Source organism: Capricornis sumatraensis, chromosome 1 (genome assembly GCF_032405125.1).
Source record: "Capricornis sumatraensis isolate serow.1 chromosome 1, serow.2, whole genome shotgun sequence".
NCBI lineage: Eukaryota > Metazoa > Chordata > Mammalia > Artiodactyla > Bovidae > Capricornis > Capricornis sumatraensis.
The window spans coordinates 222,331,316-222,389,216 of record NC_091069.1 but is presented as its reverse complement, the minus strand read 5'-3'; the positions used below and the strand labels follow the sequence as shown (position 1 = coordinate 222,389,216).

Below are 57,901 nucleotides of genomic sequence, written 5' to 3'. Positions count from 1 at the left end.
TATGCCAAAACTGCTTGGTACGTTATAAGAAGTGTACGGCATGTTCTTGATGTGTTGAGAAATCACTGTCGGGGTCACTGACACCCCAGAAGTCATCCACAGTTGCTTTGAAACCAGTGGTGGCTCAAGTGGACAGAGCAGGGTGTGTGCTAACTGGCGGGGATGAATTGCAAAGAGAAAAAGACTGTCCCACACTCAGATCTGATGGCTTTGTCGATATCGATAACCGACAATGAATTTCGAAAAAGAATAGATATCTTTAATGTCACCTCTGCTGTGAGCATAAGAGCAGGAAGAAAAGGTGCCCAAGTCCAAACGTCCCAGGAGACATTGAAGGCACTCGTGATCAATGATACTCAGGAATGTGATCGCGGGCATGATTCATTCCCAGAAGCAACTGAGTCACTACATCTGTTAACCACAAAGAACTCATCAGGATTTAATCCTTTGTTAAGCAGAAGGTAAAATCAGGGTCTTGCAGATACGACTAGGGTTCTGTGGTGTCCCTTGCTTGGCTTCACAGACATTTCAGAGCCCCTCTGAGGACTAATTTGTAATCCAGCTCCATGACCTGCTAGCTTTGTAATCTTCGGCAAGACCAGTGGGTTCCTCATCTGTTAAAATCAGGAGACTGAATCGGGATTTCTGAATTCAGTACTGTAATTTCAGGCTTCGTAGTTTGCAGGAGCTGGAATGGTAATCAAAACCTTTCTAAACTATAAACGCTAAAGATGAGTTACAGAGAAAGACTCCATTCTTCAGTAACTCCACATCAGAGGCTTCTGCAGATACTTCACTATACACATTCAGAAACCCTTTTCTTGGAAAGCCCCCAACATTTTTGATAACTGTATGTACTAATTTATTACCAGTTTAAACTGTATTAGCATGCTGAATAAAGTCACATTATTCACAAAAAAAAAAAAAAAAAAAGAATAACTGAGATAGAAGAATGGATGAATGACCTGGAAGACAGAATGGTGTAAATCTCTGCCAAGGAACAGAATAAATAAGAAAGAATGAAAAGAAAGGAGGACAGTCTCAGGAGATCTCTAGGACAACATTAAACACATTTTTTTTTTTCCTCAGAAGAAGAAAAAAGAGAGAAAGGGCCTGAGAAAATATTTGAAAAGACAATAATAAAAAACTTCCCTAACATAAGAAAGGAAATAGTCATCCAAATCCAGGAAGTACACAGCGTCTCATACAGGATAAAGCCAAGGATGAAAACACCAACACATATTAACCAAACTATCAAAAATTACATAAGAAGGAAAAAATACTAAAAGCAACAAGAGAAAAGCAGCAAAAAATATACAAGGGAACCCCCATAAAGTTGTTATTATTCAGTTGCCCAGTCATGTCTGACTCTTTGCAACACCATGGACTACAGCATGCCAGGCTTCCCTGTCCCTAACCATCTCCTGAAGTTTGCCCAAGTTCATGTCCATTGCATTGGTGATGCCATCCAGCCATCTCATCCTCTGATGCCCCCTTCTTCTGCCCTCAATGTTTCCCAGCATTAGGGCTTTTCCAATGAGTTGGCGGTTTGCAGCAGATGACCAAAATACTGGAGTTTCAGCTTCAGCATCAGTCCTTCCAATGACTATTCAGGGTTAATTTCCCTTAAGATTGACTAGTTTGATCTCCTTGCTGTACAAGGGACTTCCAGGAGTCTTCTCCAGCATCAGAGTTTGATGGCATCAATTCTTTAGAGTTCTGGCTTCTTTACAGTCCAGCTCTCACAACTGTATGTGACCACTGGGAAGACTATAGCCTCAACTATATGGACCTTTGTTGGCCTATTAATTTCTCTGCTTTTCAACACACTTATCTAGGCTTGTCATAGTTTCCTGCCAAGAAACAATCGTCTTCTGATTTCATGGCTCCAGTCATCATCCACAGTGATCTTAGAACTCAAGTAATGGAAATCTGCCACTAACTACACATTTTACCCCTCTATTTGCCATAAAATATTGGGGCCAGATGCCATGATCTTAGTATTTTTTTAATATTTAGCTTTAAGACAACTCTTTCCCTCTCCTCCTTCACCCTCATCACCAGGGTCTTTAGTTCTTCACTTTCTGCCATTAGGGTGGTGTCATCTGCATATATGAGGTTGCTGATGTTTCTCCCACCTATCTTGATTCCAGCTCATAACTCATCCAGCCCAGCATTTCTCAAGATGTGCTCAGTATATAGTTTAAACAAACAGGGTGACATCAGACAGCTCTGTTATACTCCTTTCTCAATCTTGAACCAATAAATTGTTCCATACAGGGCTCAAACTATTGCTTATAGACCTGCATACAGGTTTCTCAGGAGACAGTTTGGATGGTTTGGTATGCCCACCTTTTTAAGAACTTTCCACAGTTTGTTATGATCCACACAGTCAAAGGCTTTACTGTAGTCAATGAAATAGAGGTAGATGTTTTTCTGAAATTCCCTTGCTTTCTCTATGATCCAGAGAATGTTGAAAATTTGATCTCTGGTTCCTCTTCCTTTTCTAAATCCAGCTTGAACTTCTGGAAGTTTTTGGTTTGCATAATGCTGAAACCTCATGGAAAATTCTGAAAGAGATGGGAATACCAGACCGCCTGACCTGTCTCTTGAGAAACCTATATGCAGGTCAGGAAGCAACAGTTAGAACTGGACATGGAACAACATACTGGTTCCAAATAGGAAAAAGAGTACGTCAAGGCTGTATATTTTCACCTGGCTTATTTAACTTCTATGCAAAGTACATCATGAAAAACGCTGGGCTGGAGGAAGCACAACCTGGAATCATGATTGCCGGGAGAAATATCAATAACCTCAGATATGCAGATAACACCACCCTTATGGCAGAAAGTGAAGAGGAACTAAAAAGCCTCTTGATGAAAGTGAAAGAGGAGAGTGAGAAAGTTGGCTTAAAGCTCAACATTCAGAAAACTAAGATCATGGCATCTTGTCCCATCACTTCATGGGAAATAGATGGGAAACAGTGGAAACAGTGTCAGACTTTATTTTTTTGGGCTCCAAAATCAGTGCAGACGGTGACTGCAGCCATGAAATTAAAAGATGCTTACTCCTTGGAAGGAAAGTTATGACCAACCTAGATAGCATATTCAAAGACAGAGACATCACTTTGCCCACAAAGGTCTGTCTAATTAAGGCTATGGTTTTTCCAGTGGTCATGTATGGATATGAGAGTTGGACTGTGAAGAAAGCTGAGTGCTGAAGAATTGATGCTTTTGAACTGTGGTGTTGGATAAGACTCTTGAGAGTCCCTTGGATTGCATGGAGATCCAACTTGTCCATCCTAAAGGAGATCAGTCCTGGGTGTTCATTGAAAATACTGATGCTGAAGCTGAAACTCCAATACTTTGGCCACCTCATGCGAAGAGCAGCTGACTCATTGGAAAAGACTCTGATGCTGGGAGGGATTGGGGGCAGGAGGAGAAGGGGACGACAGAGGATGAGATGGCTGGATGGCATCACCAACTCGATGGACATGGGTTTGGGTGAACTCCGGAAATTGTTGATGGACAAGGAAGCCTGGCATGCTGCGATTCATGGGGTCGCAAAGAGTCGGACACAACTGAGTGACTGAACTGAACTGAACTAAACTGAAGCCTAGCATACAAGATTTTAAGCATGACCTTAGTAGTATGGATATGAGTGCAATTGTCTGATGGTTAACACATTCTTTAGTACTACCCTTCTTGGGAATTGGGATGAGGATTGACCTTTTCCAGTCCTGTGGCTTGGTCTTCCAGATTTGCTGACATGTTGAATGCAACACCTTGATGGCATCATCCTTTAGGGTTTTGGAATTCCATCACATCCATTAGCTTTATTAACAGCAGTGCTCCCTAAGACCCGCTTGACTTTGCACTTCAGAAAGTCTGGCTCTGGGTAATTGACCACACCATCCAGTTCATTAAGATCCTTTTTGTACAGTTCTTCTATGTATTCTTTCCATCTCTTCTTAATCTCTTCAGTGTCAACTAGTTCTCTCTACTGTTTCTGTCCTTTATTTTGCCCATCTTTGTGTGAAATGTTCCCTTGATATGTCCAATTTTCCAAAAGAGATCTCTAGTCTATCCCCTTCTATTGGTTTCTTTTAGTTTTATGCACTGTTCATTGAAGAAGGCCTTCTTGTCTCTCTGTGCTATTCTTTGGAACCCTTTGTTTAGTTGGATGTACTTTTCTCTCTCTGGCTTTTCATTTCTCTTCTTTTTCCAGCTAGCCATAAAGCCTCCTCAGATAACCACTTTACCTTCTTGCTTTTCTTTTTCTTTGGGATGGTTTTGTTTGCTGCTTCCTATACAATATTACAGACCCCCACCCATAGTTATACAGATCTAATCCCTTGAATGTATTCATTACTTCCACTGCACATTCATAGGAGATTTTATTTAGTTGTATTTTGTTGGCCTAGTGGTTTTCCCCACTTTCTTTAGTTTAAGCCCGAATTTTCCTATAAGGAGCTATTATCTGAGCCACAGTCAGCTCCAGGTCATATTTCTTCTGACTGTATACAGCTTCTCCATCTCTGGCTACAAAAAATGCAATCAATTTGATTTAGGTATTGATCTAAATCATAGCTGATGTCTATGTGTAAAGTCATCTCATATTGTTGAAAAAGGGTATTTGCTATGACCAGTGCATTCTGTTGGCAGAATTCAGTTAGCCTTTGTCCTGCTTCATTTTGTTCTCCAAGGTCAAACTTGCCTGTTACTCCAAGTCTCTTGACTTCCTACTTCTGCATTCCAATCCCCAGTGATGAATAGAACACCTTTGTTTTTGGTGTTAGTTCTAGGAGGTCTTCTAAGTCTTCATAGAATGGATCAACTTCAGCTTCTTCAGGATTGGTGGTAGGGGAATAGACTTGAATCACTGTGATGTTGAATGGCTTGCCTTGGAAACAAAGCAGGATCATTTTGTCAGTTTTGAGGTTCCACCCAGGTACTGCCTTTTGGACTCTTTTGTTGATTATGAGGGCTACTACATTTCTTCTATGGGATTCTTGCCCATAGTAGTTATAATGGTCATCTGAATTAAATTTGCCCATTCCTGTCGATTTTAGTTCACTGAATTCTAAAATCTTGATGTTTATTCTTATCATCTCCTACTTGAACCATGCCAGAGTTACCTTGATTCATGGGCCTAAAATTCCAGGTTCCTATGCAATACTGTTTTTTGCAGCATTGGGTTTTTCTTTTATCACCAGACACATCCACAACTGAAACTGTTTCTGCCTTGGCCCAGTTGCTTTATTTTTCTGGGGCTACTAGTAGTTCTCCTCCACTCTTCCCCAGTAGCATATTGGATACCTTCAGCTCTGGGAGACCCATCTTTCAGTGTCATATCTTTTTGTCTTTTTATACAGTTCATGAGGTTCCTTCCTCTAGTAGATCACATTTTGTCAGAAGTCTCCCATAAGATTATCAGCTGATTTTTTTTAGCAGAGACTCTTCAGGGTAGAAGAGAGAGGCATGATACATTTAAAGTGATGAGAGGGAAAAACCTACAACCAAGAATATCCTACCCAGTAAGTGTCTCATTCAGATTCCATGTAGAAATGAAATGCTTTACAGACAATCAAGAGCTAAGAGAATCCAGTATCACCAAGTCATCTCTACAACAATTGCTAAATGAACTTCTCTAGGCAGAAAATACTAGAGAACAAAAGAGGAAGGGAATAAAAAAGACAGAAAAAACAAACCCAAAACAATTAATAAGGTGACAATAGGAACATACATGGCTGCATAGCACTGGAGTAGGGAGCAGCCAAGAGAAGACACCCCAGTCCAAAGCCAGTAGTGGAGGCCATGAGGAGCTACCACATATCCAAGGTAAGGAGCAGCAGCTGCACTTTGCTGGAGCAGCTGTGAAGAGATAATCCACATCCAAGCCTTGTTTAACTCAATGAAACTAAGTCATGCCATGTAGGGCCACCCAAGATGATGGGTCATGGTGGACAGTACTGACAAAATGTGGTCCACTGGAGAAGGGAATGGCAAACCACTTCAGTATTCTTTCCTTGAGAACCCCATGAACAGTATGAAAAGACAAAAAGATAGGACACTGAAAGATGAACTCCCCAGGTCTTTGGTGCCCAATATGCTACTGGAGATCAGTGGAGAAATAACTCCAGAAAGAATGAAGAGACGGAGCCAAAGCAAAAACAACACCCAGTTCTGGGTATGACTGGTAATAGAAGCAAGGTCCAATGCTATAAGAGCAATATTGCATAGGAACCTGGAATGTTAGGTCCATGAAACAAGGCAAATTAGAAGTGATCAAACAGGACAAGGCAAGAGTGAACATCGACATTTCAGGAATAAGTGAATTAAAATGGACTGGAATGGGTGAATTTAACTCAGATGACTATAATACCTACTACTGTGAGCAAGAATCCTTTAGAAGAAATGGAGTAGCCATTATAGTCAACAAAAGAGTCCAAAATTCAGTACTTGGATACAATCTCAAAAATGACAGAATGATCTCTGTTCATTTCCAAGATAAACCATTCAATATCACAGTAACCCAAGTCTATGCCCCAACCAGTAATGCTGAAGAAGCTGAATGATTCTATGAAGACCTACAAGATCTTCTAGAATTAACACCCCCCAAAAGATGGCTTTTTCATTATAGGGGACTGGAATACAGAAGTAGGAAGTCAAGAAACACCTGGAGTAACAAGCAAATTTAGCCTTGGAGTACAGAATGAAGCAGGGCAAAGGCTAATAGAGTTTTGCAAAAGAATGCACTGGTCATAGCAAACACCCTCTTCCAACAACACAAGAGAAGACTCTACACATGGACGACACCAAATGGCCAACACCAAAATCAGATTGATTATACTCTTTGCAGCCAAAGATGGAGAAGCTCTATACAGTCAGCAAAAACAAGACTGGGAATTGACTGTGGCTCAGATCATGAACTCCTTATTGCCAAATTCAGACTTAAATTGAAGAAAGTAAGGAAAACCACTAGACCGTTCAAGTATGACCTAATTCAAACCCCTTATGATTATACAGTGGAAGTGAGAAATAGATTTAAGGGACTAGATCTGATAGACTGCCTGATGAACTAGGACAGAGGTTGGTGACATTGTACAAGAGACAGGGATCAAGACCATCCACAAGAAAAAAAATGCAAAAAAGAAAAATGGCTATCTGAGGAGGCCTTACAAATAGCTGTGAGAAGAAAAGTGAAAAGCAAAGGAGAAAAGGAAAGATATAAGCATCTGAATGCAGAGTTCCAAAGAATAGCAAGGAGAGATAATAAAGACTTCTTCAGCGATCATTGTAAAGAAATAGAGGAAAAGATCAGAATGGGAAAGACTAGAGAACTCTTCAAGAACATTAGAGATACCAAGGGAATATTTCAGCAAAGATGGGCTCGATAAAGGACAGAAATGGTATGGACCCAACAGAAGCAGACCATATTAAGAAGAGGTGGCAAGAATACACAGAAAAACTAAGCAAAAAACATCTTCACGACCCAGATAATCACAATGGTGTGATCACTCACCAGGAGCCAGACATTTTGGAATGTGAAATCAAGTGGGCCTTAGGAAGCACCACTACAAACAAAGCTAGTGGAGGTGATGGGATTCCAGTTGAGCTATTTCAAATCCTAAAAGATGATGCTATGATAGTGTTGCACTCAATATGCCAGCAAATTTGGAAAACTCAGCAGTGGCCACAGGGCTGGAAAAAAGTCAGTTTTCATGTCAATCCCTAAGAAAGGCAATCCCAAAGAATTTTCAAACTACCACATGATTGCACTTACCTCACATGCTAGTAAAGTGATGCTCAAAATTCTCCAAGCCAGGCTTCAACAATATGTGAACCATGAACTTCCAGGTGTTCAAGCTTGTTTTAGAAAAAGCAGAGGAACCAGAGATCAATTTGCCAACATCCGCTGGATCATCAAAAAAGCAAGAGAGTTCCAGAAAAACACTCACTTCTGCTTTATTGACTATGTCAAAGCCTTTGACTGTGTGGATCACAATTAACTGTGGAAAATTCTGAAAGAGATGGGAATACCAGACCACCTGACCTGCCTTTTGAGAAATCTATATGCAGATCAGGAAACAACAGTTAGAATTGGACATGGAACAACAGACTGGTTCCAAATAGGAAAAGGAGTACATCAAGGCTGTATATTGTCACCCTGCTTATTTAACTTCTATGCAGAGTACATCATGAGAAACACTGGGCTGGAAGAAGCACAAGCTGGAATCAAGGTTGCTGGGAGAACTATTGATAACCTCAGATATGCAGATGCTGCTGCTAAGTTGCTTCAGTAGTGTCTGACTCTGTGTGACCCCATAGAAGGCAGTCCTCCAGGCTCCCCTGTCCCTGGGATTCTCCAGGCAAGAACACTGGAGTGGGTTGCCATTTCCTTCTCCAATGTATGAAAGTGAAAAGGGAAAGTGAAGTTGCTCCGTCATGTCCAACTCCTAGTAACCCCATGGACTGCATCCTACCAGGCTCCTCTGTCCATGGGATTTTCCAGGCAAGAGTACTGGAGTGGGGTGCCATTGCCTTCTCCTGATAGGTAGATGACACCATTCTTATGGCAGAAAGTGAAGAAGAACTAAAGAGCCTCTTGATGAAAGTAAAAGAGAAGAGTGAAAAAATTAGCTTAAAGCTCAACATTCAGAAAACTAAGATCATGGCATCCAGTCCCATCATTTCATGGTAAATAGATGGGGAAACAAAGGGAAGAGTGACAGGCTAATTTTGGGGCTCCAAAATCACTGCAGATGGTGAATGCAGCCATTAAATTAAAAGACGCTTACTTCGTGGAAGGAAAGTTATGACCAACCTAGACAGCATATTGAAAAGCAGAAACATTACTTTACCAAGAAAGATCCATCTAGTCAAAGCTATGGTTTTCCTACTAGTCATGTATGGATGCGAGATTTGGACTGTAAAGAAAGCTGAGTGCCAAAGTATTGATGTTTTTGAACTGTGCTGTTGGAGAAGACTCGACTGCAAGGAAATCAAACCAGTCCATCCTAAAGGAGATCAGTCTTGAATATTCATTGGAAAAACTGATGCTTTGGCCACCTGATGCAAAGAGCTGACTCATTTGAAAAGATCCTGATGCTGGGAAAGATTGAAGGCAGGAGGAGAAGGGGACAACAGAGGATGAGATGGTTGGATGTTCTCATTGACTCAATGGACATGAGTTTGAGTAAACTCTGGGAGTTGTTGATAGATATGGAGGCCTGGAGTGCTGCAGTCCCTGGGGTCGTAAAGAGTCAGATACGACTGAGTGACTGAACTGAATTGAACTGAGGAACATACATATCAATAATTATGTCAAATGTAAGAGGATTAAATGCTCCAAGCAGATGGATAGACTGGGCTGAATGGAAATGAAAACAAGATATGTATACCTACAGGTGACCCACTTCACACTGAGGGACACATATAGACTGACAGTGAGGGGAGGTGGTAAAACATATTTCATGCCTTTGGAAATCAAAAGAAAGATGAAGTAGCAATACTCACTTCAGATAAAATAGACTTTTAGATAAAAACTATTACAAGAGACAAGGAAGTATGCTACATAATGATCAAGGGGTCAATCCAAGCGGAAGATGTAACAATTGTAAATATATATACATCTAACATAGGAACATCTCAATATGTAGGGAAAATGCTAACAGTCATAAAAGTAAAATCAATAACACAATAATATTGGAGGCTGGAACACCTCACTTATATAAATGAACATATCATCCAAACAGAAAATAAATAAGGAAACCACAAAACTTAAATGATACATTGACCATATACTTAATTCATATTTGTAGACCATTCCATTCAAAATCAGCAGAATACACTTTCTTCTCAAGTGCAGGCAGAACATTCTTTAGGATGTTCCTAGATCACATCTTGGGTCAAAAATCAAGCCTTAGTAAATTTAAGAAAACTGAAATCATTTCAAGCATCTTTTCTGACTGCAATCCTAAGAGATTAGATATCAATTACAGGGAAATATACATATAAAAAACACCAACACTTGGAGGCTAAACAATATGTTTATAAGTAACCAATGAATCACTGAACAAGTCTAAGAGGACATTAAAAACATATCTAGAGATAAATGCCAACAAAAGTATGATGGTCCAAAATCTATGTGACGCAGTAAAAGCAGTTCTGATAAGTTTATAGCAATCAATTTTTCCTCAGGGAGCAAAAAAAAAAAAAACCCAAATAACATAATCTTACATCTAAAGCATTAGAGAGACAGACAAACAAGACCCAAAGTTAGTGGAAAGAAATAAATCACAAAGATCAGAGCAGAAACAAATGAAATGGAGACAGAGAAAATAATAGCAAGAATCAGTGGAATGGAAAGCTGGTTCTTTGAGAAGATAAATAAAATTGATAAATCTTTAGCCAGGCCCATCAAGAAAAGAAAGAGAGGACTCAGATCAAAAAATTAGAAATAAAAAATGAGGAGTTACAATAGACATCACAGAAATACAAATGATCATAAAGGACTACTGCAATACCAAAACAACAGACAGCCTGGAAGAAACAGAAAAATTCTTAGAAAGGTACAACTTTTCAAGACTGAAATAGGAAGAAATAGAAAATATGAATAGACCAATCACAAGTAATGAAATCGAAATCGTGATTAAAAATCATCCAACAAACAAATGTCCACGACTAGATGGCTTCACAGGCAAATTCTATTAAACACTTAGAGAAGAGCTAACAGTCATCCTTCTCAATTTCTTCCAAAGTTTGCAGAGGAAGGAATACCCACAAGCTCATTCTACAAGGTCACCATCACTCTAATACCAAACCCAGACAAAGATATAACACACACACACACACACACACACACACACACACACACACACACAATTACAGGCCACTATCACTGATGAGGGCTTCCCTTGTGGCTCAGCTGGTGAAGAATCCTCCTGTAATGCGGGAGACCTGGGTTTGATCCCTGGGTTGGGAAGATTCTCTGGAGTAGGGAAAGGCTACCCACTCCAGTATTCTGGCCTCGAGAATTCCATGGGCTGTATAGTCCACAGGGTCTCAAAGAGTTGGACACGACTGAGCGACTTTCACTTTCATCACTGATGATCATAGATGCAAAAATCCTCAATAAAATACAAGCAAACTGAATCCAACAACACATTAAATGGATCACACTCCATGATTAAGTGGAATTTATCCCAGAGATGCAAGAATTCTTCAAATATGGAAATTAATATGATGCAACATATTAAAATACTGAAGAATAAAAATCATATGATCATCTCAAGATATGCAGAAAAACTTTTTATAAAATTCAACACCAATTTATGGTGAAAACTCTCCAGAAAATGGGCACAGAGGAACCTATCTCAATATCATAAAGGTTATGACAAACCTACAGCAAACATTATTCTCAATCATGAAAAACTAAAAGCATTTCTTCTAACATCAAAAATATAACAAAGATGCTAATTTCACTGCTATTTTTCAACATAGTTTTGGAAGGCCTAGCCACAGTGATTAGAGAAGAAGAAAAAATAGAAGAAGTCCAAGTTGTCAAAGAAGAAGTGAAATTGTCACTATATGAAGCTGACATGATTCTATACATAGAAAATCCTAAAAGTGCTACCAGAAAACTCCTAGAGCTCATTAATGAATCTGGTTAACTTTTAGCATACAAAATTAACACATAGAAATCTCTTACATTCTTATAAACAACTGACAATGAAAGATCGGAAGAAGTTAAGAAAACAATCCCATTTATCATTGCAACAACAATGACAAAATAAAATATCTAGTAATGAACCTACCTATTTGGGCAAAAGACATGTACTCAGAAACTAAAATATGGATGAGAGAAATAAAAGATGACACAAACAGAGAAATATACCATGTTCTTGAATTGGAAGAATCGATATTGTGAAATGGCAGTACTGCACAAAGCAATCTACAGATTCAATGCAACCCCAATCAAATTACCAATGGCATTTTTCACAGAATTAGAACAAAATATTTTACACTTTGTTTGAAAATATAAAACACCCTGAATAGCCAAATCAATCTTGAGAAAGAAAAACAGAGCCACAGGAATCAGGCTTCTTGACTTCAGATTATGATACAAAGCTACAGTCATCAAAAAAGGATGAAACTGGCACAAAACCAGAAATATAGATCAGTGGAACAAAACAGAAAGTCCAGAAATAAACCCACACACCTACAGTCATCTAATCTATGACAAAAGAAACAACAGTGTACAATTGAGAAAAGACAGCCTCTTCAATAAGTGATGCTGGGAAGACTGGACAGACACAAGTAAAAGACTGAGATTGCAACACTCCATAATACCACAAGTGAGAATAAACTCAAAACACATTAAAGACCTAAATGTATAGTCAGACACTATAAAACTCTTAGTGGGAAACATAGGCAGAACGCTCTTTGACATAAATTACAGCAAGGTAATTTATTACTCATCCCCCAGAGTAATGAATATAAAAGCAAAAATAAGCAAATGGATTCTAAATTTTAAACTTAAAAGCTTTTTGACAATAAAAGAAACCATAAACACAATGAAAAGACAACCTTCAGAATGGGAGAAAATATTTGCAAATGAAGCCACCGACCAAGGATTAATTTCCAAAATACAAACAGCTCATGTAGCTCAATATGAAAAAAACCAAACAACCCAATCTAAAGGGGCAAAGATCTAAATAGACGTTTTTCCAAATAAGACATACAGATGGCAAAAAAAGCACATAAATGTATGCTCAGCATCACCAATTACTGTTGTTCGTTCGGTCACTAACGAATGAACATTGTGTCCAACTCTTTGTGACCCCATGGACTGCAGCACACCAGACTTCCCTGTCCTTCACCATCTCCTGGAGTATGCTCAAACTCATGTTCACTGAGTTGGTGATGATATCCAACCATCTCATCCTGATATCCCCTTCTCCTCCTACCTTCAATCTTTCCCGGCATCAGCATGTTTTCCAATGAGTCGGCAAATCACACTGCAATGAAGTATCACTTCACACCAGTCAGAAGTACCATCATCAAGAAATTTGCAAACAACAAATGCTAGAGAAGGTGTAGATAAAAGAGAATCTTCTTACTCTGTTGCTGGGAATGTAAATTGGCGTAGCCATGATGGAAAACAGTATGGAAGTTCCTTTAAAACTAAAAATAGAACTACTATATGACCCAGCAATCCCACTCCTAGACATATGTCTAGAGAAACAGTTCAGTTCATTTCAGTTCACTCCCTGTCATGTCTGATTCTTTTAAATATGCTATCTAGGTTGGTCATAACTTTTCTTCCAAGGAGTAAGAGTCTTTTAATTTCATGGCTGCAATCACCATCTGCAGTGATTTTGGAGCCCCAAAAAATAAAGTCTGACACTGCTTCCACTGTTTCCCCATCTATTTGCCATGAAGTGATGGGACCAGATGCCATGATCTTTGTTTTCTGAATGTTGAGCTTTAAGCCAACTTTTTCACTCTCCACTTTTAGTCACAAATAATGAAGTGCTGGAGGGAAAAAAAAAAACAAAAAAACTGTCGATACAGAATTCTACACTCTCCACAATAAATGCCTTAAGAATGATGATGAAATAAAAATAATTTTATGAAATAAAAATAAAGGGAAGTTTTCACTAGCAACACTAACAAGGATAAGATATTAAAGGATATGTTCTCTAGGCAGTCACAGGTGAAAGCACAGAGATATAGACAGAGAAAACATATTTATATTGTATATAAATACAAATATATTTACACTGTAAATATAAATATATTTGTAAAATATATTTATATTGTATATAAGCAATACTATAAAATGCAATTTTTATTGTGCATGTAAACAATAGTTATGTTTTATTTATAATGCTTAATTTTCATAATGCTTTAATGTCATTTTGGGTTTGTCTTAATCCATCGTGGTTGCTGTAACAGAATACCATAAACCAAGTAGCTTAAACAACAAATACTTATTTCTCACATATGTGGAGGCAGGGAAGATCAAGGCATAAACAGATTTTCTGTCTGGAGAAGGCCTGCTTCTTGGTTTATAGACAGTCAGTCATCTTCCTGATGTGTCCCTTAAAGGCAGAAGAGAAGGAGTTGACTGATGTCTACTTGATAAGGGTACTATCCCATTGATGAGAGCTCTGCCCTCATGACCTAATTATCTTTCTAACAGAAATACCTTGGTCATTGGGTGTTCAACACGTGAATTTTGGGGTAACACAAACATTCAGTGGGTAGCAGTGTTTGTAAAAATATTTGTTTGTGCATATTAGTAAGAGGTTGAGATACATGCCCACTATGTAAATTCTATTTGGTGTTATTGGGAAGAAGGAAAAGTTTCTACTACTTTCAGTTCAGTTCAGTTGCTCAGTCATGTCCGACTCTTTGCGACCCCATGAATTGCAGCATGCCAGGCATCCCTGTCCATCACCAACTTCCGGAGTTCACTCAGACTCATGCCCATCAAGTTGGTGATGCCATCCAGCCATCTCAACTCTGTTGTCCTGCCCCAAATCCCTCCCAGCATCAGAGTCTTTTCCAGTGAGTCAACTCTTCATATCAGGTAGCCAAAGTACTGTAGTTTCAGCCTTAGCATCAGTCCTTCCAATGAACACCCAGGACTGATCTCCTTTAGAATGGACTGGTTGGATCTCCATGCAGTCCAAGAGACTGTCAAGAGTCTTTTCCAACACCACAGCTCAAAAGCATCAATTCTTTGGCGCTCAGTTTTCTTCACAGTCCAACTATCAGATCCATACATGACCACTGGAAAAACCATAGCCTTGACTAGATCAACCTTAGTTGGCAAAGTAATGTCTCTGCTTTTTAATATGCTATCTAGGTTGGTCTTAACTTTCCTTTGAAGGAGTAAGGGCCTTTTAATTTCATGGCTGCAATCAACATCTGCAGTGATTTTGGAGCCCAAAAAATAAAGTCTGACATTGCTTCCACTGTTTCCCCACCTATTTCCCATGAAGTGATGGGACCGGATGCCATGAACTTTGTTTTCTGAATGTTGAGCTTTAAGCCAACTTTTTCGCTCTCCTCTTTCACTTTCATCAAGAGACTTTTTAGTTCCTCTTCACTTTCTGCCATAAGGGTGGTGTCATCTGCATATCTGAGGTTACTGATATTTCTCCCGGCAATCTTGTTTCCATCTTGTGTTTCTTCCAGCCCAGGGTTTCTCATGATGTAATCTGCATAGACGTTAAATAAGCAGGGTGACAATATACAGCCTTGATGTACTCCTTTTCCTATTTGGAACCAATCTGTTGTTCCATGTCCAGTTCTAACTGTTGCTTTCTGACCTGCATATGGGTTTCTCAAGAGGCAGGTTAGGTGGTCTGGTATTCCCATCTCTTTCAGAATTTTCCACAGTTAATTGTGATCCACACAGTCAAAGGCTTTGGCATAGTCAATAAAGCAGAAATTGATGTTTTTCTGGAACTCTCTTGCTTTCTCCATGATCCAGCGGATGTTGGCAATTTGATCTTTGGTTCCTCTGCCTTTTCTAAAACCAGCTCGAACATCTGGAAGTTCATGTTCACATATTGCTAGAGCCTGGCCTGAAGAATTTTGAGCATTACTTTACTAGCATGTGAAATGAGTGCAATTGTGCGGTAGTTTGAGCATTCTTTGGCATTGCCTTTCTTTGGGATTGAATGGTGTAAAGAAAGGGAAATTGATCAACTCCATGTGTTAGGGATCACAAAAAGCAACACTGAAGGGAATGAGCTGAAAATTAAAAGCACAAGGGGGTGGGATCAGAAAGCAGTTGAGGGAGCTCTTTTGAGGAAGAGACATGTGACAAATCTCCAGAAGACTTGTATGATCTGCTGATACAGGGCAGCTTCCAGCATTTGAGGTTGACCTGGATTCTAGGGTATAAGGAAAGACATTGTGGAGTGAAGGGTTAATAGGGTAGCAGAGACATGCCTGCAAACGGGTCTCTCTGCTCAGGCTGAGCGTCCTTGCATACGAGGCATTCTGCCAAAGAGTCTGGACACAGCCTTAAGTTTAATGGTCCCTTGCAAATAAGGGAGCATCCCTTCTTGAGATAAGAAGGAGATGAGGGCTTTGTGCAGACTCTGCAGTAGACAGAGATTTCACTCCCCTTTGCTGTACGATAACATGTATGCACCTGCACTGTACTGAAAAGGCTTATTCTTACAGTCTGGAATTCTGCCTAAGGAGGGCTTTATAATAATAAACGGCAATTAGTTTGCCCAGTTCTTGTCCCTCTGGCCAGAGTGTATGTCTCTTGTGTGCGTCTTGTATGTCTTGTATGTTCTGTGTCATTTCACTCGTAGTAACCAACATCTGGTGCCCAACGGATGGGGCTCGAGTGAAACCGAAAGAGGTAAGAAACCCCGGGGGGATTTTAGATCCATAGCAGGGGAGCTTTCGGAAACATGGGGAATTCCTCACCCTAGCGGAAAAAAATTGCTAGGTGAATTCTTGTACATAATCATGGGGAATTCTTCACCCTAGCAGATGGGAACTTTCAAAAGTTCATGGTTCAAAAAACCATGGGGAAATCCTGCTAGAAAGAAATAAATGTTCATTACGGGCACAATATGTGAATTTATATATTAAATCATGTTATAGAATTTATGTAATGCTATAGCACAGGCTTTGACTTTGCTATCTACTGATAATGAGACTAAATCTAATGCTTTAATAAAGGAAGAGGCAATTTATGAGGATATGCCAAATGTTGGTGGAATTTCTGCATTGCCTGAAAGTAAGGATACAAATAAGCCTCCTTCTGGAAGTGGTGAAACATCTGATAGTTCAGAATCAGATTCGGAGACTTCTTCAGTTTCGTCAGAGGAGGGCAAAGAGATTAAAGAAATGACCCATCTATTCCGGGAATAGTGGAAATCCCGTAAGGAGGAGAAAAAATCTACACCCTCTGCTCCTCCTTGTGCTTCTCTTTTCCCCACTGCGGTTCATCGGCCCGATGTGGGCAGGGGACATTGTCGGTTCTCCTTTCCTTTGTCTATGCTTCATGATGATGACCTGTCTGCTCCCCCTGGTGGGTTTATCGACCCTCCACAATTGTTTCCCATCCAGAGACAACAGGATGGCAATGTGATAAATGTTCAATATGCTCCTTTGGAATATAAATTTTTTAAAGATCTTAAAGCTGCAGTAGCGCAGTACGGTCCTCAATCTCCCTTTGTTTTGACTATGTTGAAATCATTGGAAAAAGGCAAATTAATCATTCCGTTAGATTGAGAATCTATTGCCCAAGCTGTCTTGGAGGGCTCTCAATGGTTGCAAATTCGTAGCTGGTGGGAAGAAGAAGCTAAAAAGCAGGCTCAGATTAATGAGGGACAAAATCCCCCTGGTCCTCTCGAGGACAAATTAATGGGAGAGGGCCAATATCGGGCTTTAAGAGAACAGGCTCAATATTCTGATCAGGACTTACAAGTCCGCCAGGTCTTTTTACGAGCATGGCGCCATGTGGTGCCTACTGGCCAAGCCCAGCCCTCCTTTGTTGAAACAATGCAAGCCCCTAATGAGCCATATACTGATTTTCTAGCAAGACTGAGGGTAGCTGTGGAACGGGCTGTAGGGAGGGATGAAATCTCAGGGATATTATTACAAACTTTGGCATTTGAAAATGCAAATCCTGAATGCAAGCGTATACTGGGACCTTTAAAGGGACAGGGTGCATCTATAGCTGAATATATCAGAGCCTGCTCGGGAGTAGGAGAAACTGAGCATCAGGCTAATGTCTTTGCTACAGCCTTGGCCAAGGTTGTGAGACCACCAAAGGGAGGTAACTGCTTTCATCGTGAAAAACCTGGTCATATATATATATATATATATATATATAAAAGAGTGTCGAAAATTAAAAGCTGATCAAGGTGCAATTCCTAAAGACAGATCTCTTGCTGGGAAAAATAAGACTCCTCCTGGACTTTGCCATCGGTGTGGGAAGGGGTTTCATTTGACTAATGAATGCAGATCTAAACCAGATAAAAATGGGCAACCCGATACCGGGAAACTATCCTGCGGGCGGGCCTGAGTCCTTGGGGCCCAGGAACAATACCGGGGACTTCTCCTCCTTGCCCTCCTCCCATCCCATCTGCCCCGTTAAAAAGACCTCAGATGATTATTTCGGACTTACGGTCTGCTACTTCAGGGAGTGCTGCTGCTGATTTGCCACTAGCTGATAATGTTCTTTTGTCACCAGGGGGAGGCATTTATAAATTAAAAACAAATGTATTTGGACCACTGCCTAAAGGCACTTTTGGCTTGATATTAGGCGGTAGCAGCGTGGCTTTGAGAGGTTTAACCATAATTCCTGGGGTAATAGACTCTGACTATGTTGAAAAAATTTTAATTATGGTCTCTACTTCTACCACACTTTCATTGTTAGCTAGAGAACATATTGCCCAAATACTTCTCCTACCTTATCACCCCTTTTTGGCTCTTTCTAATAAATGAACAGGGGGATTTGGAAGTACTGGGCGACACATATTTTGGGAAATGCTTATCAGAGATTCTCGCCCTGTTCTCTCCTTGATTGTACAAAAAAAAACAACTTTGAGAGACTAGTAGATACAGGGGCGGATATTTCAGTCATTTCTTCTCAACAATGGCCCCGAGAGAAAAAATAAAAAAAACCTTTAATGCTAACGGGATTGGGCTCCATTGCAGATGTCTGGAAGAGTACCCATCTCTTGCAATGTCAATTCCATAATGGAAGATCAGTGTTTGTTACTTTTTATATTGTAAATATACCTATTAATATATGGGAGAGAGATCTTCTCTCTCCTTTGGGGGCTTCTATAACCATTCCATCAAAAAACTAGTAGCCACTGCTCAAATTCCTTGAGCACTCCCATTAAAATGGTTAACTAATATTCCAAAATGGATTGAGCAATGGCCATTACCACAAATGAAGCTTGAGGCATTAGAACAAGCAGTACAAGAACAACTCCAACTTGGTCATATAGAGCCCTCTACCTCTCCCTAAAATTCTCCTGTTTTTGTTATTTAAAAAAAATCTAAAAAATAAAAAAATGTTAACTGATTTACAAAAGGTTAATAAATGTATTAAACCTATGGGAGCATTGCAATTGGGACTCCCCTCTCCAGCTCTTATTCCTCAGAATTGGTCCTTAATAGTGCTAGATCTTAAAGACTGGTTTTTTTTTTTAATCATTCCCCTACAATTGCAAGATAGAGATAAATTTGCTTTTACAGTTCCTGTTCTTAATCATGCTCAGCCTGTTAAGCGTTATCAATGGACAGTCCTACCACAAGGAATGATAAATAGTCCTACCTTATGCCAAGAATTCGTAGCTTGCTCTTTACAATCCCTCCATCAAAAATACCCCAATTATATTCTATATCATTATATGGATGATCTCCTATTGGCAGCTCCTAGTATTGCTGAACGTGATGAATTCTTTTTAAAAGTACAAGAGGCTTTAAGACTATACAATTTGCAAATAGCCCCAGAAAAAATTCAAAAGGACTTTCCTATTTCATATTTAGGGACAATATTAGAACAACATAGAATTAGGCCCCAAAAGTTACAAATTAGAAGAGACCATCTCAAAACCTTAAATAATTTTCAAAAATTATTGGGAGATATTAATTGGCTACGCCCGGTACTTGGGATTCCTACTTATCAGTTACGACATCTGTTTTCTACTTTAGAAGGAGATTCAGCTTTGGATAGCCCCCGGACCTTAACCCCATCGGCTTTACAGGAACTTCAGTTTGTTGAACAACGACTGAATGACGGTTTTTTGACTTACTTACATGCATCTCAACCTATTTCTCTTATCATATTTCATACCCCTTACTCCCCATCTGGTGTAATTGCTCAAGAAGGATTAATAGAATGGGTTTTCTTACCTAACAGTTTTTCAAAAAAATTGACTATATATACGGATAAATTAGCCTTCCTTATACAGAAAGGTCGCTGTCGTATTTTACAACTATCCGGATGTGAACCACACCGGACTGTTACTCAGTTAACAACTGCTCAAATATCTCGATGTTTACAATTTAATGAAAACTGGCAAATTTCTCTTGCTTCATATCCTGGTTCGTTTTCTGATCATTATCCATCATCTAAATTGATTGACTTTCTCCGGACTAACACTATGATATCTCTTTCCCCAATTTCACATGTTCCAGTTAAGGGACCCACTATTTTTACAGATGCAAATAAAAATACTGCTGGATATTGGACCCTGGAAAATTCCAAGGTTCTCCCCCACTCATTTTCTTCTGTACAGCCTGCTGAATTGTGGGCTATCTATTTAGTTTTACAAGATTTTCCCCAACTTCCTATTAACATTGTTTCAGATTCTCGATATGCTGTTCTCTCTTGCCTACAGCTTCCTCATGTCTCCCTTCCACTGACTCTTAAAACAGTTATTGATAAATTGTTTTACCAAGTATAACAATTGCTTTTGCAGCATTCAGAGTTAATTTTCTTTACTCACATCCGTGCACATTCTGCCCTTCCTGGACCCTTATCATTTGGAAATGCTACAATTGATGCCTTACTTAATCCTATAGAAGCAGCAAAGCAAGAACATCTCTTACAACATACCAACTCCAAAGGGTTACAAAAATCTCATGCTATTACTCGAAAACAAGCTCAAAATATTGTTTGTTCTTGTTCCATATGTGCACCCTTTGCTTTGCTGTTTACCCCACCAGGTGTCAACGTAAGAGGACAACAAGCAAATCAGATATGGCAAATGAATGTAATTTACATTTCTTCTTTCGGACAACAAAAATGTGTGCATCATACTATAGACACTTGCACACATTTTCAATGGGCCACTGCATTACATTCTAAAAAGGCTGACGCTGTTATTACTCATTTGTTATCTTGTTTTGCAGTTATGGGATTACCAGTTAAATTAAAAACTATAATGCACCTGCTTACCAATCTGCAAAATTAGCTCACTTTTTATCTCAATGCCATATAACTCATACTTTTGGTATTCCTTATAATAGTCAAGGGCAAGCTATCATTGAAAGAGCTAATTGTACCTTGCGTGATTATCTTGAAAAAATAAAAAAGGGGGAACAAGAGAGATTTATGAAACCTAAAGACATTCTGAATAAAACCTTACTTACCCTAATTTTTTTGAATGTTTGGAGCAAGGGAAATCTATCAGCAGCAGAGTTGCATTTTCAAGGGAAAGAAGAGGATAAGAAGATCTTGAATATGCCTATTTGGTATAAAGATAAAGAGAAAGGTTGGATCCCAGCATCCTTAATATATTTGGGATGAGGGTATGCTTTCATTTCTGTTGATAATTACAGGTTTTGGACTCTAGCAAGATTGATCAAAATCAACAATGGCTGATCCCCTTGTTCAAAAATTTGAAGAGCTTACTATGCAGAGAAGCCTTACCTCCCATACAAGGGAAGCAACACCTCCTACATGGGGTCAAATGAAGAGGTTGACTCAGAAAGCAGAAAAGACATTAGTGAAGGCGGGGCAACCTCTGAATCCTACCAATCTTTTACTTGCCATGATGGTGGTGGTGACATGTCAGGTAATTGGTGTATTGGCAAGTAATCATACATATTGGGCATATATACCTAATCCCCCATTAGTAAGAACAGTTTCCTGGGGGGAACCAGAAGTGCAGGTATGTACTAATGAGACTGCCTTCTTTCCCCTGCCAGCTTGCAGGGGAATAGAACAACTATCTCATCATAAACAATAATATAATATTAATAATTTGACCATTGCAGTGGAAGGTATTCCTTTATGTATAGGGGGACACCCCTTTTGTCTGTCCACCAAGGAACATTCTCATCATTCTTATAATACATGGGGGGTAAAGTATAATAATTACCATTTTGCTACTTTTACTGTGCTTGTTTCCACCAGGAGATTTAGTACCTCAACAGAACCGATGGATACTCATAATGGAAAACACATGTCGCTATGTCCTGTTAACTTTTTTGTTCCTTCTCTAGAATCTTTGGAGTGGGAACGTTGCCGAGGTCATCGACCCTTTACGGTCATGAATTATTCTGGGGCCATTATTGTAGATTGGAGTCCAGATTATGGGCAATTCTTAAAAAAAAAAATGGCCAAATAAACTTTTTAGGTGGCATCGTGCAAATAGCACTTTGATGGGCAATGGTAACAAAACAGTTAAATGACAGCAATTTGCACTTGTCCCTCCTCAATTACAATTGCAAGGATATCCGCACATTCAAGGAGATATTTGGAAACTATGGGCGGTTTCTGGTAATTTCACTGTCTGATCAGGAAATTATACTTTGGACAGTGGTGACTCTTCGGGTCCATTCCATGTTAATTTACATGTTAATAAATCTTATTCCGCAATGGCATGTGTAAAATATCCTTTTGCATTGTTATATGGGACTTGGACCTGGAATGATACTGTGGGGTCTATGTCATGTGACTATTGTAATTTAACTCAATGTGTAAATGTCTTGGTAGGAAAAATTTGAAAGACAAGACTTTAACTCCAATTTCTCGCTAGTAATTATTAAAGCTCAGACAGAAGTATGGTTGCCTATAAATCTGACTCGGCCGTGGTCAGATTCTTTTGCTGTTTCTCATCTAGTAACCGCTGTATAGACTTTGCTACACCGATCTCGACGTATGCTTGCTGTGGTCATTGCTTTGATTCTCGCAGTCGCATCAGTAACTGCAACAGCAACGGTGACAAGTCTTGCGTTACACCAAGGAATTCAAACAGCTGCTTTTGTTCGGGACTGGCATAAAGACTCTCATTTGTTATGGCAACAACAGCGAGATTTGGATGCACAACTTGCTACCGACGTGCTCAATCTTCAAACACACCATTTCCTGGCTTGGAGATCAATTGGCTGTTTAATCTACACGAAGTGTGTTGAAATATGATTGGAATTCTTCTGTTTTGTATAACACCTGTACCATTTAACATGAGCCCTTCAAGAGATTAACCAAGACATATAAATAAAAAGAGTTCTAGATGCCCATCATCTAGAGAGATTCCGCCTAGCCCCCAAGAGGTGGCTGGATAGCCAATGACGGGTAAGACCCTCAGAGGAGGGCAAACTAAGACAGGCACAGCCGCAAGAGGGGCTGGCGAGGCTGGAGGTTGGCCGCCTACAGCTTTACGCCTTGCTCTACAGAACATCAATACAAATGTCTTGAGGGCTTAAATAAAATAAAAAAGGGGGAGATGAAGGGTTAATAGGGTAGCAGAGATGTGCCTGCAAACGGGTCTGTCTGCTCAGGCTGAGCGTCCTTGCATATGAGGCATTCTGCCAAAGAGTCTGGACACAGCCTTAAGTTTAATGGTCCCTTGCAAACAAGGGAGCATTCCCTTCTTGAGATAAGAAGGAGATGAGGGTTTTGTGCAGACTCTGCAGTAGACAGAGATTTCACGCTCCTTTGCTGTACAATAACATGTATGCACCTGCACTGTACTGAAAAGGCTTATTCTTACAGTCTGGAATTCTGCCTAAGGAGGGCTTTATAATAATAAATGGCAATTAGTTTGCCCAGTTCTTGTCCCTCTGGCCAGAGTGTATGTCTCTTGTGTGCATCTTGTATGTCTTGTATGTTCTGTGTCATTTCACTTGTAGTAACCAACAGTGGAGAGGCTTGGAAACATACAGTGCCCTACTGAGGAACTTGGATTTTATGTTGGAGGAAATGAGAAAATGTTATCAATTTAAAGGTATTTGTGATTGTCTAACTTGAATGGAAATGAGATGTGGGAAGGGTAACCAAAACTCCACAGATATTAGTCGACTGATAAAGATACTGTGTGGTGAAAAATGGTGGGGAAACTAAAATAAGCACATTTTACCCTGAAATGTGTACCCTCACAAACCAAAAGCTGTGCCAGCAGATTTAGGGAAGATTAGAACATAGGTGAATATAAACAAGCATTTTAATAATTAAGCTTATGATAAGTTTTGGAATTAAGCTGATATATCCTTATATCAGACCCCTGACTAAACTGAATTTTATCATAAAAAATACTTCCCTTAAGTACCAATTCCTGTTCTATGAGTTCTTGTGTGTTTATTGATCTGTGACTGTTCATCTATTTAGTTTGTCCTGACATATTGGACAGAAAAATCTTGTTTCTTGCATCACTAAAGAACTAAAGATCACTCCAGGTGATCTGCTTTACAGACAAGTCTTTCTTAGGATCTCAGGTGGCAGGAAACATGAATGCAACATTTACACTTGATGTTTCCTGCCATCCTAGGCTGATTTCTCAGTATAATTTTAAATACTTACCACTTAACCTTATGGACAAAATCACTATGTAATCCTTTAAAAACAGGATGTTTTCTCTGATACCTGTACTGAACCTGGTGGTACTTCAGTCTAATAAAACTTTCAGCTTGTTGGATAATGAAACTTGAACGAGACCCTGCACTTTTATCTTTGGTCCCAAAGTTTGGTCCATTACAACAAGCAGGATTTGTTAACAGGATTAGTAGTCCATCCTAATAATATGAGACTGGATTCTGATGAACTACCAGGCAACTTTGTTTTAAACCTCCTCTTACAAAATGTTGCAACCAGCCAATCACAGAATTATACTTCATGATTGTCTCATAAATATCATTTAGACTGATTTGCATCTTAAATACTTTGGGCTGATGATGCAACCACAGGGTGAGGAAACACTGTGAGAGTTTTCAACTGCATGCAAATAAGTAATGAATTAGATATCTGTGTCAGTGTCTGTCTATTGCAAAACAGGTTTCCACTGGTGCTATAATATTTAAATGAAAATTAGCCTCTTGTTCTTAAGATGATCATATTACCTGAAAGCATTCTCAGTCTACATTTGTTCTGCTACTTATGATTCAGTATTCATGGAAAAAAATTTAATCTTGGCACTGTGAAGAGACTGGAAAAAGGAATATTATTGATAGCTATGGTGAACGATGTTGGATTTGCGATCTCTGAAAAAGAAGATTTAGCTTCAGGACTAGAGACCAGGCTTGAACACTCAGGGCTCTCGTGTGGCAGAAGCTTTATCACAGTGAGAAGGGATGGAAAAAGCTTCTGACACAGACATCAGAAGGGGGCAGACAACGCCCCATTCACTAGTCTTTAGCAAGGGAGCTATACAGTTTTAAATTTAGTTATTACAATAAATCAAAAGAATGGCTCAAGATTGTAAAAATTTTACCAGACCCATTCCCAAATTTACTTTTTAAGATAACAGGATTCAGTTCAGTTCAGTTCAGTTGCTCATTTGTGTATAACTCTTTGTGACCCCAAGGACTGCAGCACCACAGACCTTCTTGTCCATCACAATCTCCTGGAGTTTACTCACTCATGTCCATTGAGTCAGTGATGCCATCCAACCATCTCATCCTCTGTCATCCCCTTCTCCTCTTGCCTTCAATCTTTCCCAGCATCAGGGTCATTTCCAATGAGTCAACTCTTTGCATCAGGTGGCCAAAGTATTGGAGTTTCAGCTTCAGCATCAGACCTTCCAGTGAACATTCAGGACTGATTTACTTTAGGATGGTTGGATCCTAAAGGAAATGGTTGGATCTCCTTGAAGTCCAAGAGACTCTCAAGAGTCTTCTGAAACATCACAGTTCAAAAGCATCAATTCTTTGGCACTCAATTTCTTTATATTCTTACTCTTACATCCATACATGACTACTGGAAAAACCATAGCCTTGACTAGATGGACCTTTGTTGTCAAAGTAATGTCTCTACTTTTTAATATGCTGTTTAGGTTGGTCATAGCTTTTCTTCCAAGGAGTAAGCATCTTCTTATTTTATGGCTGCAGTCACCATTTGCAGTGATTTTGGAGCTCAGAAAAAGAGTCTGCCACTGTTCTACTGTTTCCCCATCTATGAGCCATGAAGTGATGAGACTGGATGCTATGATCTTAGTTTTCTGAATGTTGACGCTTTAAGCCAACTTTCTTACTCTCCTCTTTCACTTTCATCAAGAGGCTCTTTAATTATTCTTCACTTTCTACCTTAAGGGTGGTGTCATCTGCATATCTGAGGTTATTGATATTTCTCCCAGCAATTTTGATTCCATCTTGTGCTTTCTCCAGCCCAGCATTTCTCATGATTTACTCTGCATAGAAGTTAAATACGCAGGGTGACAATATACAGCCTTGACGTACTCCTTTTCCTATTTGGAACCAGTATGTTGTTCCATGTCCAGTTCGAAATGTTGCTTCCTGACATGCATACAGATTTCTCAAGAAGCAGGTCAGAGTGAGTGAAGTTGCTCAGTCATGTCCAACTCTTTGCAACCCCCACAGACAGTAGCCTATCAGGCTCCTCTGTCCATGGGATTTTCCAGGCAATAGTACTGGAATGGATTGCCATTTCCTTCTCCAGGGGATCTTCCCAACCCAGGGATTGAACGCAGGTCTCCCGCATTGTAGACAGATGCTTTACCATCTGAGCCACCTATTCCCATCTCTTTCAGAATTTTCCACAGTTAATTGTGATCCACACAGTCAAAGGCTTTGGCATAGTCAATAAGGCAGAAATAGATGTTTTTCTGGAACTCTCTTGCTGTTTTGATGATCCAGCAGATGTTTGCAATTTGATCTCTGGTTCCTTTGTCTTTTCTAAATCCAGCTTGAACATCTGGAAGTTCATGGTCACGTTCTGTTGAAGCCTGGCTTGGAGAATTTTAAGCATTATTTTGCTAGCATGTGAGATGAGTTGACTCATTGGAAAAGACCCTGATGCTGGGAGGAATTCGGGGCAGGAGGAGAAGGGGACGACAGAGGATGAAATAGCTGGATGGCATCACCGAATCAATGCACATGCGTTTGGGTGAACTCTGGGAGTTGATGAAGGACAGGGAGGCCTGGTGTGCTGCAATTCATGGGGTTGCAAAGAGTCGGACACGACTGAGCGACTGAACTGAACTGAATTGAGATGAGTGTAATTTTGCAGTAGTTTGAACATTCTCTGGCATTGCCTTTCTTTGGGTTTGGAATGAAAATTGACCTTTTCCAGTCCTGTGGCCACTGCCGAATTTTCCAAATTTGCTGACATGTTGAGCACAGCACTTTGACAGTATCATTTCAGGATTTGAAATAGCTTAACTAGAATTCCATCACTTCTCTTAGCTTTGTTCGTAGTGATGCTTCCTTCCTAAGGCCCACTTGACTTTGCATTCCTGGATGTCTGACTCTAGGTGAGTGATCATACCATCATGATTATCTGGGTTGTGAAGATCTTTTTTGTATAGTTCTTCTATGTATTCTTGCTTTTACTTTGAAGTTTTGTTCATATCCTGGGAACACCTTCAGTTCAGTTCAGTCACTCAGTCATGTCCGACTCTTTGTGACCCCATGAATCGCAGCACGCCAGGCCTCCCTGTCCATCACCAACTCACGGAGTTCACTCAGATTCACGTCCATCGAGTCAGTGATGCTATCCAGCCATCTCATCCTCTGTCATCCCCTTCTCCTCCTGTCCCCAATCCCTCCCAGCATCAGAGTCTTTTCCAATGAGTCAACTCTTCCCATGAGGTGGCCTAGTACTGGAGTTTCAGCTTTAGCATCATTCCTTCCAAAGAACACCTAGGACTGATCTTTAGAATGGACTGATTGGATCTCCTTGCAGTCCAAGGGACTCTCAAGAGTCTTCTCCAACACCACAGTTCAAAAGCATCAGTTCTTCGGTGCTCAGCCTTCTTCACAGTCCAACTCTCTTAGAAAAGTTTGAAATTTGATTATGATTTGAGAATTCTGTGAATTTCTAGGATTTGTGGTAAGTAATTAGCAAATGTCACAGTTTTGCCAAAGTGTTATGACCATGTGCTGACAAACTGTAGTTGAGGTTAACTGGGAAGAGAGGGGTGTGTGTGTGTGTGTGTCTGTGTGTGTGTGTGTGTCTGTGTGTGTGCGTGTGTTCACTGGAGGGAGAGCTGATGATTTGTGTGCCAAGCATGACAAAATGAACATGTCCATCTAAATCCATACATTGACTTGCCAGAACCCTCTCTCAAAATGTAGTTGCTCTTCATTATATTCTGTCTTAAATGTCAAGGTTTATTGGACCATTACATAATGTAGGATATTCAAAGAATATGGAAATTTGGAGGAACCATACTATTCAGTGTTGTGGTTTTAGAGAGTCAATACATCTATCCGTTTCTTTATCCCCTTAAATATGAACCAGTTGAAATATTAACACAAAATTCAAATAATTTGAAGTTAATACAAACCATTATTTCTAAAGAAAGCTTTGGAGAATGTGCATTGAGCTATACATGTCATTCAAGTTAAGACTAACCCATATGAAACTTGCTGCCTTGATGAGCAGAGCAGAAGAAAACATAACAGGCCATGGAAGGTTTTGGGGAGGATCATTGTGTACAGACAGCAGATGGCATGAGAAAATTAGAGGGTTGAAGTTGAACCTAGCTTCTCTTTCACAAAACACCAATTAACAAAATCATCTTTTGACTCCTGGAAGACATTACTGCAGAGTGTGTCATGGTGATTCAGGTCCCTCTGCATAGAAACAGGAGAAGGAAATAAATGTTGTTATGTGACACTGACAAGTCACATTTCTTTCCAAGGTCATCAGTACAGTTCAGTTCAGTCGCTCAGTCGTGTCCGACTCTTTGCGACCCCATGAATCGCAGCACTCCAGGCCTCCCTGTCCATCACCATCTCCCGGAGTTCACTCAGACTCACATCCGTCGAGTCCGTGATGCCATCCAGCCATCTCATCCTCGGTCGTTCCCTTCTCCTCCTGCCCCCAATCCCTCCCAGCATCAGAGTCTTTCCCAATGAGTCAACACTTCGCATGAGGTGGCCAGAGTACTGGAGTTTCAGCTTTAGCATCATTCCTTCCAAAGAAATCTCAGGGTTGATCTCCTTCAGAATGGACTGGTTGGATCTCCTTGCAGTCCAAAGGACTCTCAAGAGTCTTCTCCAACATCACAGTTCAAAAGCATCAATTCCTCGGCGCTCAGCCTTCTTCACAGTCCAACACTCACATCCATACATCACCACTGGAAAAACCATAGCCTTGACTAGATGAACCTTAGTTGGCAAAGTAATGTCTCTGCTTTTGAATATACTATCTAGGTTGGTCATAACTTTTCTTCCAAGGAGAAAGCGTCTTTTAATTTCATGGCTGCAATCACCATCTGCAGTGATTTTGGAGCCCCCAAAAATAAAGTCTGACACTGTTTCCACTGTTTCCCCATCTATTTCCCATGAAGTGATGGGACCGGATTCCATGAACTTCGTTTTCTGAATGTTGAGCTTTAAGCCAACTTTTTCACTCTCCTCTTTCACTTTCATCAAGAGGCTTTTTAGCTCCTCTTCACTTTCTGCCATAAGGGTGGTGTCACCTGCATATCTGAGGTTATTGATATTTCTCCTGGCAATCTTGATTCCAGCTTGTGTTTCTTCCAGTCCAGCGTTTCTCATGATGTACTCTGCATAGAAATTAAATAAGCAGGGTGACAATATACAGCCTTGATGGACTCCTTTTCTTATTTGGAACCAGTCTGTTGTTCCATGTCCAGTTCGAACTGTTGCTTCCTTACCTGCATACAGATTTCTCAAGAGGCAGGTTAGGTGGTTTGGTATTCCTGTCTCTTTCAGAATTTTCCACAGTTTATTGTGATCCACACAGTCAAAGGCTTTGACATAGTTAATAAACCAGAAATCGATGTTTTTCTGGAACTCTCTTGCCTTTTCCATGATCCAGCAGATGTTGGCATTTGATCTCTTGTTCCTCTGCCTTTTCTAAAACCAGCTTGAACATCAGGGAGTTCACGGTTCACGTATTGCTGAAGCCTGGCTTGGAGAATTTTGAGCATTACTTTACTAGCATCATTTCTCTTGCTTTTTAATTACAGGGAGTAGTTTGACACTTATTTCTTTATTTCAGAGCATAAAACTTTTGACTTCCTGAACAGATGGATGGCAAACAAGCTTGATTGTGGGAGTGGAATAAGATAATTTTATTATTTTTTTTTTTGGTCACTGTGACTTTTGCCTTTACACAGTAGAGATGTGATATCCAAATCAAGTCAGTTATGCCTCAAATAGAATTTTTTAAAAAAATGAATATATTTTATTCATCCCCATTGCAACATAGATCATTCCTCAAGAGGGTGTAGTATTTCATTACTTTTCTGTGATTGTGAGAATTTCTGAGTGACATCCCAGGGTGGCATTTTTAGAAAAGACTATTGCCCTAGACACATAAAATTTAGGTTATATAAGGTTTTAATTATGCCCCAAGTAATCCAGCTAGATAGGAAGAAATTAATAAACTATTACACACTGGGGACAGTATGCTGTATTAAGAGTAATAATAAAATGTGTTAACTTACAGTAATTCTTGTTTGGAAGTAATAGAGGAGGTAAAATTTGGGAATAGCTGAGAATTTTAAGCCACTCTTTGGAAAAGTGATTTTGCATTTGGTATTATGCAAGGGCATACCAGAATATCTTAGGACAGGCCTGTATTTTCTTACTCATGCTGTAAATAGTCTGGATATCTGGATATCCAGATATCATAGTCTGGATATCTGAAGCCAACATTCTCAGGAGGAATTCTTCCCCCTCTTCCCTTTTCCCCTTTTTATAGTAACAAAATCATCCTTAGAGATTCCAATGCAACTGTTCTTAGATGACATAGTGGTATCATTGTGACTTTTGTAGTTGGTAGTGGTGGTTTTTTAGTTGGAAGCTATGAAAGTTTAGAGAGAAAACTGAGATAAAAAATGAATCATCTAAGCAGTGATTTCTGTCATTGTTGTTATGGTTACATACAGAACAAGGAAGAACTTCTATTTTCAGGGATACTTCTAACATAATATTAGGATATTCTTTCTACCTCCATAGCTTTTGGAGTAATCTAAATCATTGATTTTAAATCTGTTTTAATACAGTGATATTTTTGTGCTTTGTTTATATTGTCTATCAGATCCTAATGATTTTTGTTGTTTTTTGCTCTAAAAGCTTAAATGTACTGTATTTAAACTAGAAACCCACATCTTTTTGGTACATACCTATGTTTAAATTATACTTTGTTTAGGATTTTCTAAATACAAATTATAATAAACATTTAAGAATTGTCTCACCAATATTTAATGTTAAGTACAAATACTTACTAATTTTAGCATTCTGAAGAATGAAAAGAAAAAGTTAGCCCTGAGAACAGGTTAACAGAAGTACTCTCTTGTTTTTACTGGTTCACACATGTGGGGGAAAAATCCATTTGTATCCATTAAAGGAATGGTGAGATAGTTTACCATACAAATGAATTTATCAATACCAGAAACAAGCAAGCTCTCTAGCATATCTAAATATTATTTATATTTCAAAAAAAATTTATCTAGAATCAATTCCTGGGCACTATTCATAATGAGGTATGTGCATTGCCAGTCTGTATAATTTTTATCTAATTGCTTTGAAAAAATTGGACGTTTGCCTAGAGTATGCTCTTAGATCTACTGCCTTCAAAAATTCATATGCTTTTTTATTTTTAATGCTTAGATTGCTAGTTACATTGAGAATATGACATGAGTTATATAGAGCATTTCCAATCCAAAATGTACTTGAACTAAAATTCATGCTTATGTTCTCGAGAGTTTTAACACTCTCCTTATTTCTCCTGGGCAATGCCATCCATGGACCTCAGATACAAGGTTGAAGACTTTAACATCAATTTTGAGTCGTTCATATAAGAAGTTAGTAGAGAACTCAGTTTTGGTATTTGGAAGATTAAACAAGAGAACATAGTGTTAAATTGCATCCATTTGGTGTTTGAAAGCTACATTCACAGATACAGCCAAAAACGATTCTTATTAGCCAGCCCCTCAACACTGCTTTCCTGCTCCATTTCAAGATAGCATCACTGCAGTCAAGTTTTTTCTTCAGGATAAAGAATCCTATCCAAATTGGTATTTCAGGAGACAGTTCTGGGGGCATCTTAGCATTGGCAGTGACTCAACAGGTACACCTTTGTCTTTTATTGGGAAGTGGAGTTCAAAGCTCATTTTTTTCCCACAGGCAGACACCCTGTTCCTCCAGCAGTATTCACTGAAAAGACTATACTTTCTCACTAGATTACAGTGATGCTTGAGTCTAAAATAAAGACCATAACATGACTATTTCTGACTTCTCTCTTCCGTTCCATTGATCTATATATTTATCCTTATGCTAATACCATGCTGACTTCAGCTTTGTTCTTATCTTCACAATTGTTTCTTGTGTTCCATGTCTTTTTCATCAAAATAACAGGATAGTTTGTCTACTTCTAAGAAAGAATGACTAGTAGGATTTTGAATGGTATTGCATTAAACCTAAAAATTTAGGGGAGGATTGATATCTTACCATTATTGAGGTTTTCAACTAATGCATAAGGTCCTACATTCCTATACACTAATAATGAGAAAATAGAAAGAGAAATTAAGGAAACAATTCCATTCACCATTACAATGAAAAGAATAAAATATATAGGAATCAGTTTAGTTCAGTTCAGTCGCTCAGTCATGTCTGACTTTTGCAACCCCATGAATCGCAGCATGCCAGGCCTCTCTGTCCATCACCAACTCCCAGAGTTCACTCAGATTCATGTCCATCGAGTCAGTGATGCCATCCAGCCATCTCATCCTCTGTCGTCCCCTTCTCCTTCTGCCCCCAATCCCTCCCAGCATCAGAGTCTTTTTGCATGAAGTGACCAAAGTACTGGAGTATCAGCTTCAGCATCGTTCCTTCCAAAGAAATCCCAGGGCTGATCTCCTTCAGAATGGACTGGTTGGATCTCCTTGCAGTCCAAGGGACTCTCAAGAATCTTCTCCAACACCACAGTTCAAAAGCATCAATTCCTCGGTGCTCAGTCCTTCTTCACAGTCCAACTCTCACATCCATACATGACCACAGGAAAAAACATAGCCTTGACTAGATGAACCTTAGTTGGCAAAGTAATGTCTCTGCTTTTCAATATGCTGTCTAGGTTGGTCATAACTTTTCTTTCAAGGAGTAAGCATCTTTTAATTTCATGGCTGCAGTCACCATCTGCAGTGATTTTGGAGCCCAAAAAAAATAAACTCTGACCCTGTTTCCACTGTTTCCCCATCTATTACCCATGAAGTGATGGGACCGGATGCCATGATCTTCGTTTTCTGAACCTAAAGAACCTAAAGACCTATATATATAGAAAACTATAAAACACTGGTGAAAGAAATCAAAGAGGACACTAATAGACGGAGAAATATACCATGTTCAGGGATCGAAAGAATCAATATAGTGAAAGTGCGTACACTACCCAAAACAATCTATAGATTCAATGCAATCCTTAACAAGTTACCAAAGGTATTTTTCACAGAGCTAGAACAAATAATTTCACAATTTGTATGGAAATACAAAAAACCTCGAATAGCCAAAGCATCTTGAGAAAGAAGAATGGAACTGGAGGAATCAACCTGCCTGACTTCAGGCTCTACTACAAAGCCACAGTCATCAAGACAGTATGGTACTGGCACAAAGACAGAAATATAGATCAATGGAACAAAATAGAAAGCCCAGAGATAAATCCATGCACCTATGGACACCTTATCTTTGACAAAGGAGGCAAGAACATACAATGGAGAAAAGACAATCTCTTTAACAAGTGGTGCTGGAAAAACTGGTCAACCGCTTGTAACAGAGTGAAACTAGAACACTTTCTAACACCATACACAAAAATAAACTCAAAATGGATTAAAGATCTAAATGTAAGACCTGAAACTATAAAACTCCTAGAGGAGAACATAGGCAAAACACTCTCCGACATACATTACAGCAGGATGCTCTATGACCTACCTCCCAGAATACTGGAAATAAAAGCAAAAATAAACAAATGGGATCTAATTAAACTTAAAAGCTCTGCACAACAAAGGAAACTATAAGCAAGGTGAAAAGACATCCTTCAGAATGGGAGAAAATAATAGCAAATGAAGCAACTGAGAAACAACTAACTCAAAAATATACAAGCAACACCTGCAGCTCAATTCCAGAAAAATAAACGACCCAATCCAAAAATGGGCCAAAGAACTAAATAGACATTTCTCCAAAGAAGACATACAGACGGCTAACAAACACATGGAAAGATGCTCAACATCATTCATTATCAGAGAAATGCAAATCAAAACCACAGTGAGGTACCATTTCATGCCAGTCAGAATGGCTGCAATCCAAAAGTCTACAAGCAATAAATGCTGGAGAGGGTGTGGAAAAAAGGGAACACTCCTACACTGTTGGTGGGAATGCAAACTAGTACAGCCACTATGGAGAACAGTGCGGAGATTCCTTAAAAAACTGGAAATAGAACTGCCTTATGACCCAGCAATCCCACTGCTGGGCATACGCACCGAGGAAACCAGAACTGAAAGAGACACATGTACCCCAATGTTCATTGCAGCACTGTTTATAATAGCCAGGACATGGAAACAACCTAGATGTCCATCAGCAGACGAATGGATAAGAAAGCTGTGGTACATATACACAATGGAATATTACTCAGCCATTAAAAAGAATACATTTGAATCAGTTCTAATGAGGTGGATGAAGCTGGAGCCTATTATACAGAGTGAAGTAAGCCAGAAAGAAAAGCACCAATACAGTATACTAACGCATATATATGGAATTTAGAAAGATGGTAACGATAACCCTGTATGCGAGACAGCAAAAGAGACACAGATGTATAGAACAGTCTTTCGGACTCTGTGGAGAGGGAGAGGGTGAGATGATTTGGGAGAATGGCATTGAAACTTGTATAATATCATATATGAAACGAGTCGCCAGTCCAGGTTCGATGCATGATACTGGATGCTTGGGGCTGGTGCACTGAGATGACCCAGAGGGATGGTACAGGGAGGGAGGTGGGAGGGGGGTTCAGGATGGGGAACACGTGCACACCTGTGGTAGATTCATGTTGATGTATGACAAAACCAATACAATATTGTAAAGTAATTAGCCTCCAATTAAAATAAAACAAAAATTGTACTGTCAAAAAAAAAAAGAGGAAGAAGAAGAAGAGTGAACACTGAAGAACTGATGGTTTCAAATTGTGGTGCTAGAAAAGACTCCTGAGAGACCCTTGGACATTAAGATCAAACTAGTCAAACCTAAGGGAAATCAACCCTGAATATTCATTGGAAGGACTAATGCTGAAGCTGAAGCTTCAATACTTTGACCATTTGATGTGAAGAACCAACTCGTTGGAAGAGACTTGGATGCTGGGAAAGATTGAAAACAAAAGGTGAAGGATGAAATGGTTAGATAGCATTGCCAACACAATGGACATGAATCTGAGCAAACTCCAGGAGATAGTGAAAGACAGGTGAGCTGAGTGTGTGGCAATCAATGGAGATGCAAAGAGCTGGACACAACTTAATGACTGAAAAACAATCCTTAAATTTTTCAATAATAAAAAGTTTTTATGACAGTTAAAATTTTTAAGCTTTTTTACCTTTATAAAATTGAAGTTAGATGATTTAAAATGTTCTGTTAATTTCTGCTATACATCAAGAGATTCTGGAATACATACATATATATGTTCTTTTTTTATATATTCTTTTCCATTATGGTTTCTGACAAGATATTGAAATACTTCTCTGTGTTGTACAGTTGGACCTTGTTATTTATCATTATATATATATTAGTTTACATCTGCTAACCCAAAACTTTTTACAGCTTTTAATCTGGTTGGATTTTTGTGAATTGCAATAAATTGAAGAATCAATTTTGGAAAAAAAAAAAAAAGAAAGAAGGATCTTGCAGAGGTGGAGTGTGAAGTGTGGTAGAGAATGAAAGTTGAGAACTGTATCCTCTTTGAGATTATCATCCCAATTGCTACACCAAGTCATATAGCAATCTGATCTTGAACCTTACCTAAAACTAGTTTTATGGCTGTAGAGATTTTCAAAACTGTCCTGCAATTACCCAATAATGATCAGGCAACATCTTCCCACACTTACAGTTTCTGCTTCTACACTGTAATATTTGCTTGGTTTTGTAAGTGAAGAGAGCTTTTGAAATGACAATTAGATGTACTCCTGGAGACTTACAAAGATGTGAAGACCTGCCTTGTAGCTTTCTGGCAGGGCAATCCTAAATACTAACATAGCCACTTTGTTATTTTTTATATAAATTTATTTATTTTAATTGGAGGCTAATTACTTTACAATATTGTATTGGTTTTGTCATACATCAACATGAATCTACCACAGGTGTGCACGTGTTCCCCATCCTGAACCCCCCTCCCACCTCCCTCCCTGTACCATCCCTCTGGGTCGTCTCAGTGCACCAGCCCCAAGCATCCAGTATCATGCATCGAACCTGGACTGGCGACTCGTTTCATATATGATATTATACAAGTTTCAATGCCATTCTCCCAAATCATCTCACCCTCTCCCTCTCCACAGAGTCCGAAAGACTGTTCTATACATCTGTGTCTCTTTTGCTGTCTCGCATACAGGGTTATCGTTACCATCTTTCTAAATTCCATATATATGCGTTAGTATACTGTATTGGTGCTTTTCTTTCTGGCTTACTTCACTCTGTATAATAGGCTCCAGCTTCATCCACCTCATTAGAACTGATTCAAATGTATTCTTTTTAATGGCTGAGTAATATTCCATTGTGTATATGTACCACAGCTTTCTTATCCATTCGTCTGCTGATGGACATCTAGGTTGTTTCCATGTCCTGGCTATTATAAACAGTGCTGCAATGAACATTGGGGTACATGTGTCTCTTTCAGTTCTGGTTTCCTCGGTGCGTATGCCCAGCAGTGGGATTGCTGGGTCATAAGGCAGTTCTATTTCCAGTTTTTTAAGGAATCTCCGCACTGTTCTCCATAGTGGCTGTACTAGTTTGCATTCCCACCAACAGTGTAGGAGTGTTCCCTTTTTTCCACACCCTCTCCAGCATTTATTGCTTGTAGACTTTTGGATTGCAGCCATTCTGACTGGCATGAAATGGTACCTCACTGTGGTTTTGATTTGCATTTCTCTGATAATGAATGATGTTGAGCATCTTTCCATGTGTTTGTTAGCCGTCTGTATGTCTTCTTTGGAGAAATGTCTATTTAGTTCTTTGGCCCATTTTTGGATTGGGTCGTTTATTTTTCTGGAATTGAGCTGCAGGTGTTGCTTGTATATTTTTGAGTTAGTTGTTTCTCAGTTGCTTCATTTGCTATTATTTTCTCCCATTCTGAAGGATGTCTTTTCACCTTGCTTATAGTTTCCTTTGTTGTGCAGAGCTTTTAAGTTTAATTAGATCCCATTTGTTTATTTTTGCTTTTATTTCCAGTATTCTGGGAGGTAGGTCATAGAGCATCCTGCTGTAATGTATGTCGGAGAGTGTTTTGCCTATGTTCTCCTCTAGGAGTTTTATAGTTTCAGGTCTTACATTTAGATCTTTAATCCATTTTGAGTTTATTTTTGTGTATGGTGTTAGAAAGTGTTCTAGTTTCACTCTGTTACAAGCGGTTGACCAGTTTTTCCAGCACCACTTGTTAAAGAGATTGTCTTTTCTCCATTGTATGTTCTTGCCTCCTTTGTCAAAGATAAGGTGTCCATAGGTGCATGGATTTATCTCTGGGCTTTCTATTTTGTTCCATTGATCTATATTTCTGTCTGCGTGCCAGTATCATACTGTCTTTGATGACTGTGGCTTTGTAGTAGAGCCTGAAGTCAGGCAGGTTGATTCCTCCAGTTCCATTCTTCTTTCTGAAGGTTGCTTTAACATAGCCACTTTAGAGGCAATGCTCAATAATGCAATTCTCAGTAAAGTTTGTAGTGCAGTGAATTAAAATTTGAAATTATTCTAGTCTTATTAATTAATTATTCAAGAAGATAGTATCTCTTTAACTTTCTATCTGTCCAAAGAGATTGCTACAGCTGAAAATGCTGTATCAGAACTCAGTATGGTTGAATAACATAAAAAGATCATTTCCTTTACCCTTTCCTGTTTATTTTTATTACTATACTTCAAGTTACTGATCTTATTGGTTTGCTATGCTTTCTATAAGAGATATTTTAATCAAAAAGTTTTACTCGTTCTAGGATTATTCTTGATCTGGGTCATCAAAATGAACTCCTACTTTGTAATATATTATAAATCTTTTCTTTCAAAGTGTCATGATCCTGTGTTTAATAGTATGTTACATATTTATGGCCTGAAAAACTCAGTTTCAATAAGAATACACCACTGAGAGATCCATATTGTTGTATAGCCTAAGAAGACCTCAGGAAGGAATATTAGATTTTTTTTTCCTATAGGTGTTCAAAAAGATGACTCATTGTTTCATATAAAATTACAATATAAAAAGGTGTTCGCCTGGGTTAGGAGGACAAATAGAGTCTGACATAACTTTATTTTGTGGAACTTTTCCATTTTTCAATTATATTACCATAATTAAAACACAATGACTACTACTATAATTTCAAGATTTTTTTTTTTACATAATGTGTTCTAAAATCATTAATGTTGCTTGCCTGTCACAATGATCTGGATGGTCAATATAGTCAAGGAAACTCTTCTGAACATAGTCACTTATTCTTCAAGAAGAACAAATATTTTTAAATGTAATCACAGCACTTAAATCCAATTAAATAGCCATTTAATTCATTTTTTAAATTTTATTTTTAAAATTTATTTTAATTAGACAATAATTGCTTTACAATGTTGTGTTAGTTTCTGTCATGCAGCAACGTGAGTCAGCTATAACTGTACATGTATACTCTCCCTCTGAACCTCCCTCCCACCCCACTCATCCTATCCATCTGGATTGTCCCAGGTTACCAAGATGGGCTCCCTGTGTTGTATAGCAGCTTCCCACTAGCTGTCTTCCATAAAGTAGTGTATATATGTCAATACTACTTTCTCAATTTGTCCCACCCTGTCCTTCTCCCACTGTGTCCACAAGTCCTTTCTTTACGTTTGCATATCTATTCCTGCCCTGAAAGTAGGTTCCTCAGTACCATTTTTCTAGATTCCGTATATATGCATTAACAAGCACTGACCCTTGTTTTCAAGTATGTTGACTCATAATTTATATCTACTTGCTTTAAACTGGAAGTCATACTAGTGCAAACGCATTCTAAAAGATCTACATTTTTATAATTCCCTTCCCCACATTTTGTGACTACATCCTATTTTACATCTTCATGCTTATCTTCTTACTGCTATTTGTATTTATAATTGCTTTGACAATTTTTTTCATTATTTTTTAAAATGTCTACTGGCTTATTTAAGTGATCTTCAGTCCTTTTACGTATACCTTTCCAACTGTGATGTTCCTTTTCTATAGATTCTTGTTTCTTTTTTCTTTAGAGAAGACCCTTTAATATTTCTTTTGGGGGTAGGTTTAGTCTTGTTGAGTTCTTTTAGTTTTTACTTGGCTGAGAAACGGTTTCTCTCTCCATCTATAATAAATGATCATTTTGCTGAGTATAGGATCCATGGTTGAAAGTTTTTCCCTTCCTGGACTTCGAATATATTATGCCACTGCTTCTGGCCTGCAAAGTTTCTTCAGAGAAATCAGCTGATAGCTTTATAGAAATTATATTTTAATTGATTTTGTTTTTCTCTTGCTGCATTTAGAATCCTCTTGTTACCTTTATTTTTTTTCCTTTTAAAATGATTCTTTTATTTCTAAATTTGATAACTTCTGTAGGATATTTAAATATAGTACATTATATTTGACTTGTATACAAGTAATATATTTAATATAGTACAATAATATTGATTCTTGATTTTGTACTTTTTAAGATTTTGAATTTGATAACATTTATTATATATATTTTTGTTTGTTTTTTAACTTTTATTTTTACTTTATTTTACTTTACAATACTGTATTGGTTTTGCCATACATTGACATGAATCCGCCATGGGTGTACATGAGTTCCCAATCCTGAACCCCCCTCCTGCCTCCCACCCCATATCATCTCTCTGGATCATCCCTGTGCACCAGCCCCAAGCATCCTGTATCCTGTATTGAACATAGACTTGATATTCACTTCTTACATGATAGTATACATGTTTATTAGGATCATAAATATCTTTTTTAATTTTAGAAAATAATGTAAATTAATTTGATATTTTGAGATAATCATTAAGTTCCCTCTGATCAACTTTTTAAAACTATGTATTTCAATATAGGTAATTTTAAAAGGAAACTGTGATATAAGATATCCATATTTACTAAAGTTTATAGTTTGTCTTTTCTAAATATACTATTCCTACTAACTTGGATCATTTGTCATAAGGTGGCAATGCAGCCTTATGATCTGACTTATAATAATATTTTTATGGCAACATATGATCTTATATATTTGACACATCTTTAAAAATATTTTTAAGATTTTCTTTACAAAAAAGTCTAATAGTAAATATTAATCAGAAACTGTAATTAATGAGGACACTCTATTGACTGACTTGTAACAACCTTGTTACTCCAATTTTTGTTTGCTTATTTCCATGTAGTCCGAACATCTCAGTATTGCACAGACTACCTGAAATCCATTGAAAGCAGAAACATTTGTCCTCTTCCATGAATACTGTATCACCATTGCTCTGGGAGCTACTATTCATCTTTGCTAATCAAATCCAGATGAATTGCATAAGCCACAGGATGGTGTCTGTCAGTGATTGTTAACCGTGAACTGAGTAATTCTCTACTAAGACAGAGAGATTCCTCAATTCTTCTCTTTTGGGTGAATTAGCAGAATCTCCTTCTCTCCCTAAATTCATCAAGTGGGACATATGTCCAGGGAAAGCAACTTTTCTTGGGATATACATCCTGGTCTCAAGAAAAACTTTATCTTAATAAGAGTGCCAGATTAAAGAAAAGATTGGCTAACTTCCTCAGGTCTATAAAACCAAAACAACTATATCAATACAGCAAGTTAAGCTTGACATTTAAAAGGCTTGGAAATTATTATCTTTTAACATTTGAAAGCTGTTTAACTGTGATGGCAAAATTGCCTTACTCGGAAATAGATGGGGAAACAGTGGAAACAGTGTCAGACTTTATTTTGGGGGGCTCCAAAATCACTACAGATGGTGACTGCAGCCATAAAATTAAAAGATGCTTACTCCTTGGAAGAAAAGTTATGACCAACCTAGATAGCATATTCAAAAGCAGAGACATTACTTTGCCAACAAAGGTCCGTCTAGTCAAGACTATGGTTTTTCCTGTGGTCATGTATGGGTGTGAGAGTTGGGCTGTGAAGAAAGCTGAGCACCGAAGAATTGATGCTTTTGAACTGTGGTGCTGGAGAAGTCTCTTGAGAGTCCCTTGGACTGCAAGGAGATCCAACCAGTCCATTCTGAAGGAGATCAGCCCTGGGATTTCTTTGGAAGGAATGATGCTGAAGCTGAAACTCCAGTACTTTGGCCACCTCATGCGAAGAGTTGACTCATTGGAAAAGACTCTAATGCTGGGAGGGATTGGGGGCAAGAGGAGAAGGGGACCACCGAGGATGAGATGGCTGGATGGCATCACTGACTCGATGATCGTGAGTCTGAGTAAACTCTGGGAGTTGGTGATGGACAGGGAGGCCTGGCATGCTGCGATTCATGGGGTCACAAAGAGTCCGACATGACTGAGCAACTGAACTGAACTGAGCTAAAAGTAACAGATGGGACTTCCCAGGAGGCACTAGTGGTAAAGAAACCACCTGCCATTGCAGGAGACATGGGTTTGAACCCTGCATTGGGAAGATCCCCTGGAGAAGGGCACAGCAACCCACTCCAGTATTCTTGCCTGGAGAATCCCATGGACAGAGGAGCCTGGTGAGCAACAGTCCATAGCATCAGCTTGGCAGGTAAGAAAATTGTTTTGCTCCATCCTGACATCAGATATTTAACTATCATAATTTTTTGTCTCAAATTTGCATTGTTTTCTTCTTTATCTGTGGAAACAATATTCACAATTATGATATAATTAATTTGTCACTAACATGTATTTGCCTCGTAAGAGTTGAATCAACTATAGCTGTTTCAATGCAACAGAATTTTAGATTCCCATTCTTGTATGATTATGTTGAGGGTGATTTTAATGAGGATTCAGTTCAGTTCAGTCACTCAGTCATGTCCGACTCTTTGTGATCCCATAAACCGCAGCATTGCCAGGCCTCCCTGTCCATCACCAACTGCTGGATTCTACCCAAACCCATGTCCATTGAGTCGGTGATGCCATCCAATCATCTCATCCTCTGTCGTACCTTTTTCCTGCCCTCAATCTTTCCCAGCATCAGTGTCTTTCCAAATGAGTCAGCTCTTCGCATCAGGTGGCCAAAGTATTGGAGTTTCAGCTTCAGCATCAGTCCTTCCAATGAACATGCAGGACTGATCTCCTTTAGGATGAACTGGTTGGATCTCCTTGCAGTCCAAGGGACTCTCAAGAGTCTTCTCCAACACCACAGTTCAAAAGCATCAATTCTTCGGTGCTCAGCTTTCTTTATAGTCCAAATCTCACATCCATACATGACTACTGGAAAAACCATAGTCTTGACTAGATGGACCTTTGTTGGCAAAGTAATGTCTCTGCTTTTGAATATGCTGTCTAGGTTGGTCATAACTTTTCTTCCAAGGAGTAAGCATCTTTTAATTTCATGGCTGCAATCACCATTTGCAGTGATTTTAGAGCCTCCCAAAATAAAGTCAGCTACTGTTTCCACTGTTTCCTCATCTATTTGCCAAGAGTGATGGGACCAGATGCCATGATCTTCGTTTTCCGAAAGTTGAGCTTTAAGCCAACTTTTTCACTCTCCTCTTTCACTTTGAGCAAGAGGCTCTTTAGTTCTTCTCCACTTTCTGCCATAAGGGTGGTGTCATCTGCATATCTGAGGTTATTGATATTTCTCTTGGCAATCTTGATTCCAGCTTGTGCTTCCTCCAGCCCAGCATTTCTCATGAAGTACTCTGCATATAAGTTAAATAAGCAGGGTGACAATATACAGCCTTGACGTACTCCTTTTCCTATTTGGAACCAGTCTATTGTTCCATGTCCAGTTCTAACTGTTGCTTCTTGACCTGCATACATGTTTCTCAAGAGGTAGGTGAGGTGGTCTGGTATTCCCATCTCTTTCAGAATTTTCCACAGTTTATTGTGATCCACACAGTCAAATGCTTTGGCATAGTCAATAAAGTCAATAGGTGTTTTCCTGGAACTCTCTTGCTTTTTCGATGATCCACCAGATGTTGGCAATTTGATCTCTGGTTCCTCTGCCTTTTTTAAAACCAGTGTGAACATCTTTAATTTCATGGTTTACATATTATTTTCCTTAAATAGCCAGGTTTTCTTTTTAACATGGAAATTTAAGGGTAAGAGATTTTTATTATCCAGATAAAGAATAAAAGAATAATATGTAAAGAATTTCTATCTCTCTGTCTGTCTTTCCTTGGTCTCTCTCTCTCATCCAAGACACCTCCTGCTTTAAATTTGTTTTTGACTCACATGTTTATTTTTGTTTATTGCCTATTAATTAAAATATATTTTCTTAAATAAATAATGGGAAGTGGCCACCAGATACCTACTTCTTTTAAATCTTCTCTTACCCCTGAGACCTACAGAGAAATCAACCAACCAACCATCAGACACATTTCCTCTGTGTTATGTTTACATGTTTCCCATTACTTTTACCATGTCTGCTGGATTGTTTCCTTCCCACCTCCCATGTCTCCAGGGATTTTTTTTCTAAAAATTGTTTTCTTTCTTTCTAGTATCTTCAAAATCTCTAACTTTGTTCTTTTGCTTTAGTATATAATCAATCATATCTAAGCTTTCTCATCTTAAACCTGAAAACAAAAAGACAAAGCTAATGAGCTTTTTGTAACCACTTATACAACATTCCATCCTATCTGTAGCCTTTATTTTATATCCAACTTCACGTGAAATCTAATTCTAATCTTTTTCTACATATTCATATACCATCCTCAGATTATCACTTTGTGTTTTTTCCTGGCCATTCCTTTTAACTTGCTGTGGCTAAGTTTGTCAAACATTTTTGTTTTCTAAATCTAAGGGCATTTTTGTTGTTGTTCTTTTTATATAACTTCTTCTCATCATTTAAAACCCTTGCCAGCTTTATAGAAAACTTTTCCAGTGAGGTCTATGATAGCACTCTCTCTTTTTCTCCTCTTACTTCTCTTCTATTCAGTTTTACATGAAACAAACTCCTCTTTAAATCTGGTATTTCCAGGTCTCAACACTCAGTCTTTCTTTTATCCCCTTCTTTGCCTGGTATCCTGGCTTCATCTACGCCTTCCACTGAGACCCTGTTATGAACTCAGAACCCACATATACAAATAGATTTCTCCACCTGGATGCGCCATAAGTTCCAGAAAGTCCTCCAGCCACACCTTCTCTATGTTACCTCTGTATTTTCTGAAGCAGTTTATATAAAGTTACAGTATGTTGTTGCTGTTGTTCAGTTGCTAAGTCATGTCTGACTCTCTTGCAACCCCATGAACTGTAGCTTGACAGGCTCCTTTGTCCATAGAATTCTCCAGGCAAGAATACTGGAGTGGATTGTCATTTCCTTCTCAGGGGATCTTCAGGCCCAGAGATCAAACCTGCATCTCCACAGTTACAGTATAGGGATTGTCTTATGATTTGCTGCCTGTGTATATTCCCAGTTAGACTCTAAGTGTTTTGAAAACTGGAATAATAATTTTTTAAAAAATCTTTATATTTTCGAAGTCTGGCAGCATACCTGTCTTCTCTCTCCACTCTTCAGAATATCCTAGAGTTTGAACTCCTTCTCTCTTTAACTTGTTGTACCTGATTAGCTAGTATTTAAGCTGTCCCATTGTGTAATAGAAAACAATCTCACAGGTAATCCTTAATGTCTTTGTAGAAAAAAATTAGAGCTCTTCTCACAGAGTACCTGGTAGAGCTCGCTGTGTTATACTGCAACTTCCCACAAGCTATCTGTTTTACATAAGGTAATGCATATGTTTCAATGCTAATCTCTCAATTCACCTTACTGTCTCTTACTTGCCCAAGAGAGTGTGGGTGGATTCTCTTTATCTCTCCCTGTGCAGGTTGTCATTGTTTGTTTCTTTCCTTGGTTTTTGATCCAAACAAATGAAAGAAGTCCATACATGTTATATCAGAGGAAATGAGGAAAGTATAGTGAGTGGTAAATGGCAACCCACTCCAGTATTCTTGCTTGGCGAATCCCATGGACGGAGGAGCTTGGTAGGCTACAGTCCACAGGGTCGCAAAGAGTTGGACACGACTGAGTGACTTCACTTTCACTTTCATAGTGAGTGATGAGGTTAGAAAGACTGGTGGGGCAAATCATGAAAGGACCTTGTGAGATATGTTTCATTGATTCCGAGGGGACAATGAAGTTATTGAAAAGATTCAATCACATTCTTATTTAAAAATGACTGTTGTGGGACATCCCAGGCAGTCCAGTGGTTAACAGTTCACCTTCTAATGCAAGTTCCAAAAACCCAAAACATTATACAGAAGCAATATTGCAATAAATTCAATAAAGACTTTAAAAACGGTCCATATCAAAAAATAATAAAAATTAAAAAAACTTTTGTTAAAAAATGGAGGGTAAATTGGAAAGTGGGAAAGGAGGGAATAGAGAAAGAATTTCAGTACTTTGAGCAACAAATAGAGTGCCGTGGATTAAGATAGTGGCAGTGAGAATGGAGAAAAGTGGACGAATTAGTGAAATAAAAAGAAGTGGAATTGACAGATCTGGGAAACTATAGTATTCAATTTGGGGAATAATGAATAAAGATGAGGCAAGGAAGTAGATTTGAGAGTTTTATGATATATACAAGAGGCAATTCAATATAAAACAGTAACCAGAATGTCTTGCTTGGAAGAAACACACATTGAATACTAGTATTCATGACTTCTCAAAGAGTAGATAGCTTTAATCCAAAGTGAACTTCTGGGAGCTAGGTGTGTATTTAAAAGTGGAGGTGGGGCTGGCCAAAAATGTGTATTCTAGAGAAATAAGGGAAATAACAATAGGAGAGAACTGGGTAACAGAACAGATTAAGCAAGTGATTGAAAAGGTAAAAAGAAGTAATGTATGATGTTGCTGCTCCATCATATAATAATACTTACATGGGTTTGGGGAAGCATATGTTTTTCAGAAGCCTTTTGTGGTTTGAGCCATGGTTTATGCAGGAGCTATTAAGATGTTTGTCCAGTTCAGACAGTACCTCTGTATCTTCAATCAAAAATGGAGCTAAGCCATCATTTCCTATGGTTTCCCTGCTGGAAGATCAACAAACATTTTCTGAAGCATTCCAAAGATAAGCTGTTGGGTTCCTTCATCATTTATTTCAATGACAATAAGAAATATAGTCAGTATTTATTGAGTGTTTTCTGTATGTCAGAAACTGTACTATAAACTTTATCTCGCCCTGGCAAAAACCATATGCCTTACTATTATTGCATCAATTTCAAAGATCAAGAAACTGAGGGTTTACAAGGTTAAGTAACTTGTCCAGGATTCAAACTCAGATATGAAAATCTTAACCATGGAGTAGCACTGATTTCAAGCTCCTCTTTCCCAACTGACTGGGTATTGCACTTGGGCATGGGTCACTGTGAATCTGGCACTTTTATGTCATATGCTGTGCTGCAATGTCCTACTTTTAGAATGTAATGGGAGGTGGGATTTTTAGGGGGTAATAAGAAACAGGAAAGAATGGGATGAATCCATAAAGAGGAGAGTAAGTTGGGTTCTTTTAAAGGCCCTGTCTTAGTCTGTTTGAGCTGCTGTATATAACACCAGTGTCTAGGTTGCTTATAAATAACAGAAACTTATTTCTCACAGTTCTGGAAGTTGAACTGGGGCCCTCTTCCAGCTCACAGGCTTTTCATTGCATCCTCACATGATGGAAGGGGAGAGCTAGCTATTTGAGGCCTCTTTTATAAGGGTATTAATCCCATTCACCAGGGTTTCACCTCATAACCAAATCAGTTCTCAAATGCCTTCTTACTAAGACCATCACCTTGGTTATTAGATTTTTAATATATGAATAATGGAGGCACATTTAGATAACATTTAGACTATAGCAGGCCTGGTGTGGGATTTCTCCAGCTTCCAGTGTGGTTGTAACATGTGTCCTAGGATGAGACCAAAAGACCTCTCATATTGGAATTCCTTCATGGTCATCCATAGTACATCCAGATACTCACTGACTATCTGTGTTTTGGTAAAATTGGGTGTGGTGTGGGGGGTGGAGTTAGGTCAGTGGAGAGGAAATTAGTTGGTGGGGTGGGGAGAGGAGGGAGATCACATTATTATAAAGCTAGGTGTTCAAGGTTGAAAAATAACAGATTTGCTGAGCTGTTTGAGTACAAAGACATTGCTAGCAATGTAGGAACATCATAAATAAGTTAACATTTTGCACACATCCATTCTCTGTGAGGATGAGATGGCTGAATGGCATTACCAACTCAAGGACATGAGTTTGAGCAAGCTCTGGAAGCTGGTGATGGGCAGGGAAGCCTGGCATGCTGCAGTCCATGGGGTTGCAAAGAGTCGGACACCACTGAGCAACTGAACTGAACTGATTTTTCTATGAATGACAGGCAGTGGGTAAGCTGCTGCAGATGTGTAAGGCTTTGGATAGATAACACACTCCCAAACCAGGAGTCTAAGTTTGGAAGGGACCCTTGTGAACCAGTGAATAGAGAGAGGCAGTGGATAAAGAGGGATTCAGTGCAAACTGAAGTATAGTCCACTGGCAGGAGGAACATACCACTCTCCAGGAAGGTACTATGCTCTAGATAGCCGATCTCAGGACATTTGGCAGGTAGAAGAGGACTTAGTAATGCTTCAGGCAGCCTGGAGCAGGCTTTATACCAGGCATAGGTGTTCATGACACAGAAAACTGCTATGAGTGGGCTTCAAAATAGCTGAGTTTGTGGACTGATACAGGCCTCTCTGGGCACGGTAGTAAGTCATGGAGCATCATCTCTTCACTGACTCTGTGACCAAACAATCCTCAGCCATGACTCCCAACTCCTGGGGACTGGTTGTGAACAAAGAAATTGATGTAGGAGTGTACATGTAACTCCAAGCTTTTAACCATAATATAGATGTCTTTCATGAACTGGTCCCAAATTTTGCTCTCAAATATGGAGATCAAGGAGATCAATTTTTACCATGATGTTAATAAACTACTCTCACAATGACAATAATATTAGTGGCAAGGCCTATAACGTGAAAAATTAGAGATTCAAATTAGGTAATTTAATAAATAAGGTAAAGAGTGAATGATTTATATAGGAGAAATTTTCTTTAAGTAGGGCTTCCCTGGTGGCTCAGAGGTTAAAGAGTCTGCCTCCAATGTGGGAGACCCGGGTTCGATCCCTGAGTCGGGAAAGATTCCTTAGAGAAGGAAATGGCAATCCACTCCAGTATTCTTGCCTGGAGAATCCCATGGACAGAGAAGCCTAGTAGGTTACAGTCCATGGGGTCACAAAGAGTCGGACACGGCTGAGCAACTTCACCTCACCTCACCTTCACCTCACCTCAGCCTGAATTTAGGATTAATTCAGTTCAGTTCAGTTCAGTCGTTCAGTGGTGTCCGACTCTGCGACCCATGAATCGCAGCACACCAGGCCTCCCCGTCCATCACCAGCTCCCAGAGTTCACTCAAACTCACGTCCATCGAGTCAGTGATGCCATCCAGCCATCTCATCCTCTGTCGTTCCCTTCTCCTCCTGCCTCAATCCCTCCCAGCATCAGAGTCTTTTCCAATGAGTTGACTCTTCGCATGAGGTGGCGAAAGCGCTGGAGTTTCACCTTTAGCATCAGTCCTTCTAAAGAATACCCAGGACCGATCTCCTTTAGAATGGACTGGTTGGATCCCCTTGCAGTCCAAGGGACTCTCAAGAGTCTTCTCCAACACCACAGTTCAAAAGCATCAATTCTTTGGCACTCAGCCTTCTTCACAGTCCAACTCTCACATCCATACATGACTACAGGAAAAACCATAGCCTTGACTAGACGGACCTTTGTTGGCAAAGTAATGTATCTGCTTTTCAATATGCTATCTAGGTTAGTCATAACTTTTCTTCCAAGGAGTAAGCGTCTTTTCATTTCATGCTTCAGTCACCATCTGTAGTGATTTTGGAGCCCAGAAAAATAAAGTCGGACACTGTTTTCACTGTTTCGCCATCTATTTCCCATGAAGTGATGTGACCAGATGCCATGAACTTGGTTTTCTGAATGTTGAGCTTTAAGCCGACTTTTTCACTCTCCTCTTTCACTTTCATCAAGAGGCTTTTTAGTTCCTCTTCATTTTCTGCCATAAGGGTGGTGTCATCTGCATATCTGAGGTTATTGATATTTCTCCCAGCAATCTTGATTCCAGCTTGTGTTTCTTCCAGCCCAGCGTTTCTCATGATCTACTCTGCATATAAGTTAAAAAAGCAGGGTGACAGTATACAGCCTTGACGTACTCCTTTTCCTATTTGGAACTAGTCTATTGTTCCATGAGGAACCAATCTGTTGTTCTACCTGTTGCCTCCTGACCTGCATATAAGTTTCTCAAGAGGCAGGTTAGGTGGTCTGGTATTCCCATCTCTCTCAGAATTTTCCACAGTTTATTGTGACCCACACAGTCAAAGGCTTTGGCATAGTCAATAAAGCAGAAATAGATGTCTTTCTGAAACTCTCTTGCTTTTTCCATGATCCAGTGGATGTTGGCAATTTGATCTCTGGTTCCTCTGCCTTTTCTAAAACCAGCTTGAACATCTGGAAGTTCACGGTTCACATATTGCTGAACCCTGGCTTGGAGAATTTTGAGCATTACTTTATTAGTGTGTGAGATGAGTGCAATTGTGCAGTAGTTTGAGCATTCTTTGGCATTGCCTTTCTTTGGGAATGAATGAAAACTGACCTTTTCTAGTCCTCTGGCCACTGCTGAGTTTTCCAAATTTGCTGGCATATTGAGTGCAGCACTTTCACAGCATCATCTTTCAGGATTTGAAATAGCTCCACTGGAATTCCATCACCTCCATTAACTTTGTTCGTAGTGATGCTTTCTAAGGCCCACTTACTTCACATTCCAGGATGCCTGGCTCTAAGTAAGTGATCATACCATCGAGATTATCATGGTCATGAAGATATTTTTGGTACAGAAGATCTGTGTATTCTTGCCACCTCTTCTTAATATCTTCTGCTTCTGTTAGGTCCATACCATTTCTGTCCTTTTTCAAGCCCATCTTTGCATAAAATGTTCCCTTGGCATCTCTAATTTTCTTGAAGAGATCTCTAGTCTTTACCATTCTGTTGCTTTCCTCTATTTCTTTGCATTGATCGCTGAGGAAGGCTTTCTTATCTCTTCTTTCTATTCTTTGGAACTCTTCATTCTGATGCTTATATCTTTCCTTTTCTCCTTTGCTTTTCTCTTTTCATCTTTTAACAGCTATTTGTAAGTCCTCCTCAGAGAGCCATTTTGCTTTTTTGCATTTTTTTTTTTCCCATGGGGATGGTCTTGATCCCTGTCTCCTGTACAATGTCATGAACCTCAGTCCATAGTTCATCAGGCACTCTATCTATCAGATCTAGGCCCTTAAATCTATTTCTCACTCCCACTGTACAATCATAAGGGATTTGATTTAGGTCATACCTGAATGGTGTAGTGGTTTTCCCTACTTTCTTCAATTTAAGTCTGAATTTGGCAATAAGGAGCTCATGATCTGAGCCACAGTCGGCTCCCAGTCTTGTTTTTGCTGACTGTATAGAGCTTCCTCATCTTTGGCTGCAAAGAATATAATCAATCTGATTTGGGTGTTGACCATCTGGTGATGTCCATGTGTAGAGTCTTCTCTTGTGTTGTTGGAAGAGGGTGTTTGCTATGACCAGTGCGTTCTCTTGGCAAAACTCTATTAGCCTTTGCCCTGCTTCATGCTGTATTCCAAGGCCAAATTTGCCTGTTACTCCAGGTGTTTCTTGACTTCCCACATTTGCATTCCAGTCTGCTATAGTGAAAAGGACATCTTTTTTGGGCAGGTGCAGGCGGGCCTAGAGGAGCTACTCCACATTCAAGGTCAGGAGGGGCGGCGGTGTGGAGATACCCCTTGTCCAAGGTCAGGAGCAGCTGCTGCACTTTGCTGGAGCAGCGGTGAAGAGATACCCAACGTCCAAGGTAAGAGAAACCCAAGTAAGGTGGTAGGTGTTGCAAGAGGGCATCAAAGGGCAGACACACTGAAACCATAATCACAGAAAACTAGTCAATCTAATCACACTAGGACCACAGCCTTGTGTAACTCAGTGAAACCAAGCCATGCCCTGTTGAACCACCCAAGACAGGCAGGTCATGGTGGAGGTGTCTGACAGAATGTGGTCCACTGGAGGAGGGAATGGCAAACCACTTCAGCATTCTTGCCTTGAGAACCCAGTGAACAGCATGAAAAGGCAAAAGGATAGGATACTGAAAGAGCAACTCCCCATGTCAGTAGGTGCCCAATATACTACTGGAGATCAGTGGAGAAATAACTCCCGAAAGAATGAAGGGATGGAGCCAAAGCAAAAACAATACTCGGCTGTGGATGTGACTGGTGATAAAAGCAAGGTCCAATGCTGTAGAGAGCAATATTGCATAGGAACCTGGAATGTCAGATCCATGAATCAAGGCAAATTGGAAGTGGTCAAACAGGAGATGGCAAGAGTGAACATCGACATTCTAGGAATCAGTGAACTAAAATGGACTGGAATGGGTGAATTTAACTCAGATGACCATTATATCTACTACTGTGGGCAGGAATCCCTTAGAAGAAATGGAGTAGCCATCATGGTCAACAAAAGAGTCCAAAATGCAGTACTTGGATGCAATCTCAAAAATGACAGGATGGTCTCTGTTCGTTTCCAAAGCAAACCATTCAGTATCACAGTAATCCAAGTCTATGCCCCAACCAGTAATTCTGAAGAAGCTGAACTTGAATGGTTCTATGAAGCCCTACAAGACCTTTTAGAACTAACACCCCCCCCCAAAAAAAAATAATTTAGGATTGATGGTGTTTAAATAGCATCATATCCCTTGTGTTCTTATTGAAACAGATAAAGAATGCGCTTTGTTGAACATCTTCCTTAATCATTTAACTACTGAGTTACCCAAAGGTCTTTATTTTGTGAAAAATTAATACAAAGTGAAATGGACAATTTAAATACAGTTACTGATGTTTAATCCTCAAAAATGTTTCTATGAGCTGGGTATGTTTTTCAACTTTCTTGACTTTGTACTTTCATTCTTGTTTCTCCAAAATAATGACATCCTGAGATGAATGTCTTACTTATATATTTTTTGCATTCATGTACATATGAGTTGACCACAACATGAGGAATACATATCCATTTATATGATATTCATGTCCATTTTTTAGAGTGTTCCATTCAGAGTTTTTTCAGCATTAATATTTATGGTTCAAGATTAATGTTTATTTGGACCTTTGCATTCTGATTAACTGGTTGTCTTTGAGTCCAGGTGGCTTTAGAAGGAAATAACTAAGCTACAGATAGTTCAATAATTCAGTGTTATTTTGGGGACCTTCTTGTTATATGCCTGTTACTTCTTTTTATATCCTGTGACTTCTGGTCCCAAGAATAGTGTCCTCTTAACAAAATTATAAAATGAAGAGCAACATTTATTCATTCATTTTCTATTATTTTTTCAAACTGTATTGAGCATTTTACTATCTCAGACCCAATGGGAAATAAAATAATAACAAGTATTGAATCAGTACGTCAAGGCTGTATATTGTCACCCTGCTTATTTAACTTCTACGCAGAGTACATCATGAGAAATGCTGGGCGGAGGAAGCACAAGCTGGAATCAAGTTTGCCAGGAGAAATATCAATAACCTCAGATATGCAGATGACACCACCTTTATGGCAGAAAGTGAAGAAGAACTAAAGAACCTCTTGATGAAAGTGAAAGAGGAGAGTGAAAAGTTAGCTTAAAGCTCAACATTCAGAAAACTAAGATCATGGCATCCAGTCCCATATCTTCATGACAAATAAATGGGGAAACAGTAGAAACAGTGGCTGACTTTATTTTGGGGCTCCAAAATCAATGTAGATGGTGATTGCAGCCATGGAATTAAAAAACGCTTACTCCTTGGAAGGAAAGTTATGACCAACCTAGTTCAGTTCAGTTCAGTCATTCAGCCATGTCCGACTCTTTGTGACCCCATGAACCACAGCATGCCAGGCCTCCCTGTCCATCACCAACTGCTGTGGTCTACCCAAACCATGTCCATTGAGTCGGTGATGCCATCCAACCATCTCATCCTCTGTCGTCCCCTTCTCCTCCTGCCCTCAATCTTTCCCAGCATCAGGGTCTTTTCCAATGAGTCAACTCTTTGCATCAGCTGGCCAAAGTATTGGAGTTTCAGCTTCAACATCAGTCCTTCCAGTGAACATCCCAGACTGATCTCCTTTAGGATGGAGTGGTTGGGTCTCCTTGCAGTCCAAAGGACTCTCAAGAGTCTTCTCCAGCACCACACTTCAAAAGCATCAATTCTTTGGCGCTCAGCTTTCTTTATAGTCCAACTCTCAAATCCATACATGACTACTGGAAAAACCATAGCCTTGACTAGATGAACCTTTGTGGACAAAGTAACGTCTCTGCTTTTGAATATGTTATCTAGATTGGTCATAACTTTCCCTCCAAGGAGTAAGCATCTTTTAATTTCATGGCTGCAGTCACCATCTGCAGTGATTTTGGAGCCCCCAAAAAATAAAGCCAGCAACTGTTTCCACTGTTTCCCCGTCTATCACATATTTATGGCTATAAGTATATAGAAAATGTGTAGAAAATATCTGAAAATTTTATAGCAGACTGATAACACAGATATTGAGACTATGGCAGAATTGCCAAATGTGAAGGATCTAATTAGAAGGTGCTTTCCCAATATCTTGAAAATGGTTGACTTTGAAAGGAGCTTTGGAGGACAGGAGAGAGACAGGAAAAAGGGTTAAATGGCAAGAGGAGGCACAATAGGGATGTAGGGGTGGCAAACAGTGACACATGCATAGGAAAATGATTTCTTTCATGCAACAGTACAGAAAGGAAGGTTAGAGCTAGATAAGAGGGTTGGTAGATTCCTATTTGCCTCATCCCCGGGCATATGGTCCCTGTCTCTTAAGTGTGGGACACTGAGGGTGAGTTGTAGATAGTGGACCGTTGCTCATTAGATCATCTACCTGAGGGTACTTGGGAGAGCTTTGGATCTAGGGAAGTTTCCATAAGGGGGCTTTATCTTGGGTCATTTTTATTATATACTTGTGAGATGTCTAGCACCCTGAGCATGCATTGTGGAGGTGCATTTCCCTTTCTGATGGTCCTCTTGAATTTCACTGTATTCCCTCCATTAGGTTCAGCTAGCCACTGTGGTGAGAGGTTGACCAAGAGATACATCCTTCAGTCCTGAGCTTTTACCTGTAGCAGTAGCAGGATTTTTCATTTGTCCAGATGCCACTGTCTCAGATGCCACACTTCGGCTGAGACAGTTGTTCCTTGGACGTTATCCTGAGGTTCTCAGTGATAGTCTGCAGGGTCACAGACGAGACCTCAGGATACCCACTACCTCTGGAAAGGAAAATCCTTGTCAATTATTCCACATCTTTCCCTTGCATGTAAAACTGTGTGACTATCATCAAGATGTTTTTCATAGTTTTATTCCTTTGTTTTGCAAACACATTACTATTTTTTCACAAGCTAAGTTACCTATTGATTGGCTTATCTGTTTATTCTTTGTCTTGGTATTTCTACATTTGGATATTTCTTAAAAATGTATGGCATGATGTTGGGAAGTTTTCTTATTAGCCAAATAACTTATGTTAAATTTTAAGAATATTTTAGAATATTTTAATTTTTAACATTTATTTTAAATATATAAACATTAATCTTTAATTTTAAAATGAAATAAAATTATTTTAGTAGTTACATTGATTTCTTCTATTCACTTTGGTTACTTTCAGCCAAGAATTTTTACAAATTTATATATACTGTCAATTTTCCATAGGAATGTCTTATTTAGGTAATTTCTATTGGTGATTTTTGACAAAAACACCATAAATGTATGTACCTTCCTTTCTCCTCTCTATCTCTCCCTCTTATTCTTTATTTTCCCCCTTGCCCACTGTGCTGAACTCATTCTATGTACTAACTCAACTGATTATAAGACACCAATTTGCTAACACAAATCTAAGCAATAGTTTGTGCTGTTATTGTGGTAATGGAGCCAGGTTGCTGATACTTTTGTCACCATCTCAGACTGAGAAGCTCACTGAGAAGCTCAGCAGCACTGAGTTTCCCCAGTTTCTCTTGGGTATACACCAATAGTGCCTCACCTTCTGCCATATGACTTTAGAAACATTTGTATTAAGATGTAATTGACATATAACAGTATATCAGTTACAGGTGTACAGTATAAAAATTATATATATATATAAAACAAAAAGACCACCACAATAAATCTAGTTAATATCCATCACCTCATGTATTTAGAACTTTCTTCTTGTGATGAGACATTTCAAGACTTACTATCTTATCAATGTTTAAATATACAACATAGTATTATTAGCTATAGTCACCATGTTATACATTACATATGAGACATTTATTTTATAACTGGAAGTTTGTATCTCTATCAGTCTCACCCACACCATGAAAATTTTTAAAACTTTACTGTTGAAATAAGTTTGACACTTTTTTTTATCACTGAAAGACATAAGTATTGTGAAAATAATTTTAACATCCATCAATTTACATAGACTTTTTATCTCAAGATTGCATAAATTATTAAAATTATATTTCTTCCCCTTGGAGTTTCAGAAGTCTTTGCATTACAGGATACTATCATTATTTTTTTTTTCAGGTGCAAAATGATCTTGAAATAAAACATAAAATCAAGATACAAGTTTGCTTTACCCTTTCTTACAGTTAATTGATTCTTATTCACCATCTCACTGAGAAAATGAACATGGTATAGTTCTGACAAGAGACATACCCATAAAACTTGTGAGTGTGTATTTAACCAAGGATGAAGCATTTCCCCAGGCAATGAGAAGAAACCAACATATGCCTCTGGAATCAAGACATTTGTTCAAGTTTGTTAACTGGAGTACTCTCTTACCCAAGAAGTATAGGGAGGGCCATGTTTATACTAAACCAAATTTTGGAAGATCTAGTTTTCATCACCAGTACTTATGTATATCAGATTATCACCCTTGTTGGCCAATGATTCCCAGTTACAGAATTTGCCATCAACCTATATTCTTACCTATGAATATGATGTCCTGAGAAATGATGGACTTATGTATGTTTCAAGACTTCAAAATGTTGGAGTTCAAGTTGCTCATGACCATATTGAGGATGCAATCCATGGAGCTTTATCATTTATTACATCACTGTATTTAAATCTAAGTCTCAGAATAAGGGATAATGTATGTTAGTTGGCTGGATAAGAATTTATAAATACATTTATATAAAATATGTGTGACCATCACTTAATGGGTTATAATTTTTGATATTTTGTAATTGTAGTGCCAAGAATAATATCATTTGTGTTGTCTAAATCTAGATTTGAATGTTACAACATTACCTGTGTGTCCTTGAATAGGTTATCAATTTTTCTGACTCGCAGAACTTGCATACAAAAAAAGTGTATAATCACATCTATTTTCCCTTTGTGTGTGTGTGTGTGTGTGTGTGTTTGTCACTCAGTAGTGTGTGAGTGTTAGTCACTCAGTATTGTTCAACTCTTTGCAAGCCAGTGGACTGTTTTACATCCCTGGACAGCCTACCAAGCTCCTCTGTCCATGTACTTCTGCAGGCAAGAATATTGGAGTGGGTTGCCATTCATTTCTCCAATTTTCCCTTTGCTGCTGCTGCCAAGTCACTTCAGTCGTGTCCGACTCTGTGCGACCCCATAGACGGCAGCCCACCAGGCTCCCCCATCCCTGGGATTCTCTAGGCAAGAACACTTGAGTGGGTTGCCATTTCCTTCTCCAATGCATGAAAGTGAAAAGTGAAAATGAAGTCGCTCAGTCATGTCAGACCCTCAGCGACCCCATGGACTGCAGCCTACCAGGCTCCTCAGTCCATGGGATTTTCCAGGCAAGAGTACTGGCGTGGGGTGCCATTGCCTTCTCTGATGCAATTCTCTCTTTCTCTAAAAGGCTGGTGTAAAGTGCTTGTCCATGAAGATGAGTTGCCGGGGTCCAGCCCTGGTGGATCCAGGGAATTCGAAGCAGGGACGGCGTCAGTGAGGAAAAAACTTATTTATTTATTAATATAAGATTAGATTAGGAAGAAATAGTGTAGTAGGAAAATTAAGTGGAGAAAGAAGGCTGAATAACTTGGCTTACGGGGAAGGCCAATAAAGTTCCAGACAAGGAGCTTGCACCATCTACGGTGGGCCACCGGCACCCTCTTGAATATCGGGGGGTGCCCCGCCTTGGGCTCCCCCTCGCATGGATCTTAAAAGCTGGGACAAGTAAGTAGACATGGTGAGCCACCCTTCTCCAGATGGGAATTCAGCCTGAAATTAGAGTAAAGAGGGACACGGGGGAAACCAGTCCAGCGACTGGCTCCATCCTCTGTTGTTCAGAAGGCCTTTTATACTTTTGATAAAACATGGAGATCAGTGGGTAACACAAAGTTTTGCAGCGTTAGCAGCCCAGACTCTTATCAAAAACCAGGCTTTTCTCTCTGCATACCTAATTATATACAAAAGTCTTAGGTGATTTACATCATCTTCTGGCCAAAAAGGCCAATTAACATTTTACAGCCTTTTTTCTGATAAGGGTTTGTCAACCAGAAGACTTATTTGTGTTGATCTTCCCAAAGTC

General features: G+C 39.1%; 1 pseudogene; it reads left to right on the top strand.

The window, feature by feature from the left end:
- The first annotated feature begins 23,078 nt into the window (after window positions 1-23,078).
- On the top strand, window positions 23,079-56,525 carry LOC138076784 (arylacetamide deacetylase-like 2; annotated as a pseudogene).
- The last annotated feature ends 1,376 nt before the right edge of the window (window positions 56,526-57,901 follow it).